The following is a 72089-nucleotide window of genomic DNA, read 5'->3' on the forward strand; positions in this document are numbered from 1 at the left end:
CAGTGTGTCACTTTTTGTAGTTGGCCATTTTTCCAGTCTGATTTCTTGATACCTATATTCTCAGAAAGCAAGTCATTTTCTGGGTTTCTTGGATCTGAACTGAGAAAGTAAAGTCTACCAAAAATGATCCTCAATACTCAATCATACTCTTATCTTTTACTCAGATTCTTAATAACTTTATGTATAAAGTTTTTCACTCTTTATAGCATTTTTGGTTAGGGCTTTTCTCTTAAACTGATTCTGTAAGATTCTCTGCCCCACATTCTCAGAATTTATACATAGAGAGGATTTCAACATTTTCATCCATTTATGTAATAAAAATCTATACTTCCTTGAGATAAAAACAAAAGAATGAGAAAGTAAAGTATAATAATTCCCCAAAGATACTTATTGCGGTACATTGACATTTGTGACCTCAAATGTGAACTTAAATGTAGTACTTTTTTTTTTTTTGAAAAGCCATTATTAAATAGAGAGTACTGAAAGTAAACACTTCTTAGAATTAAGAAAATTTGGATGTAGTTAGGAATACACATGCCCCATTTAGTGTCAAAAACAGATTTAAAAATATGTATTTATCCTTCATTTCTCTGGTTAACTCTCAATGGTTCCACATGTTCTCTAAGCAAGACAGTGTGCAAAGCAGTATTTATCTGAAAAAGACAGGAGTGAGACATAGATCTTGTCTTTATCACACTTACAGTCCTGTGCAGTTGGTACAGCAATTACGGGGAGGTAGGGGCAATATAAAGTTGAAAGGGCAAACAAAAAATTAATGAAACCACTAGGGAATCCACAAAAGTGAGGTAATTTAAAAGTCATTTTAGTGTAACAAACTCACACGACACACAACTACTTATGTAACAAATCTGCATATCCTGCACATGCACCCTGAACATAAATGTTTTTAAAAATGTTATTTTAACTTGACACAGTAGTATAGTATGCCACATTTCTTAAATTTCATGATTTGATGTTGCAAAATTCTGGGAAGGAGCTAACTCCAAAATAATATTGTGAGTCTAAAACAGAGCCATGATATACCAATGCTCTTGTCCACATTACTTTCTTTCTTTTTCTTGCTGGAATTAATAATAATGCATTCTGTTAATTTTAACTCTAGATCCACAGTTACAATGATTAATATTTGGGCCCTGAGTCTTTTATAAAAAGGTCCTTTCTTGACCAACTACTGTTGTTACTATTCAAAGAACTCCCTAGTCTCTCCCAGGTTCCAGATCACCCAGGAAGTTTGTGTTTCCATTTCACTGAAGCCAATTGAATCAGATTGGAATTGTATTGTCAGTGCCGAAAATGTGTGTTAATTATACACTCATGGACTTCATTCAAATAATAACTACGTAAGGCATCAGATATTCTCAACCCATTTTACATATAAGAAAATTAAGATTCCTAGCTTGTAATATGATAAAATAATGCAGCTAATATATCACAGGTCTAGGACTAAATCTAGTTCTGAACTTCCTACTATGTTTCCAGCAAAAAAAAATCACAAATGTAAACCTTTTGATGACTTTTTCCTTTTTAAATATTTAAGGCTGAGTGTCATTTTGTATCTTCCATTTAACTTAAAATCTCTGAAACCATGCAACAGTCACCTTAGTAATCCCTTTTGCCAGTATCCCGTACCCTTCCATGCAGTTGGCAGGATTTATTAAAATATAACCATCATGTCATTTCCCAGATCAAATATATTTTATGTATCTTCATAGTCAGAATGAAAACACTAAATAAACTTCTTCACTTGAAAAAAAAGCCTCTTCTCAACTAGCCTTTCTTGTCTTATATTTCTTGCACTGCTCACAAGTATTCAAGCCCATCCCTAACTACTTACTCTTCCTCAAAACTGCCATTGTCTTGCCTCCTAAGGAATTATGCATTCACCACATCCAAGCAAAATGAAGTGCAGAGAAGATATTTGAACCACTCTGGTTTGTTTATTTGCTTGTTTGTTATAAAAAACAGACATTTAAAACCCTAATACAATATTCAGTGAAAAAAAAAGCAAAGTTTGGTAGTCTTAATTGCCTAGAAACATAACTTTTGATTGAGATCAACTTTTTCCTTGGTTATATTTTATTCTTTCTGTTCCTCATTATTAAATGTATTGCAGTGAGTTGTGTCAAAGAAATAAGGTTGAAGCTGTAAAGAACATAACTGAGCTATGACACTTAGAAGGAACCTTATAAATTTTAATAGATGACCTTTCCAAAAGTTGTCAATAGCAAAAGCTTTAGATGATAAGTGTAGTGATTCATTTTATATCTACCTAAACACACAAATATGGTTAAAATTTACAATTATACATTAGGAAGAAAAATAAAAATATATTAATATTTCTAAGCACTGATATCTAAAGATAGTTTATTTAAAGCATTGCTCTTATTTAAATTTAAAAAATTTTATAAACTACTATTTTTTCAATATGTTTAATATACTCCTCAAAGGTACAGGATGTGCATAAATGTACACATGTAGAGAAAAAAATGTATTCTAAATAATGTGGTTGTCAGAATGTTCAAGGCCTGCTTTTCAAATTATGTGTAATATCACAAAGCAAGAGGGAAACCCTGTCAGTTTAGCTATGGAGTTCAAATATCCTGATGAGTACACATTCTGGCATAAATGTGGTTAGAAATATACTGTGTCAAAGAGATTGATCTCAATAATAGTTAATGAATCTGAAGTGAAGAATAGAAGATGCAGTGTCGTATATTCGATTTTATTGCTTGAAATTATATTTGCCCTTGGCAAAGCAGCTTGTTTATTGGTGCTCATTATAGCTGATACAGTATAGTAAACTACTTTCATCTAAAAATAAAGGTTATCAAAGATCATAACATAATACAGGCATGAGGAGTTTTCACAACATTTCAGCATGCTTTTATTATTGACTATAATACAGCAATACATGTAGTGTAAGTATTAGCATTACAATTATATTACCGACTACCAACATCTTACCTGTAGTTTTAGTGTCAGAAGAAATTACATTTAGTCAAGCATGGATGATGGTACAACTAAAAGCAGTATTGAAAAATCAAAACTGAATGCATGGTAAACATTTGAAAACATGTAGGAACAATTTATTATTCATATTGAATACAATTATTTCATATTACCAATGGAATGAAAACACAAAAAAAGTGACTCGCTAAAGATTTCTATTGTTTTAACCTCAATTTACTGGGAATCCTCTCAGTTTAAAGGAGCAGGCAGGGGTGCGGGACTGCTGTATAAAGCTATCATGTTCCCTACAAATTTTACAGTTTAAAATGTATTGGATTTTCTTTCATGCAGAGGTATTTCAAAGGGAATAATTTTATTATACAAGTTATATTGAAGCCATACCTAAGCAAAGTTTGAAAACTTGAAATAATCCTAAGATGAATTGGCTTGCTATTAGGAATCTTTAATTACATGTCTTTTTAAAAATAAGTAATTATTGTACAGTAAGGTAACTATAATTAATGAGGATACATTGTATTCTTTTTTTTTTTTTTTTTTTTTTTTTGAGACGGAGTCTCGCTCTGCCGCCCAGGCTGGAGTGCAGTGGCCAGATCTCAGCTCACTGCAAGCTCCGCCTCCCGGGTTCCCGCCATTCTCCTGCCTCAGCCTCCCGAGTAGCCGGGACTATAGGCGCCCGCCACCTCGCCCGGCTAGTTTTTTTTTGTATTTTTTAGTAGAGACGGGGTTTCACCGTGTTAGCCAGGATGGTCTCGATCTCCTGACCTCGTGATCCGCCCGTCTCGGCCTCCCAAAGTTCTGGGATTACAGGCTTGAGCCACCGCGCCCGGCCATTGTATTCTTGAAAAAAGGAATACAGTGGATGCTGTATGCTCTTATCACAAAAATGATAATAATGTGAGGTAACATTCTGGTTAATGAGCTAGATCTACCCGTCCTGCAATGTCTATGTGCAGCAAAACATGATGCTGTGCACAACAGAAAACACTTGAAAAATAAATAGAATAGGAAGTCAGTAGAGGGCCAGGTGCGGTGGCTTACACTTGTAATCCCAGCAGTTTGGGAGGCTGAGATGGGTGGATCACTTGAGGTCAGGAGTTCTAGACCAGCCTGGTCAACATGGTGAGAACCCATTTCTACTAAAAATATAAAAATTAGTCAGGCATGGTGGTGCATGCCTGTTATCCCAGCTACTCAGGAGGCTGAGACAGGAAAATCACTTGAACCTTGGAGACAGAGGTTGCAGTAAGCTGAGATTGCACCATTGCACTCCAGCCTGGGCAACAGAGTGAGACTCCACCTCCAAAAAAAAAAAAAAAAAAAAAAAAATCAGTAGAGGTTGTAAATTTAATTGAGGAAAGCAGTCATATTACAAACTATGACTATCTAACAGTATAAAAATATATGCCCCAACAGTATAAAAATGTATGAATAAACAAATAAAAGGAAAACCAGAATATCTTGAAAAAAATCATGAAGTGGGACAAATGTTGAATGAATGAATGTAAGCTTTTGATTTCAAAATTAAGCTTATGGAATTTTCTAAAGCTTTAGAAATGTTGGTACAGTTTATTGAGACTCTTTGATTCATTTTGCCATCACATACTTATGAAAAAAAATGTGCTTAATTAGTGCCCCTTACAGAGTATTTCTTATTGCTCTACTAAAATACCTGTAAGAACAAAGAAAAAGATGTAACTAAAAGTAAGGGGTTTTCAAATAAATACATAAATGACACCTAACATTTTAAAATATCGTGAAACTTCCACTGACTAAATTAATGATTTAAGTATAAAGAGAAATATATAGACATGAACCAAAAATGCTTAGTCATGGGTGACATTAATGTTTAATCGATCTGCAATTCATTCTTTTCATATACATCTATTTCAGAGGCTCCATAAGTTGGATCTGTTAAACAAAAAGCTAATTTATGATATTATCACAAATCCAATATTTAAATTGCCATATTGTCCATTGATTCTGAGTGTCAGAGAATAATTAGGGAAAGTATATCTTTAGCAAATGTTATTGTTGATTTAATTCTTGCTCTACAGTGTTAATTGGGCTGTGTGAAGGCAATTTGAGCATTTCTCATTTAGGAGGTGAGAGTAATGCTATAATTTCAGAATTTCAGATTGTTTAGCAAAAGTCAACTGAATAGAATTTTCATTGTTTAAGAATGATTAAGGATATCAAAAGATGTCATTAAAGAAGAAAAATGCTATAGAAGAGAGAACAAAGTTTTCATCATGCTGAAATGAAGGAGGCTTATTTGCAAAACATATTATTTCAAAAGTTTAAAAATAAAATTTCAGAAATATGGCTAATATATTCAATAAAATGCAAGAAGAGCATGGTGTTTGTATCAAAGATTTGCTATAAGTAGATTAGTGTTTATTGAGATATAAAATAAATTTAAAAAGACACAAAAAAATACATTTCAAAGAGAAAAGTTAGATTAAAAGTTAGGTGGTTGAACTAAATAAAGGACTGCAAGTTCATGGTAGAACTAACATTGCACTGGGTAAAGTAGGAAGCAAAATCAAAAAAGAGGAAATTGAATGATAATATAGGAAATAAATCAAAACAAACTGCTGTAATGCATAAACCTTGGAAAGACATGATGAAAATAATTAGAATATAAAAGGAAGAAACAGTAAATTCACATAAAATTCGTTTAAAGAAAAAACAAAATCAACAAGAGAAATGTCAAAGGCATGATTTTAAAAATATATATTGGGTTGAAAAATAGGCTTTAACAACATAGATCCAAATTATTTACTATAGTAAAGTAAAATAAATGAAAAAGACTCACTTATACATGAAATTAGTCAGTCACATTTTTCATTTGAGGAAAGGAAGTATAAGCATTTAGGTAAAATATATTGCAAATAATAACAAATCAAGCAGTGTTTGGTGATCTCCATTACCATGATAAATAATAGATAATAATGGGGTTTGATGACTAGAGAAATAACTGAAGAATACTGCAGTTGTAAACAAGGATTCCCTATATATAGTTACTTGTTCATATATGAAAGCTGCTTCCAAACTTGCGTGATAATAACAAAGAGGAAGACAAAAATTTAACACAAAAAAAGGTGTATTTATCTTTTGACATAGAACAGAGTCAGATAATATTGTTCAGGGCTTTTACAGGAAAAAAATACGTTAAAATAGGTTTGTAAACCTTACCAAAAACTTAAAAAGTCCAGAATATAGAGCTATAGATAAAGATATGGCTATAAGTATCCATGATGGTTAATACTGAGTGATAACTTGATTGGATTGAGGGATACAAAGTATTAGCCTTGGGTGTGTCTGTGTGGGTGTTGCCAGAAGAGATTAACATTTGAGTCAGTGGGCTGGGGAAAGCAGATCCACCCCTAATCTGGTGGGCACATTCTAATCAGCTTCCAGTGAATAGAAAGCAGGCAGAAAAATGTGAATTGAGAGAGGGGTCTAGCCTCCCAGCCTACATCTTTCTCCTGTGCTGGATGCTTCCTGCCCTCGAACATCGAACTCCAGATTCTTCAGCACTGGGACTTGGACTGGCTCACCTTGCACTTCAGCTTGCAGTCAGCCTATTGTGGGACCTTGTGATCATGTTTATTAGTACTTAATAAACTCCTATATCTATATATCTATATCTATACATATATAGATATATATATATGGGAGTTGAATATGTGTGTGTGTGTGTGTGTGTGTATGTATATATACACACATATCCTATTAGTTCTGCCCCTCTAGGATAATCCAGACTAATACAGTGTCTATATCCATGTCTTCATAAGGAGCCATCATGAATTTTAATTAGGAGTATGCCATGGCAATATTTGCATTGAGGAATTTTATGGTGGCAGCAATGTAAAATATACTTGAAGATAGCAATGCTAGTGAATATTAAAAACTAATAGTTCTAATATGACTTTTGGTATAAAATTATAAGGTATGGGAAAGGAAAAAATCTGTTAGTGATTGTAAAGAGAAATAGCAACATATTGAAGAGATAAAATCAACTAGAATTTATGAAAAAATTGAAAGGACAGATTTAGGAAGGAGAGAGGAGTAAAAATGACTTCCCTATTTCTTCTTTGACTAAACAGATTATGGTATTTTCGTTTGGGAGATGAAAATTACCAAGTTAAATAAAATTTTAGGAGTGAGGAAGGTGAGGAAAGATGGAATACTATGGCTTCATTTCATGTATTGATTTTTCAGTGCTCATTGGAGTCTAAAGAGAGATGTAGAGTAGTTAATTCAATATGTGAATATGGAGTCAAGAAGGGGAGTGTGATAATTTGAGCTGCAGCTAAAGTTGGTTTTTCAAGCAATAAAAATAGCTGGCATTTAGCTGGGAAGGTGTATAGATGCAGATTTATGATTAGTGGGTCGTGGCATATTGGTATGCTGCAAAGGCTTCAAAGTGGTCTTGAATATATTTCCCATTATTTTCCATGAGGGCCTGGAAGAGCTTATTGTTTCAGGGGTTAGGACACTGTGTACCTCAATGCTTTCACACCTGTCCCCTACAATACAACACTAATACATAGACTTCAGGCACTTTATCAGACAGAAGTAATTGTAATAAAACAATTAAAGACATGATATCCTAGAAGCCAAGAAAAAAAGATTGATCAGTTGAATTAGCTAAAATATCAAATTTGCAGCAATGCCAAGTGATTGCTTGGCATGATAGAAGCTATCTCAATTATAAACCTAGAAATCAGATGTAAGGACATTGAGGAGGTAGTTAAATATGGTCATTACCCATTAGCTATTCTTTTGAGCAGCTTGGCTATAAATGAAAGAAGGAAGATACCTTAATAGTGGGAGATTTAGTATAAAGAGAAAGGGAAACTATATAGCATACTTGTTGGTGGAGGGAAGAGAAGTAAAGAGTGACTGATTTACAATATAAAGAAGAGAGTTACAATATAAACAATATTCCAGAAGAGAAAACATGTGAAATTATTTACTGGAGAAGAAAAATGGGAATATGGGGTTACACTGAAATGAAAACAAAACTAGAGTAAATCCCCACATCAAAGCTTCTATTTCGTTAGTAACAAGGTAGGCAGTGCATTCGCTTAGAGTCAATGGGAAATCTTGAGTGGAAGGAGTCTCTGGAAGAATAAACGAGACTTGAAATACTGAAAAAAAAAAAGAAGAAGAAGATATTACTTGGTCAAACAGCTATATTTGAAACCACAAATTTGTAGTGTTGCAAAATATACTGTGCATACTGGCAATGCCACCAGCATTTATCTATTTCATATAAAATTATCTGGTACTGGAAAATTATATGTTATACTGCACAAGTTGTTTTTTTACCCCTACCAACTTCAGAATGACTTTATTTTTTAATGTGGGAATGAATGATGATTATTCCCTAATACATTTTAAATCTACTGAAATAATCTTGATATTTTCATTTAATTTAGATTTGTTCATTTTATTCACATTTTTCCTAAATCTAAACCATTTATGCTTTCTATGAATAAGTTTCTCCTTAACTGAAGTTAGAAAGAGCAGGAGGAGGAGCAGAGCGCAAACCGAAAGAGAAACATGTGGCATGAAAGGAAGACTTTTTCAAGAGCTTGCTAGGCAAGGTGCTAAATGTGTGTGACCTTTCTCATTTAATCTTTATGTGATTTTTACTGTGATTTTCATATTTAAGTTAGGTCCCTGTTGCCTAATGGTAATAGAAATGAGAATTGTCTACACTAGTATTTGAGTATGTGTGTCACATGATTTCTTTCTAATTCGAACTCTCTGGCTGTTCTGCTGAAGAGTGGCTAGTCCCAGTCAAGTTGTACCACTTGAGCTGTTCTTTAGACTAAAAGGAGAAGAGTGTAGTTATTTGGTGCGACTGATTGATGTTAGCAGTCACTTGGATAATATAGACCAAAAATATAACTTTATTCTCATTAACATAGCCTCGGGGCCACATGTGTTCAAGTGAGGGACCCATTTTTTTCTTTTACTTTAATTTTCCAGGGTGGCGTATAAAGTGATGCGCTTTCTAACTAATATGGTTTGCCTTTGTGTCCCCACCCAAATCTCATCTTGAATTGAAATCTCATCACTCCGTAATCCTCATTTGTCATGGGAGGGATGTGGTGGGAGGTAACTGAATCATGGGGTGGTTTCCTCCATGCTGTTCTTGTGATAGTGAGTGAGTTCTCACAAGATCTACTGGTTTTATAAGCATCTGGCATTTCCTCTGCTGGTACTGATTCTGTCTCCTGGTAGCCTGTGAAGAGGTGCCTCCCCGCATGATTGTAAGTTTCCTGAGGCCTCCCCAGTCATGCAGAACTGTGAGTCAATTACACCTTTCTTTATAAGTTACCTAGTCTCAGGTATTTCTTCATAGCAGCATCAGAACGGACTAATACATGAACATACTCTGGTTTTGATTTCAGTGACTGTGAAATATTTAGGAAATTATTTCAATCTGGAATATGCCACTGTGTTAAATCATGTGCCCCAATAATGCCAAAATATTGTTTTACAATGTTTCATATTTTTAATTCCTGTCCTAGACTGTTTTCATAAAAATATACACTTGGCCCAGGAGTTCGAGGTTGCAGTGAGCTGTGGTTGTATCACTGCACTCCAGCTTGAGTTACAGAGCACAGCCATGTCTCTAAAGAATATAAAAAATGTTCTATTGTTAATCTTTTAGAGTTGAAAATGAGTAAAAATAATTAAAAGTTTTCTGAATTAGAGATTGATTAGGAGGAATACTACAAACAAATACTCTGATTTTTGTCAAATCCCATGTTTTATCTGAAATAGTAGTGTTCGAGTATTAGAATAGTCAGGAACAATGATGTTTCTTTCTAAATTTGGATTTTATTTTGTTTCCTCTTACTATCACAATACTTTTCAGCATAGCTTTTATTTTGAGATTTAAAAAAAACTCTTCAGTTTGAAAAGTTGTTATAGGAAGGAAGAGGACACCAAAGACAAACAGTAATTGCTATAGCTGCTCTTACAGAAAGCCTGGATTTGCAAGACATTTTAAAAAAATCAATCTGACATGTATTTTCTCTTCTTAAAATAACTGACTATAGCTATTCATGCTAAATATGCCTCAGAGCTGCATATACCTTGAAGTCTATGCTTATCTTTTTTAAAATTAATTTTCTAAAATTAGTACCTTTTAAAATAGATCCGTGGCAAATACTCCCTTCTTGTTCCAATATTGTATTTTATTTTAATTTATAGCTTTGTTTGTGCAATTCTGTGAAGGTCAATGTGTAAAGGAACTGATTTATTCCTACCTGAAATGGAGTATATCTTTCGTAAACATGGACTGTATCAAAATCAACCACACAAGTGAATCTCGCTAGCTGTAGCTTATAGCAACAGAAGCTACAAATTGCTGCACATATATTTGCAACACAAAACACAAGGTTTTTGTATTTTTTTTTTTTTTTTTGGTAACCTTTTTGAACACTTCTTACTCTTGGCCTTTATAAATGTTAGAAAATGACAACAAAATCAACTATTTCGGTTTATATATTTCAAAGAGTATAATTGATAATAATATACAAACAAATGTGATTAAAATGGCAGTGTAGGCATTTTGTGCTCTTTTAATTTTGGGGCACATTGTGTCTTGAACAAGTAATTACATGTTTAGGTTTGTTATCTCTTCCTGGTATGTCAATCCTTGATCATTATGATTTTTTGTTTGTTTGTTTCCCATATTTCTTGTCACCAGTCCACATAGTCTGACACTAACACAACTAGTTTAGTCTTTATATTTGCCTGGTATATTTTACCACTCTTTTGCATTCAGCCTATCTCTTTTTATTAAAAATGCTTCAATAGTAACTATATATAAATGCATTGTTTCTTTTTTTAAAAAAAACACTTTCTGAAAATCTACTTTTAGTTGGAGTGTTTATTTCATTGGTAGTTAACATAGGTAAAGATAATTTTGGGTTTAAGTATACTATTTTATACTTCTTTTTCTGTTATTTTCACTTATATTTGTATCTCCTTCTTCTCCTTTCTTATTTTCCTTTTGAGTTGATACTTTTAATAATCCATTTTAATTCCACTAATTCTTTTTAGTTCTAGATTTGTATTTTTTTTAGAAAGTACTCTTAGTATTATAATAGGTATTCTTAATCACCCGTTAGAATTACTTTTGTTTTACTTCACATAAAATGTAAGAAACTTGCAACACTATAACCATCTACTTTACTTAAATCTTCTGGGCTACTATTGTCGTATAATGATACTGCATACAATCTAAATCCCACAATACAATGTTATAAGTTTTAGGTTAAAGTCAGCTGCTTTCAATTAATTTAAATAATAATAAAAAAATTCATTTTATTTTTAGCTACATATTTTCCACTTCCATTACCACTCATACAATCTTATAAATCACAGTTTCCATCTGTTATGATTTCCTTTTGACCTGAAGAACATTCTTAAGCATTTTTTCTTTTTTTTTGTAATATAGTCCTGCTATCTTTATAATCTCTCAGATTTTTTTCTCCATTTCTTGGCCACAATTTTTATATATTCATTCATTGCGACTATATTTTTCTTTAAGTCTTTAAGAATACTTAAAATTCTGCTTAATGTCCTTACTAGCAAACTGCAACAATTAAACACTGAAGTTTCTTTGAACTGCTTTTCTCTTGAAAATCAGTCACTTTTTCTAATTATTCACATGTAAAATGCTCATTGTTGCTGCTGTTTTAGTATATTGGACATCGCAGATGAAACACTGTAGAGACCTTCAATTTTTTTTTTTTTAAGGTTGATATTTTCCCTAGAATAGATTTAATGCCTGATCACTTTCAAACTGTGGATTTATTACTAAACACTTTCCTAGAGCTGACCTGTTTTGGTTTTGGCTATACTCAGAGTAATTTCTCAGTCCTGGAAAAATTTTCATCAAACTATATGGTCCTCTGAAAATTCTATGGACATATGGAAATGTTCACAAAGTCCTCTGTCTTAAAGACCTCTATATTTCAACTCACTCATCCAGAGCAGCAGTTGAAATCAACTTATTTAATCCTCTATCCACATTTTTCCTCTTTTTGTGTGTGTGTGATTTCTGTGGAGTTTCTCCTACACATATCTGAATCAGAATCAGCCATGGATTTGACGATTTAAGGCTTGCTATCTAAGCGTTTCTCCCTTCTGGGATTTACCCTTTTGGTTACTAGCTGGAAGCCCTAAAATTCATCCTGTGATACCTCAAACCTATATGACTTCAGATTTCCTTTTGAATTCTAAGCACCCTGTTCTGCATAGACTAGGAATTGCTTTCATTGAGAAGTTGATCTTACTTAATATGGGACCTATTTTATGGGTCAAATTTTCTACAGTATCTATATGCATATTGTCACTTTTCAGTGCTGTTGAGTAGGGTTTTTATTATTTAAAAAAAAATTCATGTTTAGGATTTATAATTGTTAATATAAGAGGGTTTGTTCAGACAAGCAATTTCACTATCAATGGAACTAGATTTATATATTCATATTTAACATAACATTTTTATAATGAAAATTATACTGGCTTACTATTTATGATAGTGATATAGGTCTTCATTAAAATAAATTTATCTAACCAGAAAATGTGTTGATTCAAAGAAAAGCATTAAGTGTATAAATCCATACAGATAAAGGTATGCCAAAATCATAAGTTTAAATATGAAAGATCCAAATGCTTAAAACATTTTACTGGATTCTTGGCTGCCTATACGACTGAAATAAGCTAGTAAAGTAATTGATAGACACAATATTTTTTAAAACCTTTGATGCTTACATAATTTATAACTCAGTCATCTTACAAAAATTGAGTTTATTGCAATAAAATTTAATAGTTTAAAATTTTTATTAGGCTTCTTTTAAATCTATGGCAATCCCTTAATAGAGCAAGAGTTATAAAACTCTGCAGATAAAAATAAATATTCAAAATGTCATGAAACAAAATCATATCACAGACCCCTGAGTTGCCATCAGCATATATCTAAAATAATCGTTATCAGAACTTGAGTTTATTAAGTACTTGCTATACGGTAAGTTGAGCATTTAAAAGTAATTGGAAATATTATTTGACCTAACTTGAAAGGCTTTTTATGTGAGACAGTCAGTCAAGTAAAATAATAATAGCTGCACCTACCTCACAGGACTGTTGGGAAGATTTAATTATATAAAATACACGCAGAATACTTAAAATAGCTTGCAAACTATTGAAGGCAAAAGACTATCTAATGTTAACATTACTGGAGTGGGTGTGGCACATGATAAGAATCATACCTTAGAGTGATAAACATGGCATAATGACCACATGTGAAAGGGATAGGTATTGGAGGTGATTAATAAGATTAATAATTAAAAGGTAATTTTGATAATGTATCCAAGTTATGATGAAGGCATGGCCAGGGCAGTGCCATTGAGAACAGATAACAAGAGTGCCTATTAAAGTCTTGGTGACTATTAAGTATGGTACACAAGGAAAGTAGTCAAAGATGTCCCAAGTTCCCTAAGTTTTATACCTGAACATAGAATGATATTGATAAAAAAGAAAAGTAGGCTGGGCGCAGTGGCTCATTCCTGTAATCCCTGCACTTTGGGAGGCCAAGGCGGGCGGATCACAAGGTCAGGAGTTCAAGACCAGCCTGGCCAATAGGGTGAAACTCCATCTCTACTAAAAATAGAAAAAAATTAGCTGGGAATGTTGGTGTGTGCCTGTAATCCCAGCTACTCCGGAGGCTGAGGCCAGGAGAATTACTTGAATTGGAACCCAGGAGGCGGAGGTTTTTGAAGCCAAGATCATGCCACTACATTCTAGCCTGGGCTGCAGAGAAAGGAAAAAAAAAAAAAAAAAAAAGGTAAGTGATGAAATACAGCTTGTAACCAGGCAGAAACATTATTTGTAAGTTTTAAAAATAAATAAAAATGAAATGGAGAGGTAAGGTGCTCCAATTTTGATATGTTGAGCTTGAGTAGCTTTGGAATAAACAGCTGTTAGTATCTAGCGGTTATTGGTAAAAAATGATATCATGAGAAATGACAGAGTTATCTACTCATTCCGAATGATTTACCATTGTGCTAGATTAGTCTCCTTTTTATCAAAATTTATGGGACTCGTTATTGTCAGTATATCCACTGGTATCCATGAAAAATGTGTGGCTGTTTGCATAAAATTTGCTAAGCATTAGTGTAGGGAGAGGATGAGTAAAAGAAGTATATAGATAAATTGTGGGAATGATCAAGGTATAACAATAGGAGGAGATGTAGAGAAAGGAAAAGACATACCCAGAGTCAAGGGAAAGAAGGGGTTGGGGAAGAATCTTATGTGAGATGTCAAAACCAAAGTAAAATAGTAAAGATAAAAGGAAACCAAAGAAAGCAAGATATATAATGGAGCCTTAGTGAACATTAGTTATAAACATTGCATTTCAGTGTATGATATTATTATTATAAATACCTTTTGCAATAATGATTTTCTGTATAATTATTTTTATAGCTCCTTAATGGTTACATACATGTATAAGATTAGAGATATGCTAAATAATGTAATAAAAGGGAACATATAAAGTCTAATTATTAATACTTGGGGGGTTGTAGTATTAGCAATAAAGGCATTATTACTATAATAGTTAAATTAAATCAAGCAGAGAACTGAATTTGGTCCTTGTCCGTAACTTCTTAACTCCATTGTAGAAGGTAATGTGATTAGGACTGTGTTTATAAAAACAAAGTGATTTTGATCCCACCTCTATTCAAATAATAAATCCAGAATTGAAACCTGGCTATATGAATAAAAAACTGGGATAACAAATAATTCTAATTTATAGGTCACACCGTCTTATAAACAAACTATCTACTATAGGATTAGTTGAAACCACACACACACACATTCAGTCACTATGATTGAAAACACAGACTAAATATTTGACTGAATGAATTGGGCAACTTTAGTATTTTAATTACAATTTTGTCAATGGAAGGGCAGAGTTTATGTTATCTATTTGAACTAACTATATAATTTTCTAAATAACTAATTAAAAAATGAATTTATTACAAATTCTAAACAATAAAACATAAACATTTTTAGTAATAATAGAGTACTGCTGTGATGTAATTAAGATTGTTGGTGACTGATAGAATTCAGACACTCCCTTGCCATTATTAACATAATTTTTTTTTTTTTTTTCTAATGCCCACTATGTGTTATTCAACCGGGACATTAGAGTGAATAGCACAAGCGGACATTTTAGCAGCAGCCAAAAATCAGGATTTGTAACTTACAATGTGATAGCTGTTCTAAGTCTGTAATCCATTTACCTTAAGGAACCAAATAATAGCCTTAATACTCTGTATTTAAGTCACCTTGTTTATAGTTTTACAAATATTTAAGAAGTTAACCACTTTTCCATTCAAAACTACAAAAAGAACATCAATAATTAATGACTCCAGTTCAACATGAGCATGTCAATAAGTCATATTATTAGGATAGAATGGACTTACGCAGGACATTTTTATGCTGACATGAAAGATGTTGTTTTGTGCTTTCTCCAGGCCTTATGTTGGTTTACGATGGAGGAACTTTAATGACCTGAAGTCTTTTATGAAATAAGGTGAGGTATAAATACATAAGAATAAACAAACTGATTATTATTATAGAATTATATTTTGTTATTTTTCTATTAGGAAGATTAAGATGATGGAGAATGAAACATAAATCAATTAGCAGTGGCCGGGCGCGGTGGCTCAAGCCTGTAATCCCAGCACTTTGGGAGGCCGAGACGGGCGGATCACGAGGTCAGGAGATCGAGACCATCCTGGCTAACACGATGAAACCCCGTCTCTACTAAAAAATACAAAAAACTAGCCGGGCGAGGTGGCGGGCGCCTGTAGTCCCAGCTACTCGGGAGGCTGAGGCAGGAGAATGGCGTAAACCCGGGAGGCGGAGCTTGCAGCGAGCTGAGATCCGGCCACTGCACTCCAGCCTGGGCGACAGAGCGAGACTCCATCTCAAAAAAAAAAAAAAAAAAAAAAAAAAAATCAATTAGCAGAGTCTTCAGATGATTAAATCCCTCCTGATTTGCAAGCACACTCTCAATAAACAACTTCTTCTTCTTCTTCTTCTTCTTCTTCTTCTTCTTCTTCTTCTTCTTCTGCTTCTGCTTCTGCTTCTGCTTCTGCTTCTGCTTCTGCTTCTGCTTCTGCTTCTGCTTCTGCTTCTGCTTCTGCTTCCTTCTTCCTGTTTCTTCGTAGTTGCTGTGTGGGAACAAAAACACTAAAAATGCCAACTCTATGTATATAAGTAAATGAAACAAACACATAACAAATAAATATAATGAGGAAAAAACTTAAAGAAAGATGGCAGTGGCCAACACAAATATTTCAATAGTTAGTGAGATTTTGAGTGAACGACATTTTAATGCTTACACTGACTTTAAAGCTCCATTCTCTTTGCCTTCTAGTTTGGTTTCAAAATATTTATTTTCACACTTTTAAGGTTATGGATTTTCCTATAAGACCTCCCAGTTGCCAGTAAGCTGGATCCGTATTTTCTAGGCACTATGAAGATATTAAAATTTTTATCTGTGTACTTTAAAACTATCATAATATCATCTGAAAAAAACTCTACACTTTTGTAATCAAGGATAGCTTAACTAGAGATGACCTAAATACCAATGTCAAATCTTATATTGGAAACTGTGGTGCTTCTAGGTATTGAAATGCCTAAGAGCTTGTATGGAGTATCAGGAAGTTGGTGGGGCAAATATCATTTAGATTCCAAGCTTTTTTTCTCCCACATTTGTATATCTGAAGTCAGTAAGTTTATAATGAGATTATTGGATATCAAATATTGAACTATGGGCTGAGGATCTAGCATATAGAATAGCCTTACATTATGAAAAATAAAGCACTAGGAAAATGTCTGTAATAATTTAGCTTTTAATTCTTCTCCCTGAGTTAATTCATTGGTACTGCTCTACAACTAGATGACATGAACACACATGTGGATGGTAAATGATACCAAAGATCATTGTTAGCATGATTAATGAATTATGCTTGACATCATTTTATATTTACTTACTCTTTATCCATGTGCTCTTACCATGCAGAAAGCTTAGTTCATGTCCATTCTAGAGAGATTGACATGTTAGATAATGAAGTTTTATGTGATACCTACTCAGAAGGTAGCTGGCACTGTGCTCACTGCTCTGTGTTTTGCCAGCATATCTGTAAGTATGAGAAGATCGTGTCCTCTTTTCATCAGCATGCTCCTTCTCCTCCTTCAGTCATTAGTCCCTTAGACTTTAGTAAAAGAACAGTGCACATTCCTTTTGTGGGCAAATGTGTGGGCCTAAATACTTTATTTTTTTGTAGTCAATCTTTCTTAGGTGAAATAGGCAATCTGGGAGTCACTTACATTTAAACTAAAAAAATAATAAACTAAAAAAGAAAATCAGTTTTCAGCATTTAATTTGTGGTGTGCATTATATATACACAATCAAAATAAATACTGCTATGCCCTTTTCATTTATCTAGTTTGTTCCTCTTGAATTTACCAGGTTCACTAAAGACGTTCATCTTTCCATCCTTAATGCATGGATGTCACAACAGATTTTGTCAATGCTGTGTGAATCTGATTTGTTTTCTTTACTAGCACACAATATAAAGCTATTAGTTGCCTTGAATTATACAAAAAATGTTGAAACCTGGCAAACCAATGAAATGCTGACTCTTGTTTTTGATCTATTGAACTATCAGCACCTTTTAGCCCAACAGCTTTAAATCTCCAATCAAAATATTTACTTACTTAGAAGAAGATAATCTATTTTGAGAATATTATTGCTGATTATAACAACAGAGCAATCATAGCCATGCATGTAAGATAAATATTGTGTTTGACTAAGGATAAAATAAATATTTTGTATTATATGTATTTTATTCTATTATTTTATGATATAGAAGGACCAGTGATAAATGTAGGGTAATAAATAGAATGTAATCTGTGTATTTGAACATGTTTTAAAACATTTTGTTCATTTAATTAAAATCAAATTTTAATGTCCCTACATATAAGCAGGTAAATAGAAAACATTTAGACAGAGGAGATTGTAAAGAAAACTATGGCAAGCAAAATTTAAAGAACATTTAGTAGTCTTTACATTTAACTGTATTTTAACTTTATTTTTATTATGGAATACAGTATTCACCTTTATTAAAGGGTTTGATAAAAAGATGTTTAAAGTTTTATCAAATTCCTGAGATAAGTTAAAAAAAGAAGAAAATTTCCAAAAAAGATATAGAGTTTGGTTTATTTTGGAATGAAGATTCAAGTCTGATCCTTTGCATATGAATGTCGGACCTTGGATGTGAATTCCTGACTAATGGTTAAAGTGGACTTAGGATCTTTCCTTGAGGACAAATAGAATTGAGGAAGAGATAAATCTGAGAAGCATTAAGAAGCTATGTCTTCCTGCATGAGATCATCAGTAATAAATCCAAGCAGAGATAAGGAAGATAATGAAGTAGAGATTATCTGCTAATGTTAGAGTTCTCCATAGAAATATAGCAAAAGTGGTGAATTGTTTGCCTAATAACAGTAACTCTGGGCTGTATCAACAATTTTAAGAGAGAACAAATAAGATATTATATCTGGTGATCAATTTAGAATATTCATAACGTTTCAGACCTAAAATTTAAGCATTATAGAAAAGTCTCAAATTAGTGACTTTTAATAAAACCTGCCAAATAATCTTACTAATTCAAATCCCAATTTATAGTCCTCATTCATTATAGGAATGATATTTTCATTAAAATTTTTTCTTGAATGATTAGTTTGTAGTAGTTATACTCTGAAATGATAGAGATTAGAAAATCAGCAAAAATTTTTTTCACAAAAATTATATTTGATATAGTAAGACATTTAATGGGTATTGACAAATATGTTGCCAGAGTAAACATATAACGGATTTGGACTAGGTGTTTACATTTGGATATCATTCATTATGAAGAAAATATAAATAGAAAAAGGCAGTTATTCCCAAGTGTCTCACACATACGTATGAAGAGAATCCACCAACAGGCTTTGTGTGAGCAACAAGGCTGCTTATTTCAACTGGGTGCAGGCAGGCTGAGTCCGAAAAAGGAGTCAGCAAAGGGTGGTGGGATTATCCTTAGTTCTTACAGGTTTTGTGATAGGCAGTGGAGTTAGGAGCAATGTTTTGTGGGCAGGGGGTGGATCTCACAAAGTACATTCTCAAGGGTGGGGAGAATTACAAAGAACCTTCTTAAGCGTGGGGAGAGATTATAAAGAACCCTCTTAAGGGTGGGGGAGATTACGAAGTACATTGATCAGTTAGGGAGGGGAAGAAACAAATCACAATAGTGGAATGTCATCAGTTAAGGCTATTTTCACTTCTTTTGTGGATCTTCAGTTGATTCAGGCCATCTGGATGTATACACACCTGCAGGTCACAGGGGATATGATGGCTCAGCTTGGGCTCAGAGGCCTGACATAAAATAACTTCCATGTTTGTGTTGTATTTTGCTATGAAGGATAAGGAACACAAAAGCATGTTTGTAAACTGTGAGTGATGGAATAGGAACAGAGACTCTAATGATGTAGTATAGTGATGGCTTAATGAAGAGGCACAGTGCTTTCAAAGATAATAGAAGATGGCATCCAGAACACATGTATAGGAACTAATCATTGACATGGGAGAAAAGAATCAGAGCACAGATCACTGGATTTGTGGAGGGAGAAGATACCTTTGGTTTTGGATACCTTCGGTTTGTTTTGGATACCTTCAGTTTGTTTAACAATGTTATGAAAAATCATTAGCTAAGAGTGAAGTAGTGAGAAGAGAATAAAATATTTAGGAATAGAGAAAGTGACACAAAATAATCTCCTGAGGAGTGTGAGAGTGAGTGTACAGCTAGCTATAGAACTAGAGTAAATTGCTGATCCAGCTACAAGTTCATCTGATTTTACAGAAGACGTGAAATCATCCAACCTGCCCAACCTGCCCAGTTGGTCAATATGTCTAGCCATGCTTAGTCCCTACCCCCACTTCAGCCACAGAAAATGAGGCAAGAGAAGGTGAAAAAAATCTGAGAAGACTTTTTTCCCTTTTCCAAAAGAAAGATTATGATAGACGATGGATGTATTACATTTGCTACTATTACCACTATAAATTACCTCTCATTAGGTAGACTAAAACAAGAGAATTGTGTTCTTTCACAGTTCTGGCGGCAAGAAATGTAAAGTCAAAGTACCAGCAGAGCTATGAAGCCTCTAAGAATGAATCCTTCCTTTTCTTTTCTGGCTTTGGGTAGCCCCAGATTTTCCTTGGCTTGCAGCAGCATAAATCCAATCGCTTCCTTGGTTTCTGTCATAACGTGGCTTTCTTCCTTTGTACAACTCTGGTAAATCATAAGCAAATAATTTATAATTAAGACCCCAAAAGTAAATGCAACAACAACAAAAATAAATATATGATATTTAATTAAACTAAAAATCTCCTGAACAGCAAAAGAAATTATCAACAGAATATAGATAACCTACAGATTGGGAGAAAATATTTGCAAACTATGCATCCAATAAAGAACAAACATCTAGCATCTACAAAGAATTTAAACAAATTACCAAGAAAAAAACTTCAACTAAAAAGTGAGCAAATGTCATGAACAGACATTTCAAAAGAAGATATACAAATAGCCAACAAACATGAAAATTGATCAACATTGCCGGGCGCGGTGGCTCAAGCCTGTAATCCCAGCACTTTGGGAGGCCGAGACGGGCGGATCACGAGGTCAGGAGATCGAGACCATCCTGGCTAACACCGTGAAACCCCGTCTCTACTAAAAATACAAAAAACTAGCCGGGCGAGGTGGCGGGCACCTGTAGTCCCAGCTACTCGGGAGGCTGAGGCAGGAGAATGGCCTAAACCCGGGAGGCGGAGCTTGCAGTGAGCTGAGATCCGGCCACTGCACTCCAGCCCGGGCTACAGAGCAAGACTCCGTCTCAAAAAAAAAAAAAAAAAAAAAAAAAAGAAAATTGATCAACATCAACATCAGTAGTCGTGAGGGAAATGCAAATTAAAACCACAATGAGATAGCACTTTTCTCCTGTGAGCATGAACATTGTTAAAAAACCAAAAACAACAGATGTTAGCAATGATGCAGTGAAAAGGGAATGCTATTCACTGTTGGTGAGAATGTAAATTAGTATGACTTTTATGGAAAATAGTATCAAGATTTCTGAAAGAACTGGAAGTAGATTTATCATTTGATCCAGCAATCCTGCTACTGGGTATCTGCTCAAAGTAAAATAAATCATTATATCATGACACCTGCACTCATATGTTTATTGCAGCACAATTTACAATTGCAAAGATAGGGAATTAATTTAAATGCCCATTAACAGATGAGTGGATAAAGAAAATATAAACGCACACATACACACACACATATGTGCCGTATTTATACAAACACACACATACCATGCAATACATTTGTGTGTGAATATATATGTGTGTGTGTGTGTGTGTGTATACAGAGACATGGAATACTATATGTGTGTGCATATATATATATATATGCATATACATACATAGATACACACACACACACACACCATGGAATGCTACTCTCCAGCCATAAAAAAGATGAAATAATGCCTTTTGCAGCAACTTCGATGGAACTGGAGGCATTATCTTAAGTGAAGTTACTCAGGAATGGAAAACCAAATACTATATGTGTTTACTTATAAGTGGGGGAGCTAAGCTATGGGTATGCAGAGGCATATAGAGTGGTATAATAGATACTGGAGACTCAGAAGAGAGAAAGATGGGAGGAGGGTACGGGATGAAAAATTATCTATCGGGTATAGTGAACACTATTCAGGTGATGGGTGTACTAAAAGCTCCAGATTTCACCACTATACAACTCATTCATGTAACCAAAAACTGTCAGGCCTCTGAACCCAACCCAAGCCATAGCATCCCCTGTGACTCGCACGTATATATGCCCAGGTGGTCTGAAGTAACTGAAGAATCACAAAAGAAGTGCAAATGCCCTGCCCTGCCTTTATGATGACATTCCACCACAAAAGAAGTGCAAATGGCCAGTCCTTGCCTTAAGCGATGACATTATCTTGTGCCTGACTCATCCTGGCTCAAAAAGCTCCCCCACTGAGCACCTTGTGACTCCCACTCCTGCCCACCAGAGAACAACCCCACTTTGACTGGAATTTTCCTTTACCTACCCAAATCCTATAAAACAGCCCCACCCTTATCTCCCTTCACTGACTCTCTTTTTGGACTCAGCCCGCCTGCACCCAGGTGAAATAAACAGCCATGTTGCTCAAACAAAGCCTGTTTGGTGGTCTCTTCACACGGACACTCATGACAAAAACCACTTGAATCCCTAAAGCTATTGAAATAAAAAAATTTCCCCCTTTCTCTTATTCAACACCAGTCATTGTTTTTAGGGCTCATTTAAGTCCAAGATGATTTCATCTTGAGGTCCTGAACTAATAATATCTGCAAAGACTCATTTCAAACATAAAATGATTTTATGAGGTTTCAATGGACATCAGTTTAGGGTGCACACTGTTCAACCCACTACAATGGACTTAGCACAACCAAAAGAGGTTCTTACCTGAGGCTAAATTCCTGAGTATGTCTGTGGTATTTGGCTGAGATGATTATGCTATGTACAAGCATTTCACTTACTCCTCTTGTTTTCCACCTTATTTTCCTCACATTCTCTCTAGTACCTACTACATTTGGGCCCTTTCAAATTTTATTTTATTCTCTTTTTCAATTTTTCCAACAGTTTTTACGCTCCTCTGTAATGTCTTTATATTATGAGCATATTAGGGTTCTCCAGAGGGACAGAACTAATAGGATAGATGTAGGAGTTTATTAAGGAGTACTGACTCACACGATCACAACGTGAGGTCCCACAATAGGCCGTCTGCAAGCTGAGGAGCAAGAAAGCCAGTCCAAGCCCCAACCATGAAGAACTTGGAGTCCGATGATCAAGGGCAGGAAGCATCCAGCACAGGAGAAAGATGTGAGCTGGGAGACCGAACCAGTCTAGTCTTCCCACGTTCTTCTGCCTGCTTTTATTCTGGCTGCGCTGGCAGCTGATTAGATTTTCCCACCCAGATTGAGGATGGGTCTGTGTTCCCCAGCCCACTAACTCAAACGTTAATCTCCTTTGACAACACCCTCACAGACACACCCAGAAAGAATACTCTGCATCCTTCAATCCAATCAAGTTGACAAGTAATATTAACCATCACAATGAGTTACATTATTGCCACATTTTAATACACCAAAGTATATTGCTCAGTTTGTTTTTCATCTTCCATAAATTTGTTAAGATGTCTCACTTTTTGTCTCCCCAGCATCCTCTTTACATTATCTTGTTATTGTCTGAGTTGATACCTTTTTGAATTTTTATATTGTAATTGCAATGTCGTTTCCCAATGGATGATAGAGTACTTAACATTTCATTTGAGACCAAAAATTTTATTTTCCAGTTTTTAATGCTTACTTTTGTTTTCTTGTTTTGTTACAGGAATTGCCTTTCCATTGTGTTGCTTTGCTTCTATGGGCATGTTTCCTTCTAGTATTTTACAAAACTCATCTTCAAATTTTCTTTCTACTGATTGATTTTTAACTTAATATCTTAATGCTCTTTATTTCCCATTATGAAAAGTGGGAAAAATGAGAAAATTAGTTCATTTATATTTCCTCATACTTCTCCTTCAAGCTTCTTTTTCCGCACTATTTATTAATTATATTTACTATTTTTAATACTTTTCATGGTTCTTTTCAAAATTATAGCAGACATTTTTGTTTATTAACTTTATTAAATTTAGATGCCTTTTTGGCCCAACACCTCAGTGAGAAAAAAGTGAAACCATATGCACTTGCATATGGTGTTCTCTGTTGTCTTCTCTTTTATGTTTTTTTAAAAATTGTATTTAATCATCAGTATCATAATATTTACATTTATTAAATATAATTTTCATGGTTGATTACTGTTGGTAATGGCTACCCCAGGCATTTCACCATAGCTTGGAGAGAATTTCCTTCAAAATTGGCTGAATTTTAAAATCTTTTAATGCAGCATAGTGGGGTCAGCGGAGAGGAAAATGAGAGGAGGTGATAACTCTAGTAGAGGAGGTGATAACTCTAATAGACATACTGTCCGTCAGTGAAAGGCAGGGCAGATATTCCAAAACTACAGAAAGGAAGGGAGGAATGGAATGAGAATACAGTCAATTTTAGTGACTGATGGTAAAAGTTCAAGGAAGAGCGCACCTAATGCTATTTTTTTAAAAACTGTGAAAATGATACTATTATGTACTGAACTGAGGGCAATGTTTGCAGGCTCAGAATCTGAGACTGAATAGAGAATGTGTAAAAGAGGGATTGAACATTAAGAAATGTTGTGTGGCCCTTGAATACACATTTCTCCAAAGACATAAAAATGGCCAACAGGCATATGAGAAGATGCTCAGTATCAGTAATCATCAGGAAAACACAAATTAGAAATCCTATGAGATGCCACCACATACCTATTAAGATAGGTGTTATCAAAAAGATAAGAGATGACAAGTGTTGGTGAGGGTGTAGAGAAGAAGAAATCCTTGTACACTGTTTGTGGGGATGTAGATTGGTTCCGACATTATGGAAAAAAATATAAAGGTTCCCAAATAAATTAAAGATATAACTACAATGTGACCCAGCAAATCCTCTTCTGGGTAGATACTCAAAGGAAATGAATTCACCACCTCATAAAGATATCTGCCCTCCTGTGTACATTGCAACATTGATTCAAAACAGCCAAGATATGGAAACAACCTAGTGGTCGTTGATGGATGCATAAAGAAATTGGTACATATATATGATGGAATATGATTCTGTCTTACAAAAGAAGAAAATCCTGTCATTTACTACAACATGGATGAATGTGGAGAACAAAATGCTAAGTAAAATAATCAAGACACAGAAAGAAAAATATTGCATGACCTCACTTCTATGTGGAACCCCAGAAAAAGTCAAATATACAGAGATACAGTATAAAGAGTGCTTACTAGAGGCAGGCTAGAGGAAATATAAAGATGTAGGTCAAAAGATACAAAGTAGCATTTACTTAGAGTAAACAAGTCTCAAGCTGTTATGTATAACATGAGACCTATAGTTTATAAGAGAATATTGCATTCAGGATTTTAAATAAATGAGTAGATGCTGCTGTTGCCACATACATACATGCACACACAGACAAACACCAACGGATAACTATGTGACATAATAGATATGTTTCTTTGCTTCAACATAGTAATCATTTTACTATCTATAGGTATTATCTCATTACATCATGTTGTATACTTTAATTATACACAATAAAATTTATTTAAAAAAGAAAAATGTGGGAAGTCAAAGAATAAACTGACAAGAAAAATATAGCACTGGAAGGCAGGATTTAAGTGCTTAATGAAGTCAGTGAGCATGCTTTTAAACATTATTGTGTAATGGCACTTTAAAAAAAATTAAATTCTTTGTTCTTTTAGAGATGAGTTCTCCCTTTGTCGCTAAGGCTGGAGTATGTGGTACAATTATAGCTCATTGCAGCCTCTAATTCCTGGGCTCAGGTGACTCTTCCTCCTTAGCCTCTCCAGCAGCTAGGACTACAGGCACATACCACTACACTCAGCTAATTTTTGTATTTTTTTTTTTTGTAGAGGCAGAGTCTCACTGTTGCATAGACTGATCTCAAATTACTGACCTCAAGTGATCTTCCTGCCTGGGCCTCAAAGTGCTGAGGACAATAGGCATGGGCCACAGCATTCAGCCTTTAAAGTCTCTTAAAAACAGTGTCTGTGAGGTATGGAATTATTATATGCCATATGCTTTACGCTACTGTTAGTGGGCCTTACAAAGATTCTATCACATTTGTCTTAAATTCCCATGTTACATATGAAGAAATTAACACAACATTGAAATATTGCCGAAACTCACAATTTGAAAGTCAGCATATCTTATTTTGTTATGCATCAGAAATAATAAAATAAAACTTATATGCCTCTAATAAATATATTATTAAAAAAAATACTTGCACTTGCTTTATCACAAATGAAGTTTAAAAACACATAAACACAAATAGAAAGCAACTTGGGTCAAAATCCCCAGAAATAATTTTCTTAGATTTATTTTGTTGCCACGATAAAGCAATATGCTTTATACAATTTTTTTGCCCAGACACCAAATTACTCTTATCACTAGATCCATTCAATATATGCTACTAAATTTTGTTTAATTTGTTCACTTAGATAAGTCTTTTAAAAAAATTACCTATAATGAGAAGGTGAGCCAAAGCAATTCTATGCTTCATATGGTGTTCAGAGTTTGGCATACTACAATCATGAAAAACCCCAAAGCATGGGTTTTTAAGCAGATGTCTTGCTTGTATAGGTTCATAATACATTGGCAGATTTTTCTTCATAAGCTCTAAGACTTCTTGCTTTTCAGTTAGGTGGAAGAAGAGACAGGCCTGATAAATGTCTAGGGGGAAAAAATAAATCAGTGCAGCTGTGACCCAGGTCAGAATTATTCTTAATATTCACAATTAATTTCTGGAGAGCAGCTTGTATACAATATTACCAGCTGCTCCTTTAACAAATATGTGCACATTTTTGGCAACTACAGATTTTGTAATTTGCTCCACTCACATGAAAACCAAAAAAAGGTGAAATTATCTAGTACGCTTTTCTTTTTTCTCTTCTTAGTTTATTTTACAATAATAATGCCTTATAACATATGCACTGTAAGCAAGAGTAAATTAAGAATGATGTGGCACCTGAGCTACAAACAAGCCTCTTTCAAGTTAGGAGGCATATCTTAATTAAAAATTGAATGAATGGTAAAGATAGACCTCTAAAAGACTTTGTTTTTGTTATGAATCTCTGTAGAGATATTTTCTATTTCATTTTGCTAATCCATTTATGTACTTTGTTTATAAAGTAGACACAGGATGAAATTATATTATTTCAGATTCAACTATGAATGGTTTAAATCTGAAATGAAAGGCAGTATAATTATGCATGTTTTAATGGAGGTGAATAGTACAAAGCAGTGAATATTTCTTATGCAAGGTGGTACTGCTCTCTCATTCCAAATCTCTTTAGAATTAGTTTTTATAGATTCCTTTTCAGAGTCTGAAGGATGAACTAGAAGACCTTTTGACATCAACTCTTTCTGTGTGTGAACTCTTAACACTAAAAAAAACACCAATTAAGAAAATTCAGTGATACAAGTTGACTATTACATAAATTCATTCAAAAGGGAGACAGCTTAAATAGCTTGATTTAGCCATTCCATAAAGTATACATATATCAAAACATCAGGCTATGTGGTATAAGTACATTCAAGTTTTACTTGTCAAGGAAAATAAATTAATTTTTAAAAGGATGAACAGAATCACATTATGATGAATACAGAGGAACTTTGGGATTATACAGACTTTGTATTTACAACTTCCTAATTAGAAGCTATGTTTTCTTCAAAAACCCATTCTTTCTAGGTTTCATTTGTAAAAAAGAAGTTTATATGCATAGACTTATTAGGATTTCTGAAATATAGCCTCAAATACTTACAAAATAAAATAGATTATGTTCCGCTTTTGTAAAATACACTTATTTGAAGCAGTTTGAAAACGAAATGATATGGGTGTTAATGGGAGAGCACTTATAGGGGTCATACCAAGAATCCCAGTATAAGTAGTAATAACTCAACAATAATCAAACCTTATTCTGAGCATCTGGTTACTCAAAGAAATAATAGGAAGGATCAATTCTAAATTTATATTTTATTTCTTTTAAAAATATTTTTTCTACTATTAATATTAATTAAAAATAAAAACTTGTCAAAATTTTTATTGTTGTTGATTTCTAGGGGAGGCATGTACTTTTAAATAACTTCTAATTACATATATATATATATTTACAATATATAGCCTCTGATTTGGGGGAAGGATTAGGGGAATATATGACCTGATTTTATTAAAATACAGGTGTGTTAAACAGTTACATTAATTAGAGCTCTTAGCTCTAGCTAAGAGCTACCATAACAAAATGTCACAGACTGAGTGACTTAAACTAAGAAATTTATTTTCTCACAATTCAGGAGGCTAGAAGTCTGAGATCAAGGTGCCAACAGGATTGATTTCCTCTGAGGCCTTTTTCCTTCACGTGTAATTGGCCTTCTTTTTCTCCCTGTGTCTTCATATGGTCTTCCGTGTTCATGTCTGTGTCTCAATCTCCTCCTCTTATAAGAACACCAGTCAGATTGGCTTAGCGCCCACTCATACGACCTCATGTAGCATTAATTACTCTTAAAAAAACTCTCCAAATGCCATCACCTTTTGAGATACCACACTATGAATTCTGTGGGTGTTGAATTATTATATTTCAAATGGTTACCTTTCCAATACTCAGCAATGCTTTATATGAAACATTTTGGGAGAAACTTGACGATTTGTACCTTGTATATTAATCATTATAAAATATTGCTTTTTATCCTCTTCCATTGCCATAGTTTTCCATTTATCTTACCAATATTGCTACCAATGCCTTTTTCTGAGTTTCATATTCAATTGTCTAGTGCTTTATCCATTATATGATAATCAGTGGTGCCATGTCACTTTTATTTTAATTTCTTAACAATAGAATATTGCTGTTTTTTTAAAGCTCAGTTGGAAGGTTTTTCATTCATTTGTTTGTTTATTTGTTTTGAAACCTCAATTATTTAAACACTTTCGATGACTTCACATTGCATTAAGAATTAAATTCAAGTTCCTTACTCTGGCCCACCAGGCCCCAGTTGATCTCACCTCTTTCTACACATCTAACTATATTTCTCAATGCCTCATCTCTCATTTTACAATGAGCATATTTCGAAGACTTCCTCTTTATTGTCAGTTTCTCTGCGTACTATGCCTAGAATTTGCCCATAGTGTTACCTCTTCCCAGACTGAACTTCTACAAACTGTCGTCTTTGTTGTTCTAGTCTTATCGTTCAGATTTCAGCTTGTATATCTTTTCACAAAAGCATTTGGTGACCTCCCTGTCTGTGACTCAGCCCAGCTCTTGTTTTTTAAAAAAATGCCAGTCATTTTCTGTCACACTGCTTCTCCTTATTTCCTTCACAGCCCAAATCTGTCTTGGTGTATTTCTATATGAGCATTGCAATGGTATGTTTTGCAATGAATGATGTGCTTTATATCTGCACTGTCCAATACAGTAGCCATTAACCACGTATGTCTATTGACCACTGGATATGTAGCTACTAAGACTGTAAACTAAATTATAAATTTTATTTCATGTTAATTCATTTAAATATAAAATAAAGAAGCCACATGTGGTTGCTGGTTATTGTATTAGGCAGCACAGTTCTCTCCTCTATTAAATCCAAAATTCCATGGTGATAAGAAATTTTTCTGCATACAGTAGTAATCTATGTAATATAGTACTGAGAATATTCATACCTAGGAATGGCAAGTATATAAAATATTTGTGAAGTTAATGAATGAATAAATTGATAAATTATAGGAACATATATTCATTTTTATTGAGGTTATAAATATATTCTATTTGAATCCTGCTTTGTAATCTAAGATCTGTGTGATCATCTTTCTTCTTTCCTTTCTCCTGACTTCAGTAAAATTTACCATATCTTTGCTTTCAGTTTTCCTCATATATGATGAAATATTCTAGTAATAATTGTTAATATATTAAATTTTAATAATTAACTCCAGCCCCTTTTCTAAATGGTTTACCTATGTTAACTCATTTGATCTTTACAATAACCATATGAATTGGGTTTCATTATTACTCCCATTCTACAGAGATAGAACCAGAGGCTCGAGGTTTTTAAGTAACATATCCAAGTTATCTAGTTCATAAATGAGTGAGGGAGGCTGCAGAGTCCAGTCTCTTAGCCATTATTCTATATTGCATCTCACTTGAAAACCTTTATTCTTTTATAGTAGTAGCTATCCTTAAATTGACAAACATATTTGAAATTAATATTATGCAGAAATATAAATATTAAGAAATTAAAAGTATTTATAAGACAAGACAAGATTTTAATGACACGTTCTTTTCTAGATTATTTTTGTCTTTTACTGTAAGCTTCATCCCAGTCTGACAGTTGTGCTGCTTAAATAATTTGGACTTGAAAAAGGTTGAAAAAGAGGAACAGAGAAAGAGAAAAGTTGCCTCTGCTTAGCCTTTGAGCAGGCCTGATTTTAGGAGAATGCTGAGAACAATATAAGCCACGTGCTTTCCCTGTGGGCTCTTTCTTCTCTTCCAGGCTTATCCCAAATATTAGTATAGTGAACTCTGCTATTTTTCCATCATACATCTATACTGACTAATTGGTAAACAAGTGAAGCAAACTTGTCACATAATTACATGATTTATTAATGCCATTGCACTATTTAGAGTCAAGAGAGAAATCAACTGCTTTGCAAAAATCCTAAAATTTCAAAAACACTCATGTCTGGAAGTACATATTTTTACAAAATCCAAATTCATGTTTTGGATCCACTTGCAGTTTTAACTTGTCTTTTTGAAGCTGTCTGTGTCAAAGTTCTGCCTGTATTCTTTCCCAAATTAGTCTTCACCTCCATCATTTATTTATACGTCATTAGTGGCATTGTAACTTCAGTTTGGAGCCAGCAAAGTTCATTCTTAAAGCCTGTTTATTTCTTTCTTTGCAATGACACTAAATCTAGTTGATATTCTTCCAAATGTGCAGAAAATATGGTTGTGTGATAAAAATTGTATAAAGAACCAAATGTTTCTTTTCTGTTATGTCTTATAAATACCATTTGGTTTTAATCTGACCTTTGCCATTCTTATTTTGATTGATTATGCAAGCCTCTGTTTACCTCATATTAACTTATTTACTTCTAAAATACTATTTGAATTAAATACTAATATATTTGATTACTTTTACTCTTCATCATTTTACTCTCAAGATATGAACATACATAAATAGAAATGTAGAAATATTACATTCAAATCCAGATGGATTCAAGTTTTGCTTGGCAAAGACAGTATTTTAAAACTCTCAGGAAATGTAGGTGAATAATTTTTAGACCTGATGTAGGGAAGGATTTGATAAGTAAGATGTAAAAATGTAGTTTGATGTATTTGACTGTATTAAAATAAAGCACTCTTAAATATAGTAAATATAAAGGTTATAAGCCTGGAAAGCAATTTAAACAGACATAACCATCAAAGGATTCACATAAAAATATATAAAGAATCATCCCAAGTCAATAAAAGTGGTGTAGAATTCTGGGGAAAAAATGGAGGAGAAATACAAACACATTTCAAAGACTAGGAAACACACCTGTCCAATTAATATATAAAAAGACACCCAACCTTCAATTACAAAAATCTAGTTATCTTCTTTATTTTTTATTTTACTTCACTTTTCTGTGGCACTGAATAATGGTTTCACATTTCTTGGAATCTCTTTGTTTTACTGACTTTCAGTAGTAGATGTTCAATCACACTCCTTTGTATGTGAGACAGATTCCTTCCTGTTACAACCTCCTGCCTATTCTTAGTTCAACAGTTTCATTTAACAAACTTGTCTTACACACCTTTTATATCCCAATCACTACATTACTCATGGATGATAGAAAATGAAAAAGACATACTCCTTGTTATCCTTGTCCTCGAAGTGCTTATGATCTAGTGAAAGAAGACAGGGGCATAACAGATAAATTTTAGCATCAACTTCCTCACCCAATCATTCTACCAAACTAATGTGATATATCACCTCTTCTGTGAAACTATCTGGAGCTTGGTTGTCAGCTGTCACAGATAATGTAGGTGCCGAGGATACCATCATTAATTCGTATTTTCTTTTTTAAGATGGGAGTGAAACTTCACATTGTCTATGACAAGGAAAAATAACATATTATAAAAATCATGTTCTAAATTTTATAATGAAGATTATATATGTATATATACAATTTTAATACAAATACAACCAGTAACAGAGACATCAGAAAGGAAATAACAGTGGACAAAACCTTGATGGGCAAAATAGGCATATTGATAAGGGTTGTTGGTTAGATATGTGAGATATAAAAATAATTGTTTATCTTGATTATGTGTAGAGAAATTAAGACTAGTTTGTCTCCAGAGAGATATTTGGTTTTTGGAATGCATAAACCTTTTTTCCAGTCAACTAGAAATCATGAGAAAAGAAGTAGCAACCATTAAAAAAATATGAGCATCGTTAAGCTGTATTAATGCTAAAGTAGGTGGTCGTTGTACATATTAATCACATCTCTTGCCCTTGAGGATTTTGCAATATTGTTAGGAAAGAAAAAGATGAATATTATATAACATAATTTCAAGACTGCACTGGGTTAAGAGAGGTGAGTCAGAGATCATATTGCTAGGTTACAAGATTCATCTTTTAATGGCAGAAATACCTAGGTATGGCCCTGCTTCAGTTCTTGCACAAAAAGGAGTTAGACATTTCATCATCTCTTGGAATTTATAACCTGGCTGTAACCATATGTCTAGGCAAATGAAGTCTCAGAAATTGTCCAACTCTAATTTTATTCACATTCTTCAGTTGCAGATGAATAGCAAAAATTAACTGTATAGATAAGGATCCACTGTTTTCACTATCTGTAAATATATGTGTGGCAAATAATATAATTAGTGGTCTCAACACAGTGCTTTTGGAGGAATGTTCAAAGAGGAGGCTTTCAAAAACCAGTAATTATGTAGGCCACAAATACTAACTAGAAATAACCTAAAATTCGACTTTACTTTTTAATGTTAAATTTTTCAAGCATATAACTTACTTATTTTTAATTAATTCAACAAATGTCTATGTTACTATGACTTAATTTTTCCTAGATATTAAGTACAATGCTGTTGAGCCTGTGTGCGGTGAGTATGGTGTGGTGAGTGGGTGATTAAGAAAATGTTTCCACATTAAAAAACTCATAGTTTAGTGGAAAAAATAAAAAAGTCATGTGAACAAATGGCAACCCAACCAGAAAAATAGAAGTGTGTATGTAGTGTTATGAAACTACTGACGACTGAGAAGTTAAATGAGCCTTTGGGAAATAAGCAAACCTTTCATAGGAAATTTGAGCTGGCACTCAAGGTTGATTAGGACACTAAGTGGACATTGGAAGAACATTTCAGGCTATTTTCTTTCATCCCAGTGCCACCATTTCCCACAAACAACTTCATTCTCAATTACTTCTGTGCTTCTTTAGTGCTGGACCGCAACACTTAGTCAAACATCCGCAATCCCCTTGGTGATGCTGACTCACTATTGACAATATCTAAAACTTTCATGTCGTGAGTGTACCGCTTTTAACTAATGCTCTCCCACTGCAATTATTTCTGTTTTTTAAAAAATATATTTAACTTCCTATGGATTCCAGGAACTCAGCTTTTCATTGTGGTGAAAATTGCCTAATGGTCTTCCCTTTGACGTTTCAAACAATTTGTAAGTGATTTGGTCAGAAATTCCATAAAGCCCGATAAATACCTAGTTCTTATCTTCATAAGCACTGTCACATTTATCTTGGTAATGTTATTCTGATACACTTTCAGTACAAATTGCATGTTCCTTCCTAGCCCCAAGCTCTAGGGCTCATGCTACTCACTCACTTTTCTTCCCCCAACAGTTTTTTTTCTTTTCTTTTCTTTTCTTTTCTTTTTTTTTTTTTTTTTGAGACAGGGTCTTGCTCTTTCACTCAGGCTGGATTGCAGTGGCCTGATCACGGCTCATTGCAACTACCTTTCCCCGGGCTCAAGTCATCCTCCCACCTCAGCCTCCCTAGTAGCTGGGACTACAGGCACAACACCATGCCCAGTTAATTTTTGTGTATTTTGCAGAGACAGGGTTTCACTACATTGGGCTCAATGAATCCTCCCGCCTAGGCCTCCCAAAGTGCTGGGATTACAAGCATGAGACACCACTTACAGCCTTGTAATATATGTAACTACATCTATACGTGTGTTTTCTTAATGAGCAAACTATTACTAAGATTTATACATTCCTCACTGAATGTCAAACGTGATTAGAAAATGTATTTATGCCCATAAAAGTAAACCTGATGACATGAAAAATCTACATTTCAAAATGCCCCTAACTTTTCATTTTGTTTTGTAATTTTATTACAAAACATTTTTTTGCAGGACCCTTTTGCTGCAAAATGGAAACTTGATTCTTTCAATTGGGAAGGAAAAGTTTATTTCTAAAGATTTTGAAACTCGAAGAAAAGTGAGGTTAAGAGAAAGCGTGTACATAAAGATTTCTTTATTCAAAAGATTCACAATCTAATTTAAGTAGGTCGATCGACCACCATTTTTTATCTCTTAATCAGGTACTGTTTGCATTTTTTTCAATTTGAACATGTCTATATCTTTTAAGGTAATGAACTATATAGTTACAACTATTCTGCAATGTTAAAAAGACAGACTTTCCAAATTATCAGAACTGTTTGGGTAACGTAAGTCAATTTAATTTGTGCAAAGCAGATCTCCCTATCAGGATTTTTTGCCACAGGTCTTTTAATTTCCCCATAGGTTTCTAACTTCCTGATGACTTTTTGTAATTAAGAGTTATATACCTAATGACATGAAGCTTGCCAGCAAAAGTGGCTCTGCTCACACTACTGATAGCAACGTAGGAGCTCTCCCTGAAAGGCTTGCGGCATTTCTCAGAGGTAAAAGCAGAGACTGCTAAGCCTTCCTTTACAGTAAAAATGCCATGCTCTCAGACCTGTAATTCACCTGACTCATGAGCCAAGGTTTGTACTTGATAGACTCAATAAACAATCTTATATTGCTGAAAGGCTCCAGATATGCTACAAACCTATACAAAATTTAACACTATAGTTATATTGCATCACTTTGCATTTGCTACTGATGGAGAAAATGTCTTCTGTAGACAAAAGATTCAAAGTTTTAAAAAAACAACAAAGTAACAAAACAGTGCTCCAAAGTAACCAGAACATAACTCTGATCATAGGCTCCCAGTATTCTGCTGTGCTTCATAAAAGAGAGGATTATTTATTATTATTACACATGAAAGGTGGAGGCATGTAATTGTAGCTATCTTAAAGGGCAACTTTAGGGAGAAACAGCAAGATGGCCGACCAGGACATCTTGGCCCTTGCTTTGCCTTGCCTTGTCGCAAAAACAATGATTTAACAACTGCCCATAGGTGAAAATAGCTCTGGGAGAGCTCTCCAGTACAATTAGGGAGCTGTCCAATTAGGACACAAAAACTGAGGATGGCCACATAGAAAATTGTAGGAAGCATTTTACCTGTATCACCTGTCCTTAGGTAGATACAGCTTGGAGCCAAGAGAGATCCTCTTTGCTATAACTCCCCACTCATCCCCCGGAGGGAAAGGAGAGCAGGAGGACTTTTGGATTCTGTGCACTGAGGACTCTTGCAGCCCTCACCACCTCACCACTCTTGTAGCTAACTATAGCACCAGCTGCTGAGAACCCCTACAGTATTTGCTGATACTGACCCCAGCTGATGGAGCAGCCCAGAATTTAGATGCAAGAAATATTTGCTGTGTCTCCCCAGGGTCAGAGCTGCCACTGCACAACCTCAGGATTAGAACCACCACCATGGAACCTTTTGCTGCTAACACACATGCACTCACCCACAGAATCAGGCACCACTACATACACTGCCAAACCGACACTTCAGTACCTCCCTAGTTTCTTATAGACAACATATAGTTTTCTCATGCTATTTGATTTCCTCTGACAATCTGTTTTTATTGGTGCATTTAGACTACTGATGTTCAAAATGTTTATCGATATAGTTGGATACATACCTATTCAATTTATTACTTTTGATATTTGTTGCCTTGTTCTTTGTTTTTATTTTGTATCCCACTCTTTTTCTGTCTTTTGTATTTAATTGAGCATATCATATAATTCAACATCTTCTCTTCTGTCTAGCAGTTTTTATTTTGATTATCCTGTTCCCATTATAAGTTGTAGGGTAGGGAAGGAACAGATGAATTTTTCTCTTAGTCATTTGACTTCACTGCCAGCATGCCAGCATGCCAGCATTACTAAAATGTTTAAGAAAAATCTTTCTAGCATAAGGATAATTATACTAGATGAAAATTTAGATCTACATAATTGAATAAAGAGCGGTTGGGATTGATAGGTATATAGATAGATATAATTTTTATTTCACATACTGAAAACATTAGTGGAAAAGCTGATGAACTTTGAAAAAGGTGTTTAGTTTAGTTAACAATAATACACTAAAAGTAATTTTCTGGTGTGATTATTACAATGTGGTTTTGCCAAATGACAAAATTAGTAGAATCTGGTTGTGGGAGTATGTGGAAACTCTCTGTACAATTTTTGTAACTTTTCCATAAGCCTAAAATTAGTTTTAAAGAAGTTTAGAAAGAAAGAAAATAAACTGCCACAAAGAAGATAAAATATATGTGAAAATAATCAATTAATCTAAAAGTAGAAAAAATCAAAATCGGCCGGGTGAGGCTCACAGCTGTATTCCTAGCACTTTGGGAGGCCAAGGCGGGCTGATTGCCTGAGTACAGGAGTTCAAAACCAGCCTGAGCAATATGGTGAAACCTTGTCTCTACTAAAAATATAAAACAGAAAAAAAAAAAAAAATTAGCCAGGCGTGGCTGCATGCACCTGTAATCCCAGTTCTTGGGAGGCTGAGACAGGAGAATCACTTGAACCTGGGAGGCAGAGGTTGCAGTGAGCCAAGATCACACTACTGCACTTCAGCCTGGGCAGCAGAGTGAGTGAGACTCTGTCTCCAAAAAAAACAAAAAACAAAAAACAATCAGATGGAAAAGAAAATCAGATTTACATCCAACATTATCAATAAATAATGTAAATGAATTGATCCCTCCAATTAAAAGGTGACATTGAAAATTATATATTTTAAAAAGCAGAACCAAACTGTATGTTCCCTGTAAGAAACAGTCTAAAGTCATAGGATTTAAAAAAACTGTGACCAATGCTAATGTTAATCTAATAAAAGCTGTAATTATTATATGAAATCAGGGTTGATTTCAGGGTAAGGAATGTTACCAGGAATGAAGAGGATCATCTCATAGTGATAAAAGGGTCAATTCAATAAATATGACATAAATGCCTTAATATGCACGTACCTAATATAAGAACTTCAAAGTACAGAAAGCAAAAATAAATAAAAATTAAAGGATAAATAAATACTTTTCTGTTACATTTGGTAATATCAACCCTATACTTGACAGAATAAGTGAGTACTTCCTGTGGAACAGGTCTGAAAAATAAAAGAAAAATAAGTAAACATAAAATAAGTTTGTTTAAAAGAATATGAAACATTTGCCTAGATATGTCATATTCTGAACCATAAGTCTATTTCAATAAATCTAACAGTACAGAAAGGGAATCATGTTAAAAATTAATTAAATAGGGTGGGTGCAGTGGCTCATGCCTGTAATCCCAGTACTTTGGGAGGCAGAGGCAGGTGGATCACGGGGTCAGGAGTTTGAGACCAGCCTGGCCAGGATGGTGAAAGACTGTCTCTACTAAAAATACAAAAATTAGCTGGGCATCGTGGCTGGCACTTGTAATTCCAGGTACTCAGGAGGCTGAGGCAGGAGAATTGCTTGAACCTGGGACGCCAAGGTTGTAGTGAGCCGAGATCATGCCACTGTATTCTAGCCTAGGTGACAGAGCAAGACTCTGTCTCAAAAAAAAAAAAAAAAAAAAGTAATAATAATTAAATAAATGTATCTTGAAAATATGAATATTTGAAAGGTAAACAAAACTTCTAATTAGCCAGGGGTTAATAAACTTTGTGAGTGATTAGAAAATATTTTCTCTGATTTAAAATAAAACCCAAAAGAGTAAAGCTCTCAAATGATTGATGTAAGCTTCCAGCTAGAGAAACCAGAAAAAGTAAGTGAAAAATAAGTCCGGCAGGGAATGGTGGTGCAAGCCTGTAATCCCAGCACTTTAGGAGGCCAAGGAGGGTGGATCACGAGGTTAGGAGATTGAGACTATCCTGGCTAACACGGTGAAACGCTGTCTCTACTAAAAATACAAAAAAGCCAGGCGTGGTGGCGGGCGCCTGTAGTCCCCACTACTTGGGAGACTGAGGCAGGAGAATGGCGTGAACCCGGGAGGCGGAGCTTGCAGTGAGCCGAGATCGTGCAACTGCACTCCAGCCTGGGCGACAGAGCAAGACTCTGTCTCAAAAAAAGAAAAAAAAGGAAAAAAAAAAAAAAAAAAAAAGAAAATTAAATCTAAAGCAACGTGAGAGAAGGAGATAATAAAGAAAACAGCAGAAATCCGTTAAATAGAGCACAGGAAGATAGAAATCAATGAATCCAAAAGTCGGCTTTCTGAAATCAGTAATTCTGACCAAACAAATTACGAAGGAAGGAAGGAAAAAACATAAATTACCCTTTGAAGAATAAGAGAGATGATTTATTTACAGATCTTACAGACATTGAAAGTGTAATAACTGAATATTATGTACAATTTGTCAATACATTCAACAGAAACCAAAAATAATACATTCAATTATTATTGAGTCATGTAATAAAATTAACAATGAGAAATAATGAGTTGTTTCTGCATATGTCTTTTACATATGCCAGGTGCAATAGCTCATGCCTGTATTACCTTTAACATATGGATTTCATGTATGTAACATATGTAATCCCAGCACTTTGGGAGGCCAAGGTGGGAAGATCACCTGAGGTCAGGAGTTCAAGACCAGCCTGGCCAAAATGGTGGAACCTTGTCTCTACTAAAAAATACAAAAATTAGCCAGATGTGATGCTGGATGCTTGTAATCTCAGTAACCCAGGCGGATGAGGAAGGATAATTGCTTTAACCCAGGAAGCAGAGGCTGTGGTGAGCCTAGATCGTGCCACTGCACTCCAGACTGGGTGACAGAGTGAGACTCCAGCTCAAACAAAACAAAACAAAACAAAAAAAACCATAAATTATCTTTTACATATTGTTATATTAAAAACAAGACATGTAGAGAGTATAATTGCATTTGATAAAAATAGTGATACTTAGTGTGAATATGCAAAAATATAATTATACATATGAAGACAATATGTCAAAAAAAATTCCAGGATATATATTATGATTGTGGGAAGAGAGATAATTTTACTTTTTTATTTCACATGATTCATTATGGTGTGATTTTAGTTTATATAAAGAGGGTATTCAAAAATAATTTCAATAGGTTTTAGAAAAGATAAATTAGCAATCCACAAAAAATCAGTAATTTTTTAAAGTATTAATAACTGTGAAGCACAGTGGTATTATGAAAAGACCATGGATAAATCTGTTAATGCTCATGGTGGATTCCTGCCTGCAAACAAAAAATTTTGTTCTTTTCTTTTTTGGAGATAGAGTCTTGCTTTGTCTCCCAGGCTGGATTGCAGTGCTGTGAACACAGCTCACTTCAGCCTTGATCTCCTGGGCTCAAGTTATCCTCCCACCTCAGCTTCCTGAGTAGATGGGACCACAGGTGTGCACCACCACTCCTGGCTAATTTTTTCTAGAGACAGGACCTTGCCATGTTGCCCAGACTGGTCTTGAACTCCTGGGCTCGAGTGATCCACCCATCTTGGCCTCCCAAAATGCTGGGACTACAGGCGTGAGCCATGATGCTCAGCTTTGGTAAATTTTCTTGACTTCCACATTCGTAAGTTCCTCATTGAGAAAAAAAAAAAAGAAGTGTTATGAGCTACTGTATACCTATAACCGTTATTTTAAACTTAGTATGATATATTACATAGTACAGTTTTGGCCCCAACACTTTCACCTGATTTCTCTTTCTCTTATTTTGAATTTTTCCCCTTCAGGTAATTTTCAGTGTGCAGGGGCCTTTGAAAACAATATGCTGAGAATAGATAGGGCTCAAGGACAGTATCTCCAATTGAACTTTTAATGAACTCCCGTAGGCGCCAAGAAGGCGGGCAGATAAGGAAGAGCATAGAAACAAGGAACTGAGTAGAAGGTTACATCTGGGAAAAGAAAGTTTGTTTTGCATTGCATTCTTTCTGCTGACGTGGGGTTTACGGGGTATAAATAAAGTGAGGCGGAGGCTCTGAGCGCGGCCGCCATGTTCTCTGTGTGTCTTTGTCTTTTGTGTGTTCTTTCATTCTCCACCACCCCCGGCACGGACCCCAACATCAGTGGAAATAAAAGAAGGTCTCTGTGTGTGTGTGTGTGTGTGTGTCTGTGTGTGTGTTTTAGAAATGGAACAATTGAAAAACACACAAAAAATACTTTTAACTTCTTGAGTTCATGGATATCTTTGAGTTTCACTGTAGGAATCTTTCCAGAGATGTCAAGACTAGTTTTAGTGGTTTTTATATACTGTCCATACTTCCTTAGCTATTCTCTAAGTATACTAGTGAGACGACACAAGTTTTTCGTAAAATAAAAGCTTTATTGTCATTTTTATGTGTTTAATGAACTTCTCAACCCAGATGCTGAACAATAACTTAAATGCAAAATATTTTGCTTTCAACAAATCATCAAATGTGTTTGTCTAAATCAGAATGAACTCTACTTACCTATTAGAGTTTCACTTAGCTTTTCTGTAACAAACAGAATAATTCTGAAAAAATAAATCTGAAAAAAACTTACAAAAAGAAATGGCTTGCATCTTAACACTACATCTTTTCTCCTTAAAAATAAGTATTTGGTACTGAAGTTTCCATGTTTCATCCTTATTAATTTCATCACTTTTTAAATACACATTATGAATAATATGTTTCTCATATTTTCCTCTTGTATCAGTCAACTCTCTTATATTAAGTGTTGCCCAAGAAAAAAATATTACATACTGTCAAGAACTTTGTTCCTGGAAAATTCAGTTGATTTGAAGTTATTTTCATAATTCTAGAACGCTGTTTGGTGTTACGTTAATATAGTACTAGAATAAGTTACACTGCTTTAACTATTTCATAGGTAATGATTTTCTGACATTTAATGATTTATTCTTCATCTATTGATATTTTATCTTTTATCTTCCCAACTCTTTATTATTATTATCTTTAACATATGTATTCCATATAGCTATTTTATAAAATAGAGTTATGTTTGAACAATTGAAATACATTTATTCAGAATATCTCACCTTAGCACTGAACTGAGACAAACATGGATAAATATTTCAGAACTGATTGCTTTTTCTTCACATACTTTTTTTATAAAGTTCTGAGAAATATTAATTGTAGTTATTGACTGCTGTTTAATGTCTTCGTTTTACCTGTTGCTAATAACCTGACCTCAAAGACCTCAAAGTTTTCAGTCAGATACATCAGAATTATTTTTCCTTTTAGTTCAACAACATGGAATTTTGGATTACTCCTAACCATATTGTTTCATACAAGATAACAGAAGCTTTGCTTCAGTGAGTCTATTGGGATATCTCAGTTTAATCAAACAACCTCTACTTTGTACTGAGTCGGAATCCAATCACAACGTCTACTTGAGTGATGGGAACACAAAGAATTGAAGCAGTTCATTTCAGAAATAATTCTTGATTCAATAGTAACCCAAATGATTTAGCTCAATTTGCATGCTTAGGAAGTAACTTTTATACTTAAATAAAGCCACTTTTAATTTTGCCCTCTCCTTTTCATTTGATTATGCTTAAAATCTCAAGGATTTCATTAAGAACATGGTAGCTGTTTTAGTATCTTTTAATTAAATTTCGGTTTCAATTAAGAGCTCCTTATATTGACAAATACTTTGTTTCACTTCTATGTCCAGATATTTTAACTATGCTTTCCCCTCCAGAAAAAATCAAATATTTAATATAGTTAAAGAATCGTATTACTCAATTCTTCAAATTTTATTGTTTGAATAACTTTGATTACAAAAATTATCTTAATGAATACACCATAGCACATAATTATATAACCATTTCATTTAGGCTTTCAACTCAAACAATAGCTTTTAAGGGTATGCATAAGAAACAAAATAATAGGTCACACATGTTTACACAAATATGTATGTATAGACACATTTTAATAAAATGTATGGCACTTTTAAATTTTTAAAATTTTAATTACCAATACATGCACAATTAAAATTAAATATAGATCTTCAGCAGACCCTTTTTATTCAGGTCTGATTTTTACTTAAAATTCCAATATTTATGATGTAAATATACTTTGAGGCTCATTTAATTACTTCACTACGATATGTTTAAAATCTATTTTACATCTGTTCACATGACATAAACACACGAGTCACAGAAGAAAATTATTGTTGATCTAAGGCACTGTGTGTTAGTTTCTTGAGGTTGATTTCCAGAGTATTATGCTGGGAGATTTTTTTTTTCCCTTTTTCCTTTTCTTTTAGAGATAGGATCTTGGTCTGTCACCCAGGCTGGAGTACAGTGTTGCAGTTAGAACTCACTGTAACCTCAAACTTCAGACTCAAGTGATCCTCCAGCCTCAGGTTTTAGAGTATTCTGGGAATACTTTGTTTCCCAGGCTGGTCTCAAATCCTTGGCTGGAGTCTCACTTTGTTTCCCAGGCTGGTCTCAAATCCTTGGCTCAAGTGATCCCCCACCTCAGCCTCCCAAAATGCTGGGACTACAAGCGTGAGCCACTGCACCAAAGTTATGCTAGGAGTTTTTAGAAAATAGACATGCATGCCTACATATTTAGGTTGATATGTATGCATATTTTACCTGAAATGTTTGCATTCAAATTTTTTTAATGTAACTTTCCCCCACAATTCTTCATAATGTTTTTTAACCGCAATTTCAGAGTGCATTTTTTTGTTTTGCTTTGCTTTCCAGGGTTCCTAAGTGAATAATTTGCTGTAGGAATTTCGGAAATAGTTATCTAGGTACTGATTTTCTCACGTTTGTGACATTTTTTTTTTCTGTTAGTCAAACTCTTAAAGCCAAACTATCATTCAGTTTTTCTTGTATGATTATATATTGTAGGAATAACTAACATACCCTAAATCATTTCAGGGATGCTTCAGAGTAGTTTCTTTTGTGTCCATTGTAAACTGTAATGCATGCAGACTTGATTGCATGGGAATTACTTTTCTAGACAAATATCAGATTATTTCAGGCTTCACAGTTCATCTTTGAATGAAATTATGTTTCTTAAAACGTTTAAATATATTCTAACAGTTAAAAAAATCTCAAAATTTAAACTTAACAATTTCTTATAAAATTCCCCAATTATGGAATGCTAGCAATCATTCATTCACCAATCATGTATTTAATGTCTATTCTATGCCAAGCACTAGCACGGTTTTAGGTGTTTGATGAATGTATGTGAGACTTTACTCTTTTGGGGCTTTCACCCTAGTGACCAATGTACAAAAATTGGTAATGAAAGTAAAAATACCATTCAAATAGAGGTGAGTGATATAGATAAAACAGAACATGGTAAGGAAAATAATGGAAGTGAAATTTATACAGAGAGCTCAGAGAAGATTGCTCTGAAGAGAGATATTTGAGATAAGGTCTGAAGGAGGAGAGAAAACTAATACTGGAGAAATCTTGGATAAGGGCATTTCAGGTAGGCATTATGTCAAATTAAAGCCAAAAATATACAGTGAGAGATTGAAGAAAATGCTAATGTTCAGGGCAGGACATTTGGAAAGGGTAGCAGAATGGGATTGCTGTTGGAAAAATAGAGGCCCTGTGATGCAAGCCCTTGTGTTCTTGTGAACAGAGCATGGAGTTTGGACTTTATTCATATTACAATAGAATCTCATAGGCAATACCTTAGTCATTATTCAATCCAGCTCTGTCATGGAAGTTTATACTCACTTACATTAGATTCAATGCTAGAACTATAGTCACTGGATATCCTGTCACATTTGCTCAGAACATACAGATATTTATGAAAATAATTATGTTCCCGTATTTTGGCTCCCTTATCTGATGTTTGTCTTTTTTTTTTTTTTTTTTTTTTTTGAGATGAAGTCTCACTTTTGTCACCCAGGCTGGAGTGCAATGGTGCGATCTCCGTTCACTGCAACCTCCTGGGTTCAAGCGATTCTCCTGCGTCAGCCTCCTGAGTAGCTGAGATTACAGGCATCCACCACCACGCCCAGCTAATTTTTGTATTTTTGGTAGAGAAGGGGTTTCACCATGTTGGCCAGGCTGGTCTTGAACTCCTGACCTCAGACAATCCACCCACCTGGGCCTCCCAAAGTGCTGGGATTACATGCAGTGTTTGTCTTTTAAAATGTCTTTTATTATTTAAAAATTTATTTTTAATATTTGTGGGTATACAGTAAGTAGGTGTATGTATTTATGGGAAATATGAGATGTATTGATGCAGGCATAGAAAGTATAATAATCACATCAGGGTAAATGGACTATCCATCACACTAAGCAGTTATCCTTTGTGTTACAAAAAAATCCACTCATGCTCTTTTAGTTATTTTTAAATGTATAATTGAAATATTATTGCTTATAGTCACCCCATTATGCTATCAAATACCAGATCTTATTCATGCTCTTTATTTTTTGTACCTATTAACTATCCCCAATTCCCCCTCCCAGCCTTTCACTACCCTTCCCAACCTCTAGTAACAATCATTTTACTATTTCTATGAGTTTAATTGTTTTAACTTTTAGCTCCCAAAAATACATGAGAAGATGTGAAATTTGTCTTTCTTTGCCTGGCTTATTTTGCTTAACATCATGACCTACAGCTCTACACATTCTTTTGCCAATGACAGGATTCCATTAATTTTTATGAACAAATAGTACTCCGTTTTGTATATGTACCACATTTTCTTTATCCATTCATTTGTTGATGGACAACTGGGTTGCTTCCAAATGTTGGTTATTGTCAACAGTGCTGCAATAAACATGGGAGTGCAGATATTAGATACACTGATTTCCTTTCGTTTGTATATACATAGAAGTGAGATTGCTGGATCATATGGTAGTTCTATTTTTAGTTTTTTGGGGTATCGCCAAACTATTCTTTATAGTGGTTGTACTAATTTATGTTTCCACCAACAGTGTATGAGGGTTCCCTTGTCTCCACATCCTCACCGGCATTCATTATTGTCTGTCTTTTTGATGAAAGTCATTTTAACTGGGGTGAGATCGTATTTCATTGTAGTTTTAATTTGCATTTTATTGATTATCAGTGACGTTGAGTACCATTTCATGTGCCTTTTTTCCATTTGTATGTCTTCTTTTTAGAAATGTCTGTTCAATCTTTTGCCCATTTTAACACTGGATTATTAGGTTATATTCCTGTTGAGTTGTTTGAGCTCCTTCTGCATTCTGGTTCTTAATCCCTTGTCAGACAGAGTTTGCAAATATTTTCTCCCATTATGTGGATTCTCTCTTCACTTTGTTGCTTGTTTCCTTTTCTGGGTAGAAGCTTTTTAACTTGATGGGACCCCAATTGTTCTATTTTGCTTTGATTACCTGTGTTTGTAGAGTACTACTCAAGAAATCTTGGCCCAGTCCAGTGTCCTGGAGAGTTTCCCCAAAGTTTCTTTTAGTAGTTTCATAGTTTCAGGTCTTAGATTTAAGTATTTAAGCCATTTTGATTTTATTTTTTATGTGGCAAGAGATAGGAGTCTACTTTAATTCTTCTGCGTATGGATATCCAGTTTTCCCAGCACCATTTATTGAAGAGACTGTCCTTTTCCAAATATTCTTGGAATCTTTGTTGAAAATAAGCTACTTGTAGATGTATGGATTTATCTCTGGTTTCTCTATCCTGTTCCACTGGTCTGTTTTTCTGTTTTATGACAGTACCATGCTGTTTTGGTTACTATAGGTCTGTAGTATAATTTAAAGTCAGGTAATGTAATTCCTTCAGTTTTATTCTTTTTGTTCAGGATAGTGTTGGCTACTCTGGGTCTTTTGTAGTTTTATATAAATTTTAGGACTGTTTTTCCTGTTTTTGTGAAGAATGTCATTAGTATTTTGATAAGAATTGCCTTGAATCTGTAGATGGCTTTGGGTGCTATGAATATTTTAACAGTATTGACTCTTTCAATCCATAAATGTAGAATATCTTTTCATTTTCTTGTGTACTCGATTTCTTTCAGCAGTGTTTTATAGTTTTCATTGTAGAGATATTTTCCTTCTTTGACTAGGTTAATTCCTAGGTATTTAGTTTTATTTGTAGCTATTGTAAATAGGATTACTTTCTTGATTTCTTTTTCTGATTATTTGCTATTGGCAAATATTAATAGAAATGCTACTGATTTTTGTATGTTGATGTTGTATCTTGCAACTTTATTGAATTTATCAGTTCTAATAGCTTTGTGCTGGAGTCTTTCAGTTTTTCCAAATATAAAATTATATCATCTGCAAGCAAGCATAATTTGACTTTTTCCATTCCAACTTGGATGGCCTTTATTTCTTTCTCTTGTCTGATTGGTCTAACTAGGACTTTCAGCACTATATTGAATAACATTGATGAAAGTGAGCTTCCTTGTCATGTTCCAGATATTAGAGGAAAGGCTTTCAGCTTGTTCCTATTCAGTAAGATACTACCTGTGAGTCTGTTACATATGGCTTTTATTGTATTGAGATGTTTCTTCTGTACCCAGTTATTTGAGGAATTTTATCATGAAAGAATGTTGAATTTTCTCAAATGCTTTTTTATCATCAATTTAAATGATCATATGGTTTTTGTCCTTCATTGTGTTGATATGATGTATCACATTAATTGATTTGCGTATATCAAATTATCCTTGCATCTATTGTGATAAATTATACTTGGTCAAGATGAATAATCCTTTTCAAGGATATTGGTTTGTACTTTTCTTTTTTGATATGCTTTTGTCTGGTTTTGGTATCAGGGTAATACCGGTCTTGTACAATGAGTTTGGAAGTATTCTCTCATCCTCTAATTTTTATAAAGTTTGAGTAGGATTGGTGTTAGTTCTTTAAATGTTCAATAAAATTCAGCAGTGAAGCAATCAGGTCCTGGAATTTTCTTTGTTAGGAAACATTATTGCCACTTCAATCTCATTATTTATTTTTGTTCTACTCAGGGTTGCATTTCTTCATGGTTGCATCTTGGTAGATTGTACGAATCCAGGAATTTATCCAATTTTTTCTAGGCTTTTCAATTTATTGCCATATAGCTGCTCATAGTAGCCTCTAATGATCCTCTGAGTTTCTGTGGTATTAACTCCTTTTTCTGCTTGTAATAACTCCTTTTTCATTTCTGATTTTATTTATTTGGGTAGTCTCTCTCTCTCTCTCTCTTTGTTTTGTTTTGTTTTGTTTGTTTGTTTTTGAGACAGAGTTTTCCCTCTTGTCTCCCAGGCTGGAGTGGAATGACATGGTCCCAGCTCACTGCAACCTCTGCCTCCCAGATTCAAGCAATTCTCCTGCCTCAGACTCCTGAGTTGCTGGGATTTCTGGCATGCACCACCATGCCTGGCCAATTTTGTATTTTTAATAGAGACAGGGTTTCACCATGTTGGTCAGGCTGGTCTCCAACTCCTGACCTCAGGTGATCTGCCCACCTAGGCCTCCCAAAGTGCTGGGATTAAGGCATAAGCCACTGCGTCCAACTGGGTTCCATTTCTTAATCTATGCAGCCACTCTATTCAGCCAACTCTATGGTTGTTGATTTGAGAGTTTACTCCATTTACATTCAATATTACTATTGATAAGTCAGGACTTACTCTTGCCATTTAGTTATTTGTTTTCTGATTGTTTCGCAGTCTCTTTCTTCTTTCCTTCGTTCCTCTCTTCCTTCTAGGGAAGATAATTTTCTCTGGGAATATGTTTTAATTTCCTTCTTTTCATTTTTTGTTTATCCATTGTATGTTTTTAGATTTGAGATTACCATGAGGCTAACAAATAATGACTTATAATACATTAATTTAAAATGATGACAACTTGACACTGATTGTGGAAACCAACAGACTAACAAACAAGCAAAGAGAAAACTAAGAAAAACTCTACACTTTGACTTTGTTTCCTGCTTTTTGTCTTTTTGGTTTTTGTATTTGTATCTTTTCACACTGTCTATGTCTTGAAAAGTTGTAGTTATTATTTTTAATTGATTCGTCTTTTCATCTGTCTATTCAAGATGAGTAATTTACATACCACAATTATAGTGTTATAATATTCTGCTTTTCTGTCTACTTACTATTATCAGTAAATTTTGTATCTTCAGATAATTTTTTAATGCTCATTAATATTCTCTTCTTTTCAAGTGAAGAATTCCCTTTAGGATTTCTTGTAGGACAGGTCTGGTGTTGATGAAATCCCTCAGCTTTTGTTTGCCTGGGAAAGTCTTTATTTCTTCTTCATGTTTGAAGGATATTTTCAACAAGTATACTACTTTAGGGTAAAAGTTTGTTTGCCTGTTTGTTTCTTTTCAGCACCTTAAATATGTCACATCTCTCTTTTCTGACATTTCCACTGAAATGTCTCCTGCCAGATATATTGAAACTTCATTGCATGTTATTTGTTTCTTTTCTCTTGCTGAGATCCTTAGGATCCATTCTTTATCTTTGGCCTTTGGGAGTTTGATTATTAAATGCCTTGAGGTAGTCTCCTTTGGGTTAAATTGGCTTGGTGTTCTATAACCTTCTTGTATTTGAATACTTATATCTTTCTCTAGGAATTTGAGAAATTCTCTGTTTTTATCCCTTTCAATAAAATTTCTATCACACTTTCTCTCTACCTCCTCTTTAAGGCCAACAACTCTTAGGTTCACTCTCTTGAAGCTGTTTTCTAGATCTTGTATGCATACTTCTTTCTTTTTTTATTCTTTTTTCTTTTGTCTCCTCTGTGTGTTTTCAAATAATCTATCTTTAAGCTCACTAATTCTTTAATTCTGCTCTGAAAAAACTCTGATGCATTCTTCCAAATGTCAATTACATTTTTCAATTCCAAAATTTCTGCTTGATTCTTTTTTATTATTTCAATTTCTTTGTTAAATGTATCTGATAGAGCTAGGTACAGTGGCTCACACCTGTAATCCCAGCAAATTGGGAGGCTAGGCAGATGGATTGCTTCCCCTCAGGAGTTCAAGACCAGCCTGCACAACATGGCTAAACCTGTTTCTACAAAAAATAGAAAAATTATCCAGGTGTGGTAGTACATGCCTGTGGTTCCAGCTACTTGACAGGATAAGGTGGGAGGATCGCTTGAGTTCAGCAGGTTGAGGCTGCAGTGAGCTGTAATAACACCACTGCACTATAGCCAGGGCAACAGAGCAAGAACTTGTTTCAAACAAACAAACACTGTGTGATAGGATTCTGAGTTCCTTTGTGTTATCTTGAGCTTTTTTGATCCTCAGCAAATAATTCAAATATTTTGAATTGTTTGTCTGAAGGGTCACATATTTCTGTTTCTGTAGGATTGTTCACTGGTGCCTTATTTAGTTTGTTTGGTGAAGTCAATCAATAGTCTTGATACTTGTGCCTATTTGTCAGTGTCTATGCATTAAAGAATTAAGTATTTATTGTAGTCTTTGCAGTCTGGGGTCCTAAGTAAACTTGAAAGGTGGTCTAAGTCACAAAGATTGCACCTCCTAGGCAAATCGTAGTGCTGTGCTAGGCTTAGAGCAAAAAGCCTTGGGGAAAGAGGGTGGGTACAGAAACTGGTGAGACCTGATTTTTTTGTATCCGTTTTTGAGAATGCCTTCCAGGTATTCAAAAGGACTTATATGTTGTGATCTAAGTTTTTAGCACTGTAGCAGTATCTGCATTAAAGGGCACTCCAAGCACAATAACACTGTCATTCTGGTAGCCTTGTAGAGACACCACCTTTTGTGGTCTTGGATAAGATCCAGAAGAATTCTCTGGATTACCAGAGACTCTTATTCTCTTTCCTTACTTTTTCCCAAGCAAATGAACCCTCTTTCTGTATTGAGTCACTGGGAGCTAGGGGAGGTGTGACACCAGCACCCCTTTGGCTACCACCAAAGAGTTTCCTCCTGGGCCAGGGTGTGTCCAGAAATGTCATCCAGGAGCTAGGGCCTGGAATGAAGGCTTCACAAGTCTTCCTGATGCCCTATCCTATTGTGGCTGAGCTGGTGTTCAAGTTACAAGACAAAGCCATCTTTACTCTTTCTTTTCCTCTCTCCAGGTGAAAGGAAGAGGTTTCTTTTGGAGCTGTGAGCTGCACTGCCTAGGTTTGGGGGAGAGGTGGCACTAACACTCCTTTAACTGCGCCAGCTGGTAGCTCACCAGGTCATGAACCCACTCCCTCTTTCCCCAAGGCCTTTTGCTCTGAGCCTAGCACAGCACTACGATTTGCCTAGGAGGTGCAGTCTTTGTAATTTACACTGCCCTTCAAGTTTATTTAGGACCGCAGAGAACGTTAGCCTGCACTAGCAAAGCTTGCTGAAACTCAAAGTGTAACAGTTGGAAGGGCCTTTTCCCCTCTCTTTAGGGCTCAACTAAATACTCTGTGGGCACCAGCTGAGTTCTACCTAGAGTTGTTTTACACTGCAAAAGGGCAACACTGAGTTCCAATGCAAAGTTCCACAGTAACTGTGTTCTCTCTCACACAAGCACACAGATTTGCTCACTGTGCCATGAGGCTGCTGTCAAGGAATGATGGAGGGGTAGTGTCAGCAATTAAAACCTTTGTTTTTCCTGCCCTAATGTAGTGTCTCTTTGAGTAATATTAAGTTATAACCAGGTACTGTGATTGCTTACTTAATTTTTGGTTCTCATGAAGGAGCTTTTTAAAGTAGATAGTTGTTGATTTTGGTGTTCCTGTGAGGAAGACTATCAGTAGAGGTTTCTACTAAGCCATCTTGCTCTGCCTCCTCTTCATACCTAAAGGAGTATCTCCTTAGTATTCTACATATGGTGTCAGTCCATTTCATTTTCTCTTACTTGGCATAAACTTCGACTAAATAATATAATCATGAAGGCAAAGATGATGGTCCCATTAAGTACTATGATTTTACAAATAGTGTTAATATACTGGCTTGATGAACAATTGACCAAAGCTATATCAGAAACCATGTCAGGTTTCTGATATGAATTGAAATTGGTAATCTTTAAATGTTCATGCACAGTCATTATTCGATTATTCGTCATTTGTTATGGACTAATGATTTAAAACATTTAATTAAATTTTTTATGTACTTGTTTCACTACTTCATTGTTTGAAATCATTTTTATCTATGGGGGGAATGCAAAAGGAAAGTAAGAGGCATCATTAAATAATTAATCAGCCTTGAATCTAGGTGCCACTGCTGTTTCAGAATTTATAAGATGCTAAATATTGGGCTGGGTTAAGCAGCTGAGCAAAAGACAACTGTTCTATTACTTTATGTATAACGACAATATGAACTTTCTGTATAATTTTAAATCATTTACATGTAACATTGATTATTGATACGCTTAGATTTAAAGTTTTCAGGTTGTTTTTATTTTCTGCTTGTTTTATCTGCTCTTTACCCCCCTTTCTCCTTTCTCCATCTTCTTTTTGATTAACTATTTTTTAATAATTGCATTTTATTCGCCTTTTTTGCCTTACAGATAAAACTCTTGTATTTTTTGTTACTGGTTTCTTGAGGTTTTATAGTATAGAACTTTAACGTACTGGCATCTTCTTTCAAGTGTTATTATGTTACTTCCCACAATATAAGAACTTGAAAACAGTGTACATTCATTTGTTTTCTAATATTTGTGCTATTGTTGTCGTATAGTTTACTCACACATGTATAATAAATCCATTCTAAAGTGTTATTTTTGTTTAAACAGTCATTTAAAATAAAAAGTGGTTTAAATAGTAAGAAAATAATCTTATATATTAGCTCATGCAGTTATCATTTTCTATGTTCATCATTTCATTGTACAGATGCACATTCCATCTGATACAATTTTCTTTCTGTCTGAAGAACTTCCTTTAACATTTCTTGTAGTATGTGTCTGCTATTGTGACTTACTTTAATTTTGCTTAAACATATGAGTAAGTTTTTATTTTGCCTTTGTATTTGAAAGAGAGACATTTGGCTAGTGTTATGGTGTGGATATTTGGCCCTCTAAACCTTATGTTGGAAGTTGATCCACTATGTTGAGGGTGGGGCCTAATGAGAAGTGTTGGGTCATGGAAGTGGATCCCTCATGAGTGGCATGGTGTTGTCCTGGCAATAATGAGTGATTCTGGCATTATTAGTTCCCACGTGTTCCCGCATGAGTGAGTTGTTAAAAAGGGCCTGGTACCTTCCCCCCTGCCTCTTGCTTCCTTGGTTACCATGTAATGTCTGCACATGCCAGCTCCCCTTCACCTTCTGTCATGAGTGAGAGACTCATGAGTCCCTCCTCAGAAGCAAATATTGGAAACATTTCTGTATAGCCTGTAGAACTGTGAGATAATTTTTTTTTTTTTTAATAAATTACCCAACTTGGGATATTTCTTTTCTTTTTTTTTTTTTCTTTTTTGACAGAGTCTCACTCTGTCACCCAGGCTGGAGTGGAGTGGTGCTATCTCAGCTCACTGAAAGCTCCGCTTCCCGGGTTCAAGTGATTCTCTGGTCTCAGCTTCCTGAGTACCTGGGACTATAGGCACGGGCCACCATGCCTGGCTTTTTTTTTTTTTTTCTCGTATGTTTAGTAGAGACCGGGTTTCACCGTGATGGCCAGGCTGGTCTTGAACTCCTGACCTTAAGTGATCCACCCAGGTCGGCCTCCCAACAGGTATTTCTTTATAGCAACACAAATGGACTAAGACAGGTGGGTAGAGAACTCTAAGTCGATAGTGTTATTACTATTATTATTTGTATTTAAAAATGATTGTTCTGCTGTTTTCTTGCTTGTACTGTATTTTACAACAAATCTACTGCCTTTCTTTTTTTTTTTCTTTTTTTTTTTTTTGTTGAGACGCAGTCTAGCTCTGTCGCCCAGGCTGGAGTGCAGTGGTGCGATCTCAGCCCACTGCAAGCTCCCCCTCCCAGGTTCACGCCATTCTCCTGCCTCAGCCTCCCGAGTACCTGGGACTACAGGCGCCCACCACCACACCTGGCCAATTTTTTGTATTTTTAGTAAAGACGGGGTTTCACTGTGTTAGCCAGGATGGTCTCGGTTTTCTGACCTCGTGATCAGCCCGCCTCGGCTTCCCAAAGTGCTGGGATTACAGGCATGAGCCTCCGCGCCTGGCCCAAATCTGCTGTCTTTGTAAACTTTTCTCTTTTGCACACAATGCATCTTTTATCATCTGGTTGCATTTAGATTTTAACCTAAATTAAAATCATTTTTAAGTCATTGGTTTTAAGTAATTCGATTATGATTACAATTATTTTTTCTTTCATTTCTTGTTCTCAGAGTTTTTCAATATTTTTGGATCTCTGAGGTAATACTTATCATTTAATGTGGCAATTTTCCAGCAACTATTTTCTTAAAAAAATGTTTGCACTCTCTAGCACATCACTCTCTGCTATGATGACTAATAAATCACAATTTTACTAAGACTTTTCTGGTTTTGAACCGAGAAGTCCCACATCAATAGAAATTCCATTCTTGACAAGACTAGATAGTGTAGTCACTCTATGCTTTTTTCTTTCCTTTGGGGACATCCTACATACATTTGACTATTGTATTTTTTTTTCATGGCACACTGATGCGCTTTTCAAATTTTTAAAACTTATTTTTTCTTTTTATTTTTCCTTTTGCATAGGTTTTATTGCTATGTCATAAAAAATATTAATATTTTCTTCTGCAAATTCTAGTCTGCTATTAATTCAAGTCATTATATATTTCATTTCAGATAGTGCATTTTTCATATCTAGAAGTTTGATTTCATTCTGTTTTTATATCTTCCATGTTTCTAAATAGCTTTTCAACATATGGAACACAATTATAATACATTTTTAATTGCTTTGTATGGTAATTCTAACATCTGTGCCAATTCTTGGGAAGTTTCAATTGATTATCTCCTCATTGGGTTGTAGTTTCCCATTTCTTTTCATGACTGGTAATTTTCTATTGGATCCCAGGTGCTGTGAATTTTACCTCGTTGGATTCTGGATATGGATGTTTTACAATCTTACATATATTCTTGAAATTTATTGTGAAATAAAGCACTTTACTTGGAAACATCTTTTATCCTTTCAGGTGTTGCTTTTATTCTATTTTTTTCTGTGGGAATGAAGCAGTGTTCTGCCTCAAACAAATTATATCTCACTACTGAGGCAGAAGGTTTCTGTTTACTGTACCCAATGTCCCATGAATAATGAGATTTTACGGGCTGACTGATGGGAACAAGCAGGATTCTCAGCTCCGTGTGAGTGCTGTACACTGTTAGCTTTAGTCTTTATATTTGTTCTTTCCTTGGCCTTGGATTGCTTCCTCGTGCTCCTGAGCTCATTGGTATTCATCTGAATACTTAAGAGGGATCTTCTGAAAATCTCTGGAGATTTTTCTCCTTCCTAGTCTCTCATTTGTTATACTCAGTTTTGCAAATTTAAGATCTCTTGTTATTCCTACATCCGCAGTTTGTCTCCTCAACTTAGGGAGTCCACGGGTCTATGCCTGCATTTCCTCCTTGCTACGTGGCCTGAAAGTTCTTTCAGGTCTGTGACTTGATTCATCATAGTGCTCATTTCCTTTGATTTTTACTTCTCAAGAACCAGTCCCTTGCAAAGCCTTATGTTCGGTATCTTGCAAACCCTTGTTTTATATATTTGGCTATTTTTTTTTCAATGTTTTATCTGGAAAAGTAAATCTAGGTCCTGTCTTTTTCATTTTGATCAGAAGTAGAAGTCATATATGTATAATTTTAATTGTTTGTTTTATTAATTCTGCAAACCAAGGAGTAGTTTAAAAGATCACACTAGGCCGAGTGCGATGGCTCACGCCTATAATCCCAGCACTTTGGGAGGCCAAGGTGGGCGGATCACCTGAGGTCAGGAGTTCGAGGCTAGCCTAAACAACATGGAGAAACCCTGTCACCACTAAAAATACAAAATTAGCTGGGCGTAGTAGCACATGGCTGTAATCCCAGCTGCTTGGGCACAAGAATCACTTGAACCAGGGAGGCGGAGGTTGTGGTGCCCCTAGACCATGCCATTGCACTCCAGCCTGGGCAACAAGAGCAAAACTCCATCTCAAGAAAGAAAAGGTCATACTAACTATATTACACAAATAATGATCAAAGTTCATTTATATATACTTTTTATATATATATATATTTTTTTTTTTTTTTTGAGACGGAGTCTCGCTCTGTCACCCAGGCTGGAGTGCTGTGGCCGGATCTCAGCTCACTGCAAGCTCCGCCTCCCGGGTTCACGCCATTCTCCTGCCTCAGCCTCCTGAGTAGCTGGGACTACAGGCGCCCGCCACCTCACCCGGCTAGTTTTTTTCTGTATTTTTTTAGTAGAGACAGGGTTTCACCGTGTTAGCCAGGATGGTCTCGATCTCCTGACCTCGTGATCCGCCCGTCTCGGCCTCCCAAAGTGCTGGGATTACAGGCTTGAGCCACCGCGCCCGGCCCTTTTTATATATTTATATATACAAAGTTAATTTATATATAAATTATATATTTATATATACAAAGTTGTATATGTATATATATTTATTGTGAAATAAAGCACTTTACTTGGAAACATCTTTTATCCTATTATATATTATTATATATAAATATATATAAATTTTATATTTATATATACAAAGTTAGTTTATATATACTTCATCAAATGAACTAAAATGTCAATCTGTATACATCACTTTAAATGTGTTACTTATTAATATATGCTTAATATTTTGTGATATATGTATATTTGTATACATACATATACTTCTAATTATTGTTATGTATATATGTACTGAGTGACAGCTGTGTGCGTAGGTTTATGTTAGATGTTCTGAGAATACAAAAACCAATAGACTTGTGATCAGTCAACTTTATGATGTGCACAATTTTGATGGAGAGGGATCTTGTTACATAAAAGAGTGAAATAACTTAAAGAGCAGGGTAAATGTGTAGTAATGAGAAAGAGAGATGAATACTTTTTGCAGATGTTCTGAAGACAAATTATGAGAAATTATTAATGGATTTAATCCTTTATGCTGTTCTTTTTGCTTGAAAATATTTATATTAATGTTTATATTTTGTCATTTAGTAACACATTAGTGTAAGTGCAGGGATAAGGGATGGAGGTTTGTCTGTAATATTTCTACTCCTTTCCTCCACAGTAATTTTACCTCAATTTTTAGGTGATCAGCAACAGTTCAAAGTAGAGACTACATCACTCTATCATCCTCAAAGCTAAATGTGATCATTTGACTAAAGTTAATTCAAGTTAAATATAAGTGAAAAGTGATATGGTAATTTCCATGAATGATCCGTAAGAGGTAGTTGGATGGGCTCACAACCTGAGCCCATACTTATTTGTTTCTACTTTCATCCTCTTTACTTGGATATGAATGCCACCAAGTTATCTTTCAAACCCTAAAGATGGCGGATTGGTAAAGTGAAACGAGTCAGGATCTCCAAGGATATTGTACCATTGTTGCTGACTTAATGACATTGATCTCAGAGAAGAATCAACTTCTATCTTGTTTAAGCTGTTGCATTTTCTGTCTCTGTAATTATCAGCTAAACTAATTTTTACTGATAAACTGTGTTATCAACTTCTACTTAATTGATTAATGTTTCTTATCTAGGTTATAAAATAGTATTTTTAACCAGTAAAATCTGTCCTTACAATCAAACATTCCATGTTTTAAAAGTCACATCATCAATTATTAAATACTTAATATATTTAAGATTCTTTCTGGGGTGCTAGAAGAAAAAATACAAAGGTGACCAGATGAGGGAATCACTGGGGTGAGGAGTTATCTTTTTTGTGTATGATAAAGATTTTACTTGTAAGGCATCACTGAATTACAACATGTATGGGCATTAGTCTGGAAAAGCAAATGATTTGTCCACAGTTCCTCTGGCTTGTAATTTACCTGGAGCAGTCATTAAGTAGATGTCAGACGTTGTTTATTCTTTATTTCGGTGTTCAATGACTATAACAATGAGGTTAATACATCTCTGATCACAAATTAATCACTTTACAAATCACTTTTGAGAAAAAGGAGTTTTCCTCTGGGCTATACCAGAAAGTTAACTTTGTTAGCCAATTAGTTTTGTGCATTTTCATAGAGTGGGAAAAAAATTTGGTAGATATATTTCTAGACATGATTATTTTCCTATAGTTCGCGGTTACTTTGTTATTCATTCATTATTATTTAAAACCATCACAATCTCATAGACAAAAAAGATTTGATACAAATTTCAGAAAAAAAAAACCACAGCATAATAAATAAACTAAATGAAAAAAGGAACAATATCAGCATTTAGTAATCTTTCTCTTGTCAGTTTGAAAAGAGGTTACAGGGTCTTATCTTCAAATTTTAGCCCCCCTCATTATTCAAGAAGAAATTCTAAGATTTTTTGATTAAAAAAAACCTCCCACCACCACAGTTTGTTTAGAGAATAATCCTTGGATGCTTTAATATAGAATGTTTGCTTACATGAAATGTTTATCCTATAATAGATTGCTTGTCCTACCCTGACCCTGAAATTCAACTCTAAAGCAAATTTTGTTATGCAGGACTCTCACACAAAACTGCTTACACATCTGTCATTGTCCTCTACAAGGCAAGCTTTGAGTCTGTACTATATTTATTATGCAAATTTCTTTGAAATCTGTGGTGCAGGTGCCTTTTGCCTTTCAAAATTAGTTTGCATATTAAATATTGCATAGAAAATGATAGCCCACAAACTTTTGCTGTTTTGGTCTTAATGAGAGACTGCAGAATAAAATGTATTGGATATTCAGAGTAATTCACACACAGTGGAAACAATGAGAAATACTCTAGCAAGTCCTCTGTTTCACGCCATACAAGTTGAAGAAAGCAGATGTTACTCAAACATGTTTTCCTCAATTATTGCATTTTATTTGTGAAATATCTGAAGAAGGAGAAATAGTACAATCCTTGCTGGAAGCATTTTTGTGTGATTGTTTTTGTTTTTTCTTCAAATTTACTTTTTTCAAAGTGGCAAAATTGCCTCAAGATGTCAAATGTACTTTTGAATTACTTTAAAAATGACTAAATCCTTTATAAAACATTTATAAGAACAATAAATCATTGGAGCATTGTTGTAATAAAAGATATTTTAAAGAAATAAGGTATAAATCAGCAAACAAATTAATATATGATTTTAAGCATTACAGAAATGAACAAATCGCCCTAGTCCTTATTTATTTGATAAAACTTGAATAACATGATCATGAGCAAACAAATATTTTTTTAAATACTTGTAAGTAATATTTAAACACCATTTAAAAAGCAATTCAGGACTTCTGTCTCAGCTCCAACATGTAAAATGCTTGGAAGTCAGCTCTCCCATTCTTTCAATAAGAAAACATGATGAATACACTGGAAATGAATTTCCTTGGATCCATTAAAGAAAATAACTGACATTTTGGGGCAAATCATTACTTGAAAATCTGAAGAGACAGGCAAATTCAGAGAGTGACAGTTCAGATCAGGTTACTTGGAGCAGGAACTGCTGGAGCCATTAACTGCTAGGAACAATTAAATGATATTGTTGACAAATTGCTGGAGGCTGAATGTAGACTAGTATGAGAGTAAAAAACTACTTTAGGGAGCAAAAAGTTGGGGAGAGTCCACACTTTTGTGAGTTTAACCTCCGGGAACCCCACCATGTTCAAGTGCAAATTGGACAAAGATCCCATCTTGGCTCTTGCAAGGCAAGAGGAAAACATACCATTGTGAAATACACACAAAATGTTCTTCAGAACAAAGACCTACTATCCAGGGAAAAAGGCTCTACCTGGCCCTTAACGTACTTGGGTAAAAGTGATTTCTTTGACTCCTAGGCCTCTCTAGCCTACTCTAACCTAAGGATATTGGAGCGATTTGAGGTAACAAACAAAAAAATTGTTCAGATCGTAGTTGAGGGGCACAGGATCACTAAACAATTAACATTAAATCATAAGATTATATAATGCTTCACTTCTTCAATATTTTAGCCCCATATCAATAGAGCCGCTATATAAAAACAATGGACTACAACTAAAAGAACAGGAAGAATCAGACTAAATCTAAATAAGAGTTCTGAGGGAAAACCATAATAACAGTGGAGGCAAAAACAAGGATTCCAGCAGGATCAGATACCTCTGACTCTTACAGTTATAGGAAGAATTAATGATAGCAGAATGCGTACTCAAAACAACCTAAACCTCATACTAAAGAATCTGCTAACTCATTTTGCACTATTTAATATACCATGTGTGGGTTACACCAAATAATTGCAAAGCATCTAAAAGACAAGGAAAAGACATAGAGTGTGAAGGGATAAGACAGGCATCAGAATTAGCCTTAGATATTCTACAAATTAAAAATTAGCATGTAGGAAGCTGAAATAACTATAATTAATATGTTAAAAACTCTAATGGCACATAAGTAGATAGTATGCAAGAACAAGCAATGTAAGTAGAGAAGTGAAAAATCTAAAAAAGAATCAAAAGTGAATGCTAGTGAAAAAAATGAAGAGAAATGAAAAATGCCTATGATAGATTTATCAGTAGACTGGAAACAGATAAGGAAAGATGTGAGCTTGAAGGTAAACTCAAAATTTGCAAACTGAATTGCAGAAAGAAAATATAAGGTAGAATTCTGAACAGAATATCCAAGTACAAAGAATAGTGAAACGGTTACAAAAGGTACAGCATACATGTAATGGGGATACCAGAAGGAGAAAAAAGTAATAAAGAAAAAGAAATAATATGTATAGTAATAATAGCTGAAAATTTTTGAAAGAAATTAAAACACAGATCCAAGAAACTCGGCAAACCCAAAACAGAATAAATAACAAAAAACATACACCTATGCATATCATCTTCAAACTGAAGAAAATGAAAGACCAACAGTACATCTCAAAAGAAACTGTGTAGGGTAAGTAGCATTACATGAACAGTAACAAGCGTAAGAATTATTGTGAACTTTATGTCAGAATCCATGCAGTAAAAAGACAGTTCAGTGAAATATTTTAAATGCTGAAAGAAAAAAATAACATCAAGGTAGAATAATAAATCCAGTGAAATTATCCTTGTTTACTCATGAACAAGAAATGAACTTTCTCAGATAAGCCATAATGGTGGAAATTTATCAACAGATCTGCCTATTAAGAATTTTAAATACTTTTCTCTAGGCGGAGGAAAATTATGTAGTTCTTCAATGTACATTAGAGAGAGAGAGAGAAAGAGTGAGAGAGAGAAAGCAGGAAAGGAAAAGGGGAAGAGAACATTGGAGAAGTAAATGAAGGCAAATAATCTTTTTAAAATTCCTAATTAACTTAAGAATAATACTATTCCTTAAATTGATAATATAATAATATACTGGAAGATTATAGCATATGGATAATTTAAATGAATGATAAAAATGTCATAAATGATGGTAGGAAGGAATTGGAACTACTCTGTTAAAAAGATAACTGCACTACTTATAAAGTGAATAGTATTATCTGAAGATAGACATAAATTACTTAAAATTGTATATTGCAAGCTATATAGGGCAACCACAAAAATAAATTAAAAAATAACTCATTGATATGCTAAGGTAAAAGTTAAAAGAAAATCATAAAATTCTCAATTAAAACCAGAGAAGAAAGAAAAATGCTAGGAATTAAAATGAAACACAGAACACATTCAAAGAATAGAAAACTGTTACAAATATGAAGGGTATTAATCCACCATAACAATTATCATTTTAAATAGTAATCATGAAAAGATACCAACTAAAAGAGAAAGTTTTTCAGAATAATAAAAGAAAAACATGACCCTATTATATGTTGTCTAAAAGAAATCCACATTAAATATCAACGCAGCTTGAAAGCAACAGGTTAGAAAAAGATATACCATTTCGGTACTAATCAAAAGAGAGCCAGAGTAACTCTATTAATTTCAGACAATGCACACTCCAGAACAATGAAAAAATATTCTATTCAAACGAGGAGTGGAAAAAGTTATTGGTTTAAAAATTATTATTAAATAATGACAAAAGGGTCAATTCTCTAAGGTATCATGACAATCTTTAATATGTATGCGCCTAATAGCAAGACATTAAATTATGAATGGTAAAACTCATATAAATTCAAACAGAAATAGACAATACTACCATTATAATTGGTAACTTTAACAGTTTTTCTTTTAGAAATTGATAAATCAAGGAAGTAAAAAAATCAGTAAGAATATAATTGAATGAAAAGCACCATTAATTAATTTGATCTAACTGAAATTATACCACCTCCAATGACATCAGAGTACATATTCTTAAACTTGTATGCAAGATTCACAAAATTAGACTACATTCTGGGCCAGAAAAACATACCTTAACAAGTTTCAAAAGGTAGAAATCATAGAAGACATATTTCCAGATAGCAATACAATTAACAATATATCAATAAAAGGAATAGAGCTGGAAAATGTTCTAATGTGTGGAAATTAAATAAAACATTTGTAAGTAACATCTGGATCAAAAAATTCTCAACATAAATTTTAAAATTTCTTGAAGTAAATGAAAATGTATCAAAATTTGTGGATGCAAAAAACAGTGCTTAGAGAGAAAATGGAGGCATAAAATGTATATGTAAGAAAAGAAGAAAAATTAAAAATCAATAATTTATACTCTCACTTTAGAAAACTAGAGAAATAGACAAATTTAAGTGTATGGCATGCAAGAAAAAATAAATATTAGAGCAGAAGTTAATAAGATTGCAAATAGCAAAACAATAGAGAAAAAGAAATAAAAAATCAAAAGTTGTATTTTAAAATCAATAACTAACAAACTTCTCCCCAAAAGTTCAAGACACAGATGACTTCACTACTGAATTCTACAAAACAGTTAGGATAAAAATAATATCAATTATCTAGAAAATATTCTCTGATTTTAAGACATTTTATCACCCAAATATTCAAATCAGAAAAAGGCATTACAAGAAAGAAAAATGATTATGGAAATGTCTCTCGTTAATGTAGTTGCAAAATATCTTGAACAAAATGTTAGAAAATTGAGCCTAACCCTACATTAGAATTGAACACAACAATCAATATGCATTTATTCCAGATATGCAAGCCTGGTTAAATATGAAAAATATCTTAAATGGTATTAAACCTTAAAATCAACTGATGTAATCCCCCACATCGGTATGCTTAAAAAGAAAAATACAATCACATCAATTCATGCAGAAAAGAATTTCACAAAATTTTACAATAATTTATGATAAAATTCTCAACAAAGTAAGAGTAGATGGGAACTTCAACTTGATAAAGAACATCTATGAATAACCTTAATTTAACATCTTAATAGTAAGAAACTAGATATTTTCCCATTAAAATCAGGAAAAAGCCAAGGATTTTGTCTCTAATAAGTCTACTCATCATCATACTAAAAATTCTAAGCTATGCAGTAAAAATAAAAAAGGTAATTAAAAATAGAGTTCAAAAAGGATGAAATAAACTGTCTTTGTTTGCAGATTATATGACTGTCAAAATAAAAAATCATACCCATGTAACAAACCTTCATATGTACTCCCATATCTAAAATAAGTGTTGACATGAAATAAATAAAAATTATAAACAAAGAAAATCAAAGGAATAGAACAAATTGACATTAATAGATGAGCACTTTATGGTCATAGGATACTGTGTTAAAGTACAAAAATCGATTGCTATTCTCTACAACAGAAATGAAAAATTGAAAGTAGAAATTAAAAGAATAGCTTCCAAACATGAAACACTTAAGTAACAATTTAATAAAATATGTAAAAGATCTACATGTATCGAAAACTACAAAAATTGTGTGACAAAAGTAAAAGAAGATATAAATAAACACAGGAATATTTATAATATGTATTGAAAGACTAATTATTTTTAAGATGTCAGTTCTTCCCAACTTGCAATTCAGATTTAACTTAATCCCAAGTAAAATCCTTGCAAGCTATTTTGTAGATATTGACAAACAAATTCTAAAGTTTGTCAAGGCGAAAGACCTAGAATAGCCAACAAAACACTGAAGAGAAGCCGTCCTCCCCTCCCCTTTTCCCTTATCCCTTCATTTTCACTTGAAAAAAAAAATACCGAAGAGAAGAAAAATGTTGGAGGATTCCCACTACCTGCTTTTGGCTCTTATGAAGCTATTGTAATCCAGACAGTGTGGTATTAATGAAAGAACAGATACATGAAGTTATAGTAATCCAGGCAGTGTGATAGTGGTGGAAGAATATAAATATGGATCACTGATAAAATATGGAGGGCCTAGGAATAGAATTATGCAAATATAGTCTATGGAGTTTTTACCAAGTGACAAACACGATTCAGTGAACAAAGAAAATCTTCCAATCAATGAAGCTAGGACAACTGGATATCCAAATGCACAAAAATTAACTTAGACACAAATCTTACCTTTATCATAAAAATTAACTCAAAATGAATTACAGATGTAAATATGAAATACAAAACTATGAAACTTGTAGAAGAAAACAAGAAAAATCTATAAGGCCTTGAGTTAGTGATGAGTTTTTAGATACGATGTAGAAATTATATCATGATTCACAAAAGAAAAAAATTGCTGAGTTAGACTTTATTAAAATTTGAAACTTGTGAAAGAGATACTGTTATAAAATGAACAACACTAAAAGCTAGCCACAGAATGAGATAATATGTTTGCCAAACATTTCTGATATAGGCCTTGTATCACAAATGTACCAATCTTTAAAACTGAGAAATAAGAAATCAAAAAAGCAAGTGTATTATCTTATTCAAAATTCACATACATCTAATCTTTGCAGAAACCATAATAAGGCTATCTTATCAAGCTCATGTTATTAAAATTTATTTCTAATTGCATTTCAGATAAAATATAAAAATATGGTCTGAAAAGACTAGCTATATGGAGGGAATGGGAATGATGAATTTAGAATTACAGATTTTGCTTCACCCATTTAGAATAATGAGATCATCAACTAATTGCATGAAGAACCAGAAGTTCATGTATATCAAGAGAATTCCTGACCTATTGATATCTAATTATTTTAAAAATTGTATTTTAAAATATTTGTGTATGAAAAGATGCGTCACATCATATAGAGAAATATAAATTAAAACAATGAGAACCTATACACCTGTTAAAATGGCCAAATCCAGAGCACTTAACAGAGTCAATTCCTGGGAATAATGTGGAGCAATAGGAATTAATTCATTGCTGGTGAAAATGCAAGATGACCCAGCTACCTGAAAAACAACTGGGCAGTTTCTTGCAAAATTATTCATACTGTTACCATACGATCCAGCATTTGTGCTCAAAATGAGTTGAAAACTCACACAAAAGTGCACACAGAGATTTTAAAGATCTCTTTATTTTTATTTATCATGTCATTTTTATTATGTTTGATTTAATCCAAAATTCAGTGTCTCTTTCCTCTTAGCCATATCAATTAACATATTGTTGTTTGAATATTGTATGCTACTTTTATTTACAAAAAGAAAACAATATTCCTTTTTAACAGAATTTTATCTAGTGTCTAATATGTGGTTAGTAAAAAAAGTATCCTACATTAAAATGCTTGCAGTCTACCTGGTGCAGGGAGTGGACGAACAAAGTAATAAGGAATGAAAGAATACAATTAAATAAGACGATATTGGGAGAATTGATTGGTTTGCCAATCCAATTTGCAAACAAGGCTGTTTGCCAATCCAAAATTTAGATATGGTGATCATTGTAAGCCTGTCTGAGAAGGTGCTACTTGAGTTGAGTTCTAAATGACAAGGTGAAAACTGCCAGGCATCTAAAGATATTAGAGATGTGTTCTATGCACAATGCAGAAAAAAGAGAAAGTAAATAGCCTCCATTTACTTGAGGAGGAAATAAGCTCAGTATTCTCCAGAAAGAGACAGAAGTCTGGCGTCTAGTGTCTTCTCATCTCATTTTGATATATTATAGTCGATGGATTTTTTAAATTACATTGAGAAGACAAAGCAGATCCCTCATGTTTAATTACAATTCTAATAGAATATTTAATTCTTTAAAAATACATAGTTTGACAAGAAGACATCAGTTAGACACATTTGTCAATAAACACTGTTTTATTTTTTCCTTGTATTTCCCATTACTCCAATACATGCTATTAAAATCCAAATTACAGTTTCATATGAGACTTTTAACTTTATCCTAGCAGTGATAATAGTATATAGATAGCCAGAGTATGGTGTCCAGATCAGTCCCAGTGTGTAATCTCTACACAATTTCTCCCCTCTGTTAGGTAAAGAGCCCACTGACATGGGACAGATGTACAAATTAGGTGTTTTGAAAATTATTTCATTCCTGCACTCATTCATTCTTTCATTCATTTTAGTCACACCTCCACCACATTTTCATGGCATGCCTCAGTACACCATCATTCAATTGTAATAACCTGCTCCCTTTTGGAGAAGATACAAGACTTGCTCTTAGAGCTCTTGGTATATTTACTGCTTAATCTGTCTTAACAAAAGAGACGTGCATATCCTGTATCTCTCCCATACTGCCCTCCCCAATTACCTCTCCTCAGTCTGTATCCACTTTGACCTATCTATAGTTTTTTTTTTTTTTTTTTTTCTGAGACAGAGTTTCGCTCTTGTTGCCCAGGCTAGAGTGCAACGGCACAATCTCGGCTCACTGCAACCTCTGCCTCCCCAGTTCAAGCTATTCTCCTGTCTCAGCCTCCTGAGTAGCTGGGATTACAGAAGACTGCCACTATGTCTGGCTAATTTTTGGTATTTTTAGTAGAGATGGGGTTTCGCCATGTGGGCCAGGCTGGTCTCGAACTCCTGACCTCAGGTGATCTGCCCGCCTCAGCCTACCAAAGTTCTGGGATTACAGGTGTGAGCCACAGAGCCCAGCCTATAGTTTTTAGAAGATTGACCTGCACATCCCCGCCCCTCCCCCTGCCTTTTTTCTTATTTTTCCCTCCTCTAAATTTTATGGAATTGTCCTCTTTTTGCCTTCCTCTTGCTCTTCTTTATTTTTGCTTAGTATTTTGATTCCAACATGCTGCATGTTAACACTTCCCTGGCTTCTCTTTTCTACCATCTTGCCTAACTGATTCTGTCTTGATGATTTTAAACACATTATAGCGTTATCTGTTTTCTTTCTGCATATGAGTCTTTCCTTCTAGAATGTAAGCTTCACCAGGGCACTTATTTTTTTCTGTTTTTTTTTTTCCCTCCACTCATATTTTCCGATAACAGTGCCTGCCACTGTTACAATAGGCAATCAGCAAGTAATTGCTCATGGATTCTCTTCCAAATGTACCCTCCCAGTGAATCTCAAAGCTTAACATGCATCAGAATCACCTAGGGTGGATGCTTCAGATGCATACTTCCAAGTTCCATACTAAAGGATTCCTAGTCAGTGGTGCAAAGCAGAAATCTTCATTTTTAACAGAGTTGCTTGGTAACAGATGCTGTTCTTGCTTTGAGAAACACTGGATTAGACATATATTTTTAATTGCTGCTAACTAAACATTTTTGGCTGAATATACTTTTAATACTTTAAAATAAATATTTGTAAATTCATACTTTTTATTTCATAAATATTTGCTTTTCTGTTTCTATGAGTGTAGTCTGTCTCACTTTTCTCCCATATTAAAAGAAGGCCTCCATTTTTCCGTATACGTTTAAGATTTTGTCACTATCTCTTCCCTCTTTTGGACATTTATTTGCCTCCACTGCCATTTTATTATTCTAGAAACTCAGAATTTTGGAATATTATAACTAAAGATATTATTACTACATAGACAATTTCATGTTCTTGAAGAACTTGAAGATAAAGATTAAAATAATTCATCATAATGATAGACTGGATTAAGAAAATGTGGCACATATACACCATGGAATACTATGCAGCCATAAAAAAGGATGAGTTCATGTCCTTTGTAGGGACATGGATGAAGCTGGAAACCATCATTCCCAGTAAACTATCACAAGGACAAAAAACAAACAAACACCACATGTTCTCAATCATAGGTGGGAATTGAACAATGAGAACACTTGGACTCAGGAAGGGGAACACCACACACCGGGGCCTGTCATGGGGTGGGAGGAGCGGGGAGGGATAGCATTAGGAGATAAACCTAATGTAAATGATGAGTTAATGGGTGCAGCACACCAACATGGCATATGTATACATGTGTAACAAACCTGCACGTTGTGCACATGTACCCTAGAACTTAAAGTATAATAAAAAAAATTCATCATAAATTTAGAACAAGAGAATAAAAGTAGAAATATGTAAACATTCCCTAAATGAACAAATTAATTATTAAACGTTGGTTTCTGACCTCAAATTTGTATTTATATTATATTTAATATTATATTACATTATATTGTGCTAAATTATAGTGTATTTTATTGTTTCTATTTTAAATTTAGTCACATTACTTTTAAAATTTATTTTTAAGAAGAAAATATATACACAAGAGAGTATTTTAAGTACTTTGGGGGTTATGTGGATAAAATCAGCAAAAAGATCATGCCTTCATGTACTTTATAGACTTAAAGAAAAGGAAAACATAGGGAGACAACTCTGTTAAAGGGAAGAATACTTTAAGTATTAAAAAAAGAATAAAAAGTTCAACTTTTGTGCTCATATCTGGATGTGTTATGTGTATATATGATATTATACATTTGTGAAAGCATATACTCACTGATGAACTCAATTAGCAATTTGGAATAAAGAAAAAATAATCATTTAATTTCTGACAATATAATGCCCGCCTGTCATTATGGCAAATGAAATATCAAACTTATTTTTAAATGTTGAATACAGTTTTAAATTTTGAATACTCTCTTCTTTACTTTTTCTCTCTAGAAATATGAAAAATGTCTCTTCTACTTAAACAAAAAGCTTTGCACAAAATGAACTGACATGTATGTTAAATGGAGACTATGCTACAAAAAAACCCATCAATAAGAATAGAATAGCAGTAGATATTTATAGTAAAGCAGTAAAAAGATAAATTCAATTATTCTTTAAATTTAGTTCCCTTGAAGACTACTTCTATTATGAATAGCAATATTTTCAGCTTACATATGAAAAAAATGTTCAGTATGTATATCTATTTACTTAGTTTGATTCTTACTCTGAAGCACCAGATGCATAAAATAAAATAGGATTTTAAAATTCAAATTTTACGTGATTTTAGTAATGACCAATTGCTTTACTTTTCCATTATGCTAACTCCATTTGTCAGTTTTACCTTTCAATGGTGGAGGAAATGGTGATTTAATAGAAAAATCACTTTGAAAGTGTAATAATGTTTTTAGTCAATATTATTTTAATTTACATTTTCCTTTTCAGATATGGCTTTCTCTCTGGACATTCCAAGACATTCATCTGCCCTGCTGGGGATGTGGGAAATGAGCATTTTGAATAAATCTGATGTAGCAGATGTGAAATAAGGCATTCATATTTTGATCATGAAATGTAAATCTTTATTGAAACAGTAGTTTTAAATCCAGTTTTTGTTAGAAAAGAAAATAATTTCTAAATTTTCTACCTTCCTTGAATGGTAGCAAACATATTATAATTAAGTCTGGTGGACTTGATCACACAGTTTTTTGTAGAACATAGAGTGTAGGCCGGGCGCTGTGGCTCATGCCTGTAATCCCAACCCTTTGGGAGGCCGAGGCAGGCGGATCACGAGGTCAGGAGATCAAGACTATCCTGGCTAACACGGTGAAACCCCATCTCTACTAAAAATACAAAAAATTAGCCGGGTGTGGTATTGGGCACCCCTAGTCCCAGCTACTCCGGAGGCTGAGACAGGAGAATCCTTTGCACCTGGTAGGCGGAGGTTGCAGCGAGCAGAGATCGTGCCACTGCACCCCAGCCGGGGCGACAGAGCGATACTCTGTCACACACACACACACACACACACACACACACACACACACACACACACACAGTGTATATTTTCTGAAATTTCACAAAAATAGTCAATAGACTTCAAATTTATGAACTTTTCTAAGTACTACCTTGCTAGTTTAATTTTAACTGTCTCTGTGGCATAATGTTCTATTTGTTTGGGTGTTGTCCATCTCTTTATTGCTAAAAAGGCCTGACTTGAAGCTTAGTTCAGTGAGACCGAGCACAATCTTTTAGTGAAATTTGATGTCATAGCATATGTATATAACCTGCCCTTTCTGGTGCAGCTTATTATGGAGAATATCTGAAAGATAGAAATAGAATAAGAACATATTGAGACACATGTTTTGCAGCCTCTCATTCTGTATACTTCCTAGAGAGAAGTGTTTAAAAAATTGACAGTAATTCTAGGAAAAATGTTTGAGACACAGGAAATGAACAAATGCCAACTTGGGATTAAAATAAACTTAGTAGAAGAGCATGTTTAGGTCTTTATTTTCCTCTAGCTGCCAGTGCTTGGTTTCTGGGTGTGTGAACTCCCATATGCCCTTAGGGAGTTTATGTGAAAGTTGGTTGAGCTTGACTGATAATCTTTTCAGAAGGTGCCAAAGTGTCTCAGCGGTATAGAACTTAGGGCAAGCCAACTGGATGGAGAAAAATGTGAACTATATCCGAGGTCTGGGAAATTCCAACAAGAGTTGAGATGGAGTTTCAGGGAAAATTGTTGAACATGACTCAGTTGAGAGGGAATAGACCCATGAGAACCAGACACACAGTCTTAAATCTTCAAGTTCCAGAAAGACGAACAGTAGAAAGGGGAAAAGGACCATTGCTGGAGAGACCATATGAGTTCATCGGCAATACAAGCATCTAATATAAATTTATTATAGGAGGTTATATCTTTACCACCCCCACGAGCTCATGCAAGACCTTCCTCTTACACCAAAACATCAGTAAGAGGGAGAAAGAGAAGGATGTTGGAAAGCCTGGATATTTAAACAAAATAGGCTGAAGTACCCAAAGAGAACATTTAAATCATTGAAATGAACCATGAATGTTGGACTGCTCTCTATTTATTTTTTTATTCTTAAATTACTCAATAGGGTGAGCACGTCAAAAGGAGTACCAATCTGATTATAGAAAAAAATATGTTACATTTTATTTTTTGTATCTTTAAATGTGCTGTAATTGGATTTACAATGTTGGTACATAGTACATTCTTAACATGCATGTCTATAGCCAAATCTCTATCTATCTATCTATCCATCCATCCATCCATCCATCCATCCATCCATCCATCCATTCATCTATCTATATTTCTCTTATAACTATATGTCACTAGGGAAGAACTGAACATTTTATATATAATGTGAATGATTTTTCTTAGATTAAAATAAAAGCTAGAATTAAAAACCTAACTATGTCAAAATTCAAATATTGAAAACAATAAATTAAAACATTATATTTATATATTGGAAAGCCCCTTTGTTTTATTTAAAACATATTCAAACTCCATACCGCAACACTATTAACTCTTTGTTATTCTTAAATTATATCATTATTTAGAAAATTATTTGAACAATTTAAAAGTACATTTATAACAATTTGATTTAGAAAAAATGGTTCTTTTGCAGAACACCCTTGATGGTTTATAAAAAAATTCTTAATTTTACTGTAGATAAAATATTTTCATGCTCTGTATAAAACAAACTAAATCACATAAAAATGTAATTTTCTACAAAAATTTATTTCAACTTATAATCAAGTTTTATATATGTAGCATGGATGACTAATATTAGCTATAATCCATTAACTCAATTAGCAATTTGGAATAGTTTTTGTTGTTGTACTTTTCCATATTTTACTTTAGACAAATATTGACATATTCAATATCATCTCTCATTTTAGTGAATAATCAGATATATTTTGTGGTTGCCATGCTTTATTAATCCCTTCTTGTTTATAAACTAAAAAGTCAGAATGTCTCTTGATATTATAAAATTATTAATAATTGGTAAAAGGAGACTTTTTAATTGGATTTCATTTTTCAGAGTAATAAAATGTTTAATTTACTATTCTTGAATAAAGATCTTTTAGAAAGTCATATAGACAATGGGGTTTCATGTGTTAATTATTAAAATATAATTGCAATTAAAATTATTGTTATATTTGAACATCATATTTATTTGTTATGTGAGAATTTTAGATAAGACTTGACATTTAATAGTTCCTGGCTATAAAACAAAGAAACAATGAATTTTAAAAATAGAATTCTAATTAATGCATCTTGATATTCAGAGGTATGAAAATTGACATCAACAAACAGATTTTACTTTCAAAGAAAATAAGAATTTAAGAAACTTTCCACCATTAGTTAATTTCAAAATTCAAAGAAAGGCATATTTGATGTAGCAGATATATCTAATTTAAGATGTGTTCACCATTCATTGATTGTTGTGATACAGTATTCCTTTTATGGAAGGAAATTCTACATATATACTGAGGAGTTAGCAGAATATGTTCTGAGAGGACAGGGACTTCAACACGCAATGATATTTCCTTTCTTAGCACTGGTTCATTATTCTCAGATGGCACAGACAGGCACTCAGAAGACTTTAATTCTTTGCCCAAAGTCTCCTAACTGCTGTCAGAAAGAACAGAAGAGGCCAGAGCCTGGGCTTCTAACCACTGTATCTGATGATCTCCCCTTAATATCTCTTCTTTAGTGAAAGAAAATGTCTACTTCCTGAGAAAGACTGATAAGAATCTACAAGGCATAATTTTCTCATAAAAGGGTAAGGATGAGCCAAACATGAAAACAGTTCCTCAGTGAGGAGATAGCTAACTAATAGGGAACTTGATGTGGCAATAGTCAACATCACTGAGATTACAGAGGACATGACTCTTACTAACTAGAAATTGTCATTTTTATGGGGGATGAATTAGAAGCAGAAGAGAAACATTCTTAGACATGAATCACAGTTCATGTTCTCAAGAATCGTTAAGAAGATATAACAAATATTGAAATTCTTGAGTCTTAGGTTTTG

This window comes from Macaca mulatta, chromosome 17 (assembly GCF_049350105.2).
Source record: "Macaca mulatta isolate MMU2019108-1 chromosome 17, T2T-MMU8v2.0, whole genome shotgun sequence".
Lineage (NCBI taxonomy): Eukaryota > Metazoa > Chordata > Mammalia > Primates > Cercopithecidae > Macaca > Macaca mulatta.